The sequence below is a fragment of the Cajanus cajan genome, chromosome 2 (assembly GCF_000230855.2).
Source record: "Cajanus cajan strain Asha chromosome 2, NIPB_CcT2T_4, whole genome shotgun sequence".
Lineage (NCBI taxonomy): Eukaryota > Viridiplantae > Streptophyta > Magnoliopsida > Fabales > Fabaceae > Cajanus > Cajanus cajan.
Window position 1 is genome coordinate 72,086,178 of NC_138518.1, and position 72,089 is coordinate 72,158,266.

Below are 72,089 nucleotides of genomic sequence, written 5' to 3' on the forward strand. Positions count from 1 at the left end.
AATTGCATAATTTTAATTTTTTAAATATAACAATTCAATCATTTTCATTTTTTATCTATCAGAATTACAATGACAATATCATTGTGTAAATCTAAAATCATGTATATTTTACTCCAATCTTTTCATCACTAGGTTGACTCTAGCAGTTCAATATCTTTCTTGTTAAAAATGTTATTGAATATAATTTTTTAAAATATTTAAAAATAAAATTAGAATCCATAACTTTTGTCTTCAATAATAACACTTAATCATTAAACTAATGTGTTTCTTAAATATATAAATGAAAATTATAAATTTATAATATATACTTTCAGTGAAAATTGAAATTTCACATGTTTATTTTACAAAAAATAAATAAATTATATATTATTAATGTTGATAATATAATTGATAAATTAATTCTTATAATATTTTTAGAGACTAAAAATATATTTAAAATTACTATAATTTTTTTTAGATAAATTTTTTAGAAGAATTTTTAAGAGAAAAATAAAATATATAAACTAAAATAAATTTATGCATAAATTAAAAACAAACTTTTGAAAAAAATTAATATAAAATAATTTTTACATTTTTTATTTATTAAAATTACAATAACGATATTAAAATTCTACTCCAATCCCTCGTTATTAAACCGATGATAGAGATTAGCATCAAGTTAATTTAAATTTATATAAAAAATATTTTAATTAAAAGTTTTACAAATATTTTGTCATAAAAATATCCAAATATGCACTATATATACCCCCATTCTTGTAGGCAATTGGGTGCTTGATCTTTTTCTTTAATTATCTGCGTAGTTTTCTTTTGGAAATTAAATGGCGAGTTGTCCAGAGAGGCGAGTAATGGTGTTAGCCATGGATGAACATGAGCATAGCAATTATGCCTTGGAGTGGACCCTAGACCATTTTTTCACCCCTTTTGGTGCAAATGCTCCTTTCAATCTTGTAATTGTCAATGCAAAACCCTCTCCCCCGGTGGGCGTCAGTATGGCAGGACCAGGTAAAATGTTGTTCTTTGGTAGTGTTAGGGAAACACACTTCTATAGGTAAGGTACTAAATTTGTTGTTGGAATAACAGGGGCCCTTGGCTCTGAAATTTTCCCTGCCGTGGCGGTGCAGCTCAAAGTGATTGCTGATCAAATTACAGAAAAGGCAAAACAAATTTGTGCCAGTAAATCGGTAGTTCTCTTCTACACCATGGCTCGAGATCATTATACCTTTTTAATTTCTTGTTTTAAAAATTTTGATTTATTGGTTTGCAGGTTTTTGAAGTGCTAGTGGAAGTGGTCGAAGGTGATGCTAGGAACGTGCTGTGTGATGCTGTAGAAAGACACCACGCATCCGTATTGGTTATGGGTAGCCGCGGCTACGGAGCTATCAAAAGGTAGTCATTAATTAACTATTGATTATTTTCATATAATAGTAACAAGTAAGCTATCAATTTAATAAATACTTTTTCAAAATTTCCTAGTCCTTGCTAATTAATTATACAGTAAATTGCAGAAATATATACCAATTTTTATGTAATTAAATATGTCTTTAGTTTGATTTTATCTTATTATTTTATGTTTCATTTGATAATTAACATTACATAAGGCCTTGATTATTCATAAACTAGTGAATATTATTGCAGGGCGGTTTTAGGAAGTGTGAGCGACCATTGTGCTCGTCAAGCTCAGTGCTCGGTGATGATTGTGAAGAGGCCCAAGTTCAAACATTAAGCCGCTCACCGCCTTCATATTGTACTGGATTTATTATAAACAGAAAGAAGCATTGTGTCTCTATATTTTAAAAGTAAAAAATAAAATAAAAAATAGTAAAAAAGGTAAAATAGTTATTATTTTTATAGAAAAATCTGTTAAGCACAATTTTACAGTTATTAATGGTTATTTTGTGTTTAAGTTTCTGTGATTTTTTTTAAAATTTTATCCTTTAACTAAAAAATAACAAATACTAAGACATAAAAATGTCAAACGAAATGTTTATATAGAGAATTATCTTTATATATAGTAACAGATTATTTCTACTATTATCTACATCATTATTATTGTCACCATTTTTATTATTATTATCATTATCATCATCAATAAAAATTGATAATAGTAATGGTGACAACAATTATAATAATAAAAATGACAATAATAATAATAATAATAATAGTCATAAAAACAATAATAATAAGGTGAATGTTTATATTTAACTATTATATATTAAACACAAATTTATATGATATTTTTAAATATTTTTTTTCAACTAGAAGATTTTTAATTTTTAAAATTTTTTTATCTAATTTTATTTTTATTAATCATAATTATTTATGAATAAAATTTTAATATGTTTAAAATAAATTATTAATAAATAAAAACAATATTATATTATAATAAAATTATTTATTATAAATCTAAAATATAATTTATGTTAAATAATATCCATTTATTTATATTTCAAATATAATTTATATATTTAAATATATTATTTATTTATATATAAAATTTGTTATAAATTTTAATTATATATAATAAATATTTTGCATGTATATTATACATGATAAAATATTAGTTAAGTTTTAATTTCAACAATTAATTATTTGTATATATAATCTAAATACCATTATTTAGTTTTCTCATATATAATAATAAAACATTCCTTCATTAATTATGCTATATATATATATAGAGGATTCAAACAATATTGGTGTAACTTTTGTTAAGTATTATATTACTCAATAACTTTATATCAAATGTGAATTTTGTAAATCTAAACGTTATTATAAATTTATATATATGTTTATGTTAAATTTTGTTAAAATTGAACAACAACTTGAAAATAATCAAAGTGTTTATATTTTATTATATTTTAAAATGCATATATTATATCATTTTTTTTTTACAATAATGAATTATAAAATAATCTTGGATTAATATAAAATTTTGTATATATAATTTAAGAGTAAAAAAATTTCAATCTAACCGGTGGATTTACAAAATTTACATTTAATATAAAGTTATTGAGCGGTGTAATAGTTAGTAAAAGTTATACCAGTGTCGTTTGAATCATCTTCTCTCTCTATATATATATATATACATGTATATATATATATATATGAGGAGGGTTCAAATGACACCGGTGTAATTTTTATTAAGTGTTACACCGCTCAATAATTTTATATTAAATGTAAATTTTGAAAATCCAACCGTTAGATTGAAAGTTCATATCTATATGTCAAATTTTGTTAAAATTGAACAACAACTTGAAGGTAATCAAAGTGTTCATATTTTAGTATATTTTAAAATGTATATATTACGTCAATTTTGTTTTATAAGAATGAAGTATTAAATCATTTTAGATTAATATAAAATTTGACATATATGATCTAAGAGATATGAACTTTCAATCTAATGGTTGGATTTTCAAAATTCACGTTTAATATAAAGTTATTGAGCGGTGTAACACTTAGTAAAAGTTACACCGGTGTCATTTGAACCCTCCTCTCTTTCTCTCTCTCTCTCTCTCTTTATATATATATATATATCATGACAAGATGTAATAAATATAATTTTTTGGGAATTATTTTTATCTTACATTCTCAAAAAAAACATTCATATGAGGAGGTGAGAATCCAACTTTTTTCAAATCAGGAAGAAAGTTTAATGCATATAAAAATATCACAAATTTTTTTTTTAAAATAAATCTCTCTCTCCTTCTATTTTTCTTCCTCTCTCTCTCTCTCAGTCACTCCCCCTTTCTTCCTCTCTCCCTTTCTGTCTCTCCTTCTCCCCTTCTATTTCTCCTTTTCCCTCTTTGTCTCTCTCTCATACAGACAGTCTCACTCCCCTTCTTTTCTTCTCTCCCTCTCTCTCCTTCTATTTATCTTTCTCCCTCTTTCTCTTAGTCTCTCTCACTCTCACTCCAACCTATCTTCCTCATTACTCTCTTTGCCTCCCATATTTCTATTTCTCTCTATTTATTATATTTTATTATTTATTGACCTTGTCAATTTTTATAAAATTATTAAAGTGTTTTATTTCTATAGTTTAATGATATTTGTTAACATATTTTTTTATTTGAATGAAATAAAATAATATATTTTTATCCTTCTTAATTATTATGTAACATTTTCTTTTTGTTATTTCTTTTTATTGAATTCTATATTTAAATAATTTTAACTATACATTTTCAACTTTTTAAAATAATTTAATGTCATATTTGTAATAAGATGTTAATAAATAAATTTATCTAATGAATTTATTTTAATAAAGAATATTATTTTTTGTAAAAAATATTTGTATAGTCAATAATATACTATTGTAACAAGACATGAAAATCTTTAATTTTTAAGAATCTTATATGAATGTTCGTAAGAATCTTTATGAATAATTAAACATATTTTAATTGTTTTTAGGGAGTGATGATTCTCAGAATTTATAATTCTAAAAAAATTATTTTTGAATATGAAAAAACTTATCTCCTATCAAATGTTCCCAGAAATTAAGTAAAATTATAGTATTAATTGTCTTTTTAAGAGGACAACTAAAAAATTTCACCCCTATAAGATGAATTCTCACTAAGTATATATGATGCAAGAACAATTCTCCTTCTCTCAAAGTCCGATACACGAACTCTCTCACTTTATCGCAATCTTTTTTTTCTCAAATAAGAATTTTAGAATGGATAAGATTAAAATATTTCACCATTATACAAGTGGCCCTATTTATTGTTGGGTACTGGACTCCCTTCTTATATGGAGAAAAGGCTAAAAATTGATAAGCTTAAATTTTGTCTCACTTAGGGGTCTCTTAGGGGACAAGAGAGAGCGTGAATTACACAACAGTTAAGAAGAGAAAGAAGAGAGAAAGAGAGCAGAAAATTTGGTTTGTACACATAGAGCAGTTTCAACAAAATTATGATCCTCACTTCGTTTATCATTGGATTAGGCTAAAAATTTGACAGCAGGTTCTTAACACGGTGATGTTCATTTTAACTGTTGAGATCGTGGATTAGAGGTCTGTGGTTTGAGAAACCAATTTGCACAGTTGCTTTAATTTGAGGTTCATTCTTTATTCTTCAGTTGGAAGACCTTGTTGCTTTAATATATTGACTGGTTGTAAACATTTGTTTATGCATTTGATTAGACTTTCTTGTACCCTTATTTGATCATAGTGGAGCTTGATTGACTGGCTTGTGCCCTTCTACCGTTATTTATTTTGTTGCTTCTCATTGGTTTTTGCAAGTTGGGGAATTTTTTTCGCTACATACTTTGGTGCTTTTGACTATTATGTTGTTGTTTCCCATATTAAAGTGGCATAAGAGCTCCTTGGAGTGGGGCTATATTTACTTACTTAAATGATGTAGGCATATACAAAGATGGTTCCTTTGAACGATACAAATTATTATTTGTGGAAAGGCAGGATGAAAAATTCATTGTTTGTGAATAAATTGCATCTTCCAGTCTTTGCTACTGAGAAGGCAGATTCTATGTCTGAAGAAGAATAGAACTTTGAACACCAATAGTGATGGAATCATGCCTAGGAGGGCAAGAGGTAATACCTTGAAGGAACCAGGAGGAATGGGCTAGACATGAAGATTTGGGCCAGGCAAGGTCCAATGGGCCCAATGGGCTTGGAAGGCCCAAGTTGAGCTTCACATGGGCCCTATCTTATTATAGCCATTTTCTTATGTTTTGTGTATATCATGTTAGTATAGGTTTCATATATTTTAATGTTGTATTTTAGACCACATAGAGTAGCATTTTTGGGCCATAAGCTTATTGGGCCTAGTTTTGGGCTTCATGGGCCTTTGGGCTTTTGGTACCCAATATTGGGCTCATTTTCATTCTTGTAATTTTTCCTTTCCATTGTATTTGCTTGGCCATTGTATTTAGGCCATTAGAATAGGAATATGCAAGGATCACTTAAGTGGACGGATTAGGCTAAACTAGGTTTAATTTGGAAGTCATTTAAGTTGCATTTGAGTCACATGTTTTTCACCACTATTGGTTGAACATATGCTTGCTCAAAACAACCTTAAATGCCATCTAAATTAAACCTAGATGAATAGGAGCACCTAAACTCACGGCCAAGCACATGTGGGCTCAAATTTGAATTCAAATCTAGGTGCCAAAATGTGTGGCTTGAGTTGGCGCCAATGACTCCTAATTCTGTGGCTTATTTAAGTGATTTCTCACCTTTGTAAAATCACTTTGATGCATATATGAGATTTCTGAATTTTCAGCCGAGTCTCACCCTTCAAAGTCTCTCTCAAAAGTTCATTGCCTTAGCCTTAGGAAACCTACATTCTAAGCCTTGGCCGTGAGCAATCTTTTGAGTCTCTAGCTAGGATACTTCCTTTTTAGCTTATTTGAGTTTTGTTAAATTATTATGTTGTTGAAAAACTCTAAAATTAACTAATTTCCTATGATTTTTAGGTGTTAAGAGGTGAACAAAAGTCCAGTTTGACCCTAAAGAGGTATATAAGGTTTCTTTTAGAATTAATAAGTTCATTTTCAAGATTTTTAGAGAGATAAACTAGAGAAAGAAAGTATGAGATTATGAAAATCTTCATTCTTATTTCTAGGCCTTTGATGGGTGGTGATTTGGAGCTCTTGGCTGAGAATCGTCCTTGAGTAAATTTGTGAGAAGCTTTTTAGTTAGCTCGGAGCTATTCCCGTTCTTCTCTTTCTTCATCGGTTCTCTTTGGATTTGAAGTAAGGGAAGCTAGAACGGAATATTTTTTTATTGTTGATGTTGTGTGTTGTTGGATTTGATCTAAATTTATGGGTTTTTTTGTTGTTGAATTTGGAGTGAAAGCTATGTTTTTGTGAGATTTTGGGTGGGTGAAGCATGTGAAGTTGACTATGGATGATTTGAGTCATTTGGTTGTTGCATGTTGTTCTTGTGGTGAGAATTAAGTTGAATATGATCTCTAGATGTATTTATTTGTATTGAATGTGTGGATTTTCTAGTTCTCAGGTGTAAGAAAGCAATTTGTGAGTTTGCAAGTGCAAAACTCACCGTTGCACCAGGCGTGCCTTTATAGAATTAAGTGTGGTTTCAATCAAAAGTGTTTTGTCTTGCTTACGTAGAGCACATGATTAGTGGCATTGGGTGTGATGAGAGATAATTTCCTATGGTTGAAATGGCATCGAACGTGGTTTGAATGGTATTAGGCGTGTGGTGAGAGAATCAATTTTATTTGAATTGACATCGAGCATGAATAGAAAATCGTCTCAGGTTAAATTAAGATCGGTGTGGGACTTTGCCACGTCAAATGTGAGGGTCTAGGGATTTCTACCTAATCCATATTGGACGTGGATTGTATAATGTCGGGCGTAAGCAAGGTAGAGGACCCCTTACTTCAATGGTCAATGGTGCTAAGCATAGGGTGGATATATGTTGGGCACGTGTTACCTTAATAAATTGTTGTTTTTATGGTGAAATTGATTAACATGTATATGTTTGTTGGATCTATTACATGTTGTATGATGATTAAGTTGTGCTATATGTTGTATATGGATGTATGAGGTAAAATCCCTATTCATTGATCTAGTATGGTGCATATCTAATTAAGTGGCTGAAAGTTGAGTTGAGTTATATGTTATTTATTGAGTAGTTGTGCTGCGAATGCTTAAGACATGGTGTTGAAAATTGTGTTGATCAACCTAGGACTAGAAAAATTATTTTTCAAGTTGCATATCTCATTATCTATTAATGATATTTTCCAATTATATATAAATCCTAATTATGAATTTAGGGATTCATTTTTTTTCATTGCTTGTACCGATTACATTTTAATGGAATGTTTTCATGGTTATCAATTAAGGAATTAAAGTTTCGATCTCTTAGTGACTTTTAGAATTGATATTAAAGGTTGACGTCGTTGAAGTCATGCGTCGTTGAAGTCATGCATTTTTCATGTGAATCTAATTTCTTTATTATTTTTCCCTTCTTTTACGTTTTGGGGTCATGATTACTATAGCTTTCATATAATAATTGTGTACCCTAATTTGCATTGCATATGTAGAAAGCCTCTGTACGTGACCATATATCAAAGGAAATTTTAAAACTTTATATATAAATTCTTACGCAAGAAACTCAAATGATGTTATTGCTTTTGCCACCAAAGAACGCACAGAGTTTGTTATCTCTCATATAATATATGGAATTGAAATTAAAGTTTTATGTCAATTGCAATATATGTACTATTATTCATGTACGAATTTTGGAATTAAGTGTGATAAATTTTTCGGTCATCAAAGTAGTCAAAATTTTTATATTTATTTAATTTTAAATTAACGATATTTTAATTCAATTATCCATAAAATAATGAATGCTAAATAATATAATTATTTATTTATAAATATATTAAAATTTATTATTATAAGATATTTATGTATCCGTTGATATCTTATATCAAATATATGTTGCTTTTTAGTTTTTAGGATGCATAAGTTGCATCAAATTACTTCAATAATAATGATACTTTTAGTAATCAAATTAAAAAAATTGATTTAACAATAAAAAGATAATTATTAATTACCTTCACATATCGTGTACTCTCCATGGCTTTAATAATAATAATAATAATAATAATAATAATAATTCTAAATCAAGATCTATACTTTATTTAGATAAATACTATAACCAATAAGTCAATAGCAATACATAGTTTTTTGTGTTATTTAAAAGTTAAATTATACTTTTAGTCTTTTATCTTATTTTTTAGATTTATTTTAGTCTTTTATCTATTTAATAAATGTTTATTTTGGTCCTTTTAAAATAATAATAATTTTTAATTTTGTGATACAATTTTGAATCAATTTTTAACTAATTTAAGATGTGAAACTTGTAACATTAAAATTAACTATACCGGATGGTAACCTACCAGGCCGAACAAGTGGTTTGGCCGACCCGACCGACCATATCTAGCACGGCTGACCCGATCGGCTCGGTGAAATCGTGGTCGGTCGGCTCGGTCAGCAGGATCCGCGTACCCGAGGACACAGAATTAAGTCAGGTGAATTAAAGAGAGGTTAATTTACTTAATACATTAGTTTAACCCCATAATTTTCCAAGGCCCAGTCCCTAATGACGGCCTAGACCAAGGACAAAGATAGTGACAACTCGGATAAGCAAGGTGTGTCTCCTAATACAGGAATATTAACTATATTAAAACCATGAAATTCAGTTGATGTTTGAATTCAAAAAAGTTATAAAGATTGTGTAAATATGTGAAAAATATGTTCTACAAGCAATACATAGTTAGATTTTTGTGTTATTTAAAAGTTAAATTATACTTTTAGCCTTTTATCTTATTTTTTAAAATTTATTTTAGTCTTTTATATATTTAAATGTTTATTTTGGTTCTTTTAATTTTGCGATACAATTTTGAATCAATTTTGAATTGATTTAAAATATGAAACTTGTAACATTAAAATTAACTATATTAAAATCATGAAATTCAGTTGATCTTTGAATTCAAAAAAGTTATAAGCATTGTGTAAATATGTGAAAAATATGTTCTATAACAACTGAAAAATGATATGAAATTAGATTTTTTGAGTTTTCAATTTTTTTAGACTTATTTTTTATACATTTTTCATAGAGTAAGTGATAGAATTTTCGTTATTGTTGAGCATTAGTCTTTGTTGTCTAGAAATGATCTATGTGATGGGTTTAGGGTTTGAACATTTTACTTGTCTCTCTCAGGAAAATCGAAATTGATGATCGGGTTTGAGTATACATGAACTTGTCATATAGATAAGCATCTCGATCCAATTAAGCTAAAACTTTATATTTGATCTAAATATAGATAAGTTATTACGTTTGATAATAGAGCATTTATTTGTCTCTAATATGCTTATTGTATGCTTTATTTGAGATTCAAAGTTCTAAGTATGAGTATTGTGCTTATCTTTTTTTTTTTTTAAGTCTAAAATAAATTTAAAAATTAAATAAAAATACATTTTTCTAAAATTTCTATGATTTAAAACGTGTTTTATATATATATATATATATATATATATATATATATATATATATATAAGAAGGGATTTGTTTACTCACGGAGTAAGTCTACCTAGACTTACCCTGTTCAATAACTTATGTTCTACATCAAATTTTAACGATCCAATCATTGGAATTAAAGTTCTTAATGTATAGATCAAATCTGCAAAATTTTTAAAAACTTAAAAATTATTAGATATTTTACTTTATTAATTCAAATTGACGGATAATCATAAAATCATTCTATATATTAATTTGAATTAATGAAATGAAGTATCAAATGGTTTTCAAATTTTTAAAAAATTTGCAGATTTGATCTATACATTAATAACAACGGTTAAACTGTTGAAATTTGATGTAGAACATGAGTTATTGAATAAAGTAAATCTAAATAGACTTACTCTTGGAGTAAACAAATCTCTCCTCAATATATATATATATATATATATATATATATATATATTTTTTTTTTTTTTGAAGAGGGTTATAATAACGAGTTTTTTACTCAAATAATACTATTTTAAAAAAAAAAAAATTCAAATAACAACTGTGCAAATTTATTTCTCCAACTAGCATCATTTACTGTTCAGGTTTCGGAACGGGCCGTTCTGAAATCAGAACGGGCCGTTCCGGATTAAAAAATAACACATGGAAAACAAATCAGAACGGACCGTTCTAAAATCAAAATTAGCACATAAAAAGTGGAACCAACGGCCCGTTCTGCTTTCAGAACGGGCCGTTCTGACCTACAAATAATTTTTTTTATTTTCATTTATCAAATACCAAAACTCAGAAACTAATATCAAATAATTAAATTTATTGAATATTAACATTATAAACATATCTAAATAACTTTATTAAAATTGAACACAACAATAAAGATCAATGGTGGCAGAAATTGATTATGTTGTTTTCTAATGTCCATCTCTGTTTTAATCTTGCTAGACTTTGGCCGACCCTTGAAAGTTCGCTTGAGTTTTGGATTTGGCCACAAAGTTGGAACAGTGTAAGTAGGCCAATAATCTTCATGTCGGAGCTTTCCACTTTTTATGTGCTAATTTTGATTTTGGAACGGTCCGTTCTGATTTATTTTTCATGTGTTATTTTTTAATCCAGAACGGTCCGTTCTGATTTCAGAACGGTCCGTTCCGAAACGTGAACAGTAAATGGTGCTAGTTGGAGAAATAAATTTGCACAGTTTCTATTTGGATAATTTTTTTTAAAATAGTATTATTTGAGTAAAAAACTCTTATAATAACACCGGTGTAACTTTTACTAAGTGTTACATCGCTCAATAACTTTATATTAAATGTGAATTTTATAAATTTAACCGTTGGATTGAAAGTTCATATAATCCAACGGTTGAATTTACAAAATTCACATTTAATATAAAATTATTAAGCAATGTAACACTTAATAAAAATTACACCGATATTATTATAACCCTTATATATATATATATATGAGGAGAGTTCAAACGACACCGGTGTAACTTTTACTAAGTGTTACACCGCTCAATAATTTTATATTAAATGTGAATTTTGAAAATCCAACCATTAGATTGAAAGTTCATATCTCTTAGATCATATATATCAAATTTTATATTAATCTAAGATGATTTGATACTTCATTCTCATAAAACAAAATTGACGTAATATATATATTTCAAAATATACTAAAATATGAACACTTTGATTACCTTCAAGTTGTTGTTCAATTTTAACAAAATTTGACATATATGATCTAAGAGATATGAATTTTCAATCTAACGGTTGAATTTACAAAATTCACAATTAATATAAAGTTATTGAGCGGTGTAACACTTAGTAAAAGTTACACCGATGTCATATATATATATATATATATATATATATATATATATTATCAAAAGGATTGCAGTCGGCGAGTTTCCATTCCGGCTAGTGAGCCTTAACTAAGTTAAAGTAAACGTTAAAATAATTTTTTTGTTCTTTATATTTATATTATTTAAATTTGTCCCTTTATTTTTAAAATATTATCATATGAGACTATCATCATGCCATAATCAAATATTTTACAAATACTAAAGTGTATACTCGATAATCTTATGTCATTGAGCATGATGAAATTTACATGCATACATGGAAATATATATTTATATGAAAAGGAATCCACATATAATTATACATACGAGAAGAGATATATTTAATTCATGAATAAAATTTAATAAACTTACTTTATTTAATATTTTATATTTTATATTAAATTTTAATGACTCAACCATTAAATTATTAATATATAGATCAAATTCATAAACTTTTAAATTTTTTTAAAATCATTTGATTCTTTATTAAATAAATTCAAATTGACATAGACAAAGAAATGATAAGAAAACAATAACCACATAGGTAACGTGATGAAAAAGAAAATAAAAAATAGAATGAAAGTGAGATAGATGAAAAAGTAAATGTATTATGAAAATTTTCTCTAATCTAAATAAAAATAAATCTCATTACGCAAAAGTCTGAAAAGTCTGAATCGAGATTTTAGATTGATAAAAAATAGGATAAACAATGAAACACTTTGGAATGTTTAATTAAGAATCATTATGAAATTAAGATTTTGAATAAAAGATTATTTGCTAACCTTAAATTAATTTCTTTAAAAATAGCTTTATCATATGTTAAATGAATTGGATAATATATTTAAAATAAAAATATAATACTCTCATATAAATATATATATATATATATATATATATATATATATATATATATATATATAATATTCTCATATCATAGAAGAAGGGGTAATTTACTAAAAGTAAAGTGATTGCCAATTGCATTTTATTTTTTACATGTTTTTTAATTTCAAACATGCTCATGTCCATAATTGAAATAAAATTTACATTTTATATTTCACCCTCTAGGCGTCAAATGAATAGAAGAAAGTGAGTAAAAAATCAAAATCATAAACAAATGCGTAAACATATCAACTTGATGTATATTAAACACCGAAGCTATATATTGAATTGCAAGTTTTATTTGATCCAATCACTTAATAAAGTTTTTTTGGGTGTATTTTTCATAAGTATCGCATAGAAAGTTTTAAGTGGAATACTATAATTATTCTTGAGTTCAATAAACCAGCTTGCGTGTTTAAATCAAATTGTGGTTTTATGAACAGTCAGGAAAAAGAATAATTTTATGGCACTAGTGTCAAGATTTTCTCAGACACTAAACATTGATTCAGTAATAAAAGAAGTTTGGGATAGATAGCTTAATCGTACTCACAAGGACTAGAAGAGAAGAAGAGTGATGACACAAGCATATATATATATATATATATATATATATATATATATATATATATATATATATATATATATATATATATATATATATATATATATATATATATATAATGAGGTTTGGCCCTATTGGCATTATGAATGGTATAGGTGAATGAGGATGTGTGCTGTGCAGTGCAGGAAGGCAAAAGAAAAAGCGAAGCTTAGGGAGGAAGCCACTCACTCACCTTAGGAATTGCTTAGAATAGAATAAAAGCAAGATGCTTACACCAACATACACGCACCGAGTGAGTGAGAGCTATAACTTTCACGTCAATCTTTCTCAGTGTCACATAACAATGACTATGAAGACACACCACACCCCTCACCCAACTCTGATAGTACCCTCTCAACCATTAAAGGAACATACATACCATTTCATTTCTCCTCTCTTGTACGTGAAAAACATTATTCCAATTTCCAACCTCAATCTTGCCACCAAATGGCCAAGAGATCAGATTTTGCACAAAAGCTACTGGATGATCTCCGCCTAAGGAAAGAACGAATGGCTTCAACTCAGAGGTCAAACCAGTCCCACCATTTGCCTATAGGTAAAACATCTCCTGAAACTTGTTTGTTAATTTATTGCATCGACGCTCAAAAATCCTTCGCCATTCTATTTGGATTTTCTTCTTTTTCTCCCTCTTTCTTTGCTACCATGATACGTAACAAATGAGTCTTGCGCCAAAAAATAGAGGAGCAATTGATAGAGCAGATTTTGAAAAGCATCACTAGTATGGAATATGATATATTCAAGATGATTTCCCCCCGCCCCTTATTTGTTCTGTACTATACTACTGAGTGTGTCACGTCAGATCTGTGGGTCAATGTTGTCTTTAAGTACATTTTTTATGTTACCGCTAATTTGACGAATATTTAATGGTACAGGGCAAGAGATTGCTTTTGTTGCCTGAGCAAAATATTTCGAATTCCTTGTTGAAAGATATCTTTATAATCAAACATCCAACCACTTTCCCCACTTACCCAATAATACTTCAAATAGACCATTGACGAGTTTCTGTTGGTTTCTTTTCCAATCACATGTTGGTTTAAATTGTAAAATATTTTCCGGGAAAGGAGTTTGTCCTTTTGTCAATCTAATTTCATCGGTGAGGCAGCAATTTACTTGTTATTATGCACTCTTATTATCATGTGAAATCTCATGTTGACCCAACTAATAGGAACTGAACACAAGTTATTTAGTTACATATACATGATAATTTACTGATTAATAATGTATTAAAGAGTTTAGATAATATATGTACTGTTAGCATTCTTCTTTACAAAGTTCATTGTGTACGCTTCCACTACATAATTAAAGTATTGAATAGACTAGAAGTGCTTCAGCTTCCGTTTTCTAGTTGAGCATTCCATTTACCCTAAATTTGGGATCTCGGAAGTACATACTCAATTAACAGGGTCCTTGCGTCGTGGGAGTGTAGCAAAATTACTCAACTTTTCGCCACAAAATATGGCAGGTTTTTTTTTTTTTTTTTTTTTTTTAATAAAGAAAAGCGGGGTTTTTACATGCTTATGATGATATACTTGTATTTTTCAATAACGATACATTCTAGATCGGTGGTGTGAAAGAGAAAATGCACTACAATATCCTCAAAAGTAGAACAGGCTTCTCAGTTTCCGCCGTTCAACTACCCACTTTATAGTTGAAATCACAGTGACAGTTACATAAATATTGTGTGGAATTTAGATTTAGATTTGAGAAATTTGTGGCATGACAATAGATGTTGATGACAGTAACTTCTCATGGTAGCTGTCAAACTGAAATTTTCTCCTTTGAAAAAGTTTATGTGATCTAATTTTGCTAAACATGTTCAAACAGATGCATATGCTTACACCAAGCAAACATACAGAGGATCCAGAAATTCAAAAGCTAACGAAATTGTAAGCTATCATTTTGTATTCTATATCTGATTCTCCTTGTATAAATTAAAGCAGACAGCAAACGTTTTTGTTGGCTAAATTGTTTGATGTCGTGCAGGTTAGTTCCAGAACTGGGGATATGCTGAATAGTTCTAGCAGAAGCCACAGATCAGTAAGCAATGGACAAGTTTCAAATCAGATGGTTCCATTTGGCAAAGGTCAGAGCTCAGGGCAAACGAGTGATGTGTCCCTTGCCCTGGCTTTTGCCTTTGAGAATGGAGGGAAACTAAGAAGCAATGATTCAATTATGGGTTTCCTTCACCAAATTAAAAGGGGAACATTGGAATTCAGCGTATCAGAAAGACAATTAGCTTCAACTAGCAACTATCCAATGCAAATTAACGAGATATCCAAAGGTGCACAGAAACTAAACCAGATATTGAGAGCCTGCTCCAACGGTCTTAACATGGACACGTATTCAGTACAATTTGCAAAGGAACTATTACAAGGAGCTATTGATTTGGAAGAGTCCCTCAGGATGCTAGTAGACCAGCAAAATAATACACAGTTTATGATTGCCCCGCAGAAGAAAAATCGAATCACACTATTAGAGGAAGATGATGACGATGACAATGACACAAGGACGGAAATGCAACTGGCACGACCAACTTTCTCTTTTGACAAGCACACTACTCAGAACATCCAACAACTTGGAAAGGCTATTTTCATGCAGAGGCCAATTAATCTTACCAGCTCTAACGAAGGCAGAAACTCAAATGATGAAAACAAAAATGTGAAGAGACAGGTTTCTCAGAAGCGATCAAATAAAACTAGCTCTACCTCTGAAGGGAAAAACCAGGCGGCCTCCAACCCAGAGAAGGGCAGGATTCCAAATGTAATAGCCAAATTAATGGGGCTGGAGATCCTTCCTGAGAAAGTGGAAATGGAATCGAAACACATGAGCCTACAGAAAAGGGAAGGAATATCATCCAAGCATACTGCAAAAGGAGGCACTAAGAAGACTGAACTGAAGAGCAAAGAAGCTGATAATTTGTTGCTTATGAAAAACCAAAAAGTGATAGGAGCCTTCAAGATGCCTGCAACTCAGGGTGAAGATATGATATTTGGAGCAAATAAAAATTTTCTTGTCAAAAAGACCAGCTCTGGGGTGGCTGCTCAGAATGATGGAATAAAAGCACTGAAAGGATTTGACAAGCCTACTAAAAGTTCCCCTCAGAAGAACCTTAATAGAGAAAGTGAAAAGGATGTTCAGGAGATAGGAAGAAAACAGGATCACCCAACTAACAATAACAAGGAACAGAAAGGCACCGTAAAGGGCAGAACCAACGTTCCAATTCTTAACAATATGCTGCCCCAGCTAGAACAGGTGCATGAAAGATCAGAAGTCAAGTCCTCGATTCAGGAAGGCAAGGAAATCAATGAAAATATTGTTCAGCCCGAAAAAAGACAAACAAACAAGCACATCGTGAACAATGAAAAGAAATCTCGAAACAATGTTGGAGTACATAAGTCATACGTACTCTCCAAAAATGTGCCTCAGGAAGAAAAGCATAGCAGAGAACAACTTCAGCTGAGGGAAGAACAAATGTTGATGATGAGACTACAAGGAGGGAGTGAAATGACATTCAAGAGTTCACCAAAATCCCCTCATCAATTGATCAATCCTCAAAAGAAGCAGCTATCCATGAACCAGACCACACTGTTTAAGAAAAACTCTGGAGAAAAAAATGTTGCTGCTATGAAATCGGAAGGCTTTTTAACTAATCACTATGATCTAGTCAGAGATGAAGCGTCCAATGACACAAATGAGAAAGTCAAAGAAATTATCAATAGGAAGTCAGGCCAAATTTTCTCTCCAAGAGATCAAGAATTTGAACGAGCTAAGCGAAATGTCATCAAAACTTTGATGGATGAAAAACACTTCTATAAACTGGCCAGCAAGAAAACAAAGAATACCAGAAAGAAAAAAGTTGACATGCCTGGAAAGATTGATCACATGTTGACCGGAAGAAATGGAGCCAAGTTCATTACTAAACAAGGAAAACAACAGATCCCCCCTTCTGACAAATTCGAAGTTTTGAATGAATTAGAAAAAGAAAGGGTTGGCATGTTAAGAGAAAGAGATGCACACATCATTAGCTCCAATGAACCAGTATCAGTGGCCGTGACCGAACCATTGGATGTGAGGCGCCAACCCCATAAAGAAGCTGAACTGCCTCCTGCATTATACAGCTCTGTTGGTGGAGAACTTCAAAGCCAACAAGAATTTGTAGCTACAGTTCCCAATGATTTGGTAAGCTCTTTTTTACCCTGATCTAAATCTGTCACATGTTAAGAACAATGTATTAATTAAATGGTGACAAGATTTCTTCCCAAAATAAAGTCCATTGACAAGTAGCTAACATAATTCTTGTTGAATGAATTTATAGCATGTCCAAGATGCGCAATCGGCAGCAATCAACTTGCAAGATCAAGCAGTTACTTTGGCTGCAGATAAAAGATTAATGACTGGTGAAGTGGCATTACATAAAAAAAATGGTGAGTACTTGTAAATATAATTTTAGATTCAAGTTTTATTTCCAGAAAAGAAAGTAGCATCTCATTGAGCAAGATCCTGTTACCAGTCGCCCTTCATTTCTTCGCCCTTCATATAGTTATAATCTTTCCCGCAAAATCCACCACAACCTTTCTTCTGGTTCAGCATAGTAGAAGCATTGCTCAAAAACCAAACAACAGCCACTAACAGATCTTCTGGTTCATCTTTGGCAAAAGTTTGCAAAATAATAAGACAAAATACATAGATGAAATGAATCAATTTGAGATGTTACTTAAACTTGTTTAATATTACAGGAATTCAGGAAGGCAGACTGTGTGTCAACCACTCAAGCCTACAAGATCAGAATATTTCTGAAATAAGCATCCAACAGCCACTAACCGAAAGTGAAAACTTCCTCAAGTGGATTCTGGTCATGAATCAACTATTCGTCAACACTGCAGAAGCACTTTTCAAACTCAACATCCCATTTAATTTTCTTCAAGGAGGTGGTCGGGAGAATCAAGACGAAGGTAGCAAACTCATATTAGACTGTGGATATGAAGTGATGAAAAGAAAGGGGATACGGCAAGAACTTAAAGTTCATAGTCGTTCGAAGATATCAATGGGTACCAAGAACATAATATCCTTAGATGACTTAGTTAGGCAGCTGAATAAAGACCTTGAGAAGCTTAAATTCTACGGAAGGAAAAAATGTGGCCAAGTTGATACTGAGGACTACCTGCATAAAATGCTTGAACATGATGTTTATGATAAATATCCAGACATAGACTGCATGTGGGATTTGGGTTGGAATGATGAGACATTTGCATTTATTGAGAAATATGATGTTATAAGGGATACAGAAAAGCATATACTTAGTGTTCTTCTGGATGAGATCACCGTAGAATTTTTCATGTTCAACCAGGATTGATTATGACAATCATACACTGAACTATAGAAAGAGAGCTGCTCTAAGGAAGGGGGACATGGGGCCAAGTTTTTCACGTGTAATTTTTTTAATGCAATTTTGTGCTTTGTAATTTATAAGGATGAGAATTTTTTTTTGTTAATAAGAATAACGATTTGATTAATGCAAGTTTTCATTTAATGATTTCTAGCTTTAGAAATTCGTTCTTTTTTTTTTTTTTTTTTTTTTTGTATCGATGTAGTGTGGTTCACAAAATCAAAAGTTGTCTTACTTGGTTTCTCCTTTTCATTCATTCCTTATCTCTGGTTTGCCCCCCAAAAAACATCGCACCAGAAGCTACAAAATGATAGTATTGTTTGTCTTTTATTAACTACACATTCAGTAGGTGTAAAAGAATTATAAACCATAATGAATGGCTTACTATTTTTTTTTTTTGAAGTGATTTGTATTAATAGTCATTATATGACTAAACTCGGGAAGGCTCACTAGCATGTTTTGAAGTGGATTTCCATACACATGAGGGGTTCAATTGATGTAGATCTAGTCCTTCATCAAAGAACAAATGATATTATCAGTCATGTCATTAGATTTTGAGACTCATTATGCTAGTGATCTTAATACCAGAAGATCCTTTTACAAGTTATATTTTCATGCTTAGAAGTAGTGTTATCAGTTAGCATGCAACCTTACAGAATATTGTTGCCTTGTCAACAACATAAACAAAAGTATATGACAACTATAGAAGTAATACAAGAAGCTTTGTAGCTTAAAGGCCTAATTGATGGTCTTGGTGTAGGTAAAAAATATATTATTGTATTTTGAGATAATCAAAATATAATTCACATAAGCAAGATCTAAATGTACAATAAAAAGACAAAATACATGTTAGAATGCTTTTCGTTTGTAATATTTTTTCACAAAGAAATGTATTGGTAGAGATTCTCATCACTTTTAATAATTGCCGGGATGATTAAAACTCTTCTATGAGTGGAGTTCAAACATTATTTAAATTTAAAGTACGGTAACAAATACCTATCGAGATAAAAATAAGCAGCGTAAAACTATTAAAGATAAATGTTGAATGGTTTAAAGAATTCAATGATGAATTGATTTTTAAATTTTGATAAATAAAATTAATATTTTAGTTAATATTAATTATTAATAATAAGAGTTGGGATAAAATTATCATCTATCATTATTTAGCTTGTTTTTTAGTATAAGTAAATGCAAAAAAAAAAAAAAAAAAATCATTTAAGTAAACATATGTTTTTTTTTTCTTTTCAAGAGACTATTTTTTTAGTATAAATAGAGATAAATATTCTTCTTTATGATTTTTTTGGGATTATTCTTTGTATCATTTATATTTTGTATAATAAAATTTTCAATGTCAAAACATTTTCTACAACTGATGGCTTGGTTAATCATTCCTGAACTCATGAGATTCTTTACTGATTACTAATTAGTAGATTGGAAGTTTTAATTTTAGTTTTATTTTAAGGAGAAATTGGAAGTTGATTAGGTTATACAAAGAATTATCTTAAAGATGATGGTTGTGAGGAATTGAATGAATGAATGCTAATTGCTAGAATTACAGGTACAGCTGCTCTGAAATCCAATCGGAAGGACATGGCATCAAGCTTGGGCTTTGACTTCCTCACGAAGAAGCCATACAGTCCTCCTTCCTGGGCATCCCATCTCCACCCTTTACCTTCTCACGTCTTCTCTCTTGCACATGTTTGTATTTCTAATTCTAAACTCTCTTTCTTTTCGTTTACATCAATTACTTGTTCCTAATCCTATCCTTTCTCTCAGCTTCCCACTCCAATTCACAGATGGAACCTTCCCAATCTGCCCCCCAACACGGAGCTCTGGATCAAGGTACAGTACAGTCCTCTTCCTGTTTCTCACTCACGCACACTCCAATTCTCATCATTTCATTCCTTCCACAGCGAGACGACCTTTCCGGAATGCAACTGAGCGGAAACAAAGTGAGGAAATTGGAGTTCCTCATGGCCGATGCCGTTGCGCAAGGTGCCGACTCTGTCATTACGATCGGAGGCATTCAGAGCAACCATTGTCGCGCCACTGCCGTCGCCGCCAAGTACTTGAACCTCCACTGTTTTCTCATCCTCCGCACTTCTGACCTCCTTGTTCACCAAGATCCAGGACTCACCGGCAATCTTCTCGTTGAGCGTCTCGCTGGAGCTCACCTTCAGCTTATATCCAAACAAGAGTATGCAAAAATTGGAAGCGTGGTCAGTCTTTTACTTCCATAGCATAACCACTGGTGTCTGGTTTAGATGTCTAGGCCATATTTTGGAAGCAACACATCTTTTCAGTCACCTAAGCTCATTTTTTTTTTATTCTGAATAATATTTTATCTGTTCAACTTTTCCTTAGACGCTCACGAATGTCCTAAAAGAAAAGTTGATAAAGGAAGGGATGAAGCCATATGTTATACCCGTTGGTGGATCAAACTCTTTGGGAACATGGTCAGTCAGACTATACCATTTTCATTAGTATCATTCTTTTTATAACATTCTAGGGTATGAAATATATTACCTATTGTTTCAAATGTATTATAAAATGATTTATTTTTCTTGCTTTAGCTTTTGGATATTTGGTTTACGACTTGGTCACTCCTTCTACTTAAGCTAGTTTTTGCAGTTGAGTTAGGCCTAGCTCATTTTCAATTTTAATGCCTGTGTTTCCTTTCAAATTACAGGCTATGTTTATCAAAGGAACACATGCTCTGTTAGTAGGGATCACAACTAATGCTTTTTGCGTGTTTAATCTAAAATTTGACCGTGTTTACCATGTCTTCAATTTTATGGGACAAACCCAATTCTTCATCAATTTGTTTGGATTGAAGATACAAAAATGATGGGGAAAAAATGTCTCACTTTTCTGATTAGTAATACAGTAATAAAAACCTTTGAAGGAGGGTTATATTTTTCACTGAATGTATTACTGTTTATTGGCTACTTATTTTTTGCTGGTCATAGCTAAAAGTTATCTAAAGATTCTAATTATTATTCTTAAATCTTCAAGATATATAGCATGTTTGATTTGCTAAACTGAAGGACTAGACAATATGGAAATACTTGTTTTATGTTGATTTTAGTCATGGTACAGAAAAGCAAAGATGAAACATAGGGCAAAAATCTTAAAATTTGTCACTCAATGACTCGAGTGACTACTTTCTGTCTTACGCACAACACCATCTAAAAGTAAATACCCAGCCCTTTATTCCTCTCTTCAATTGTTCTCTCTGTTGAGCCTCCTCTCTCTCAATCCTCCTCCTCCTCCATCCTTTCCTTTCTTTCTCCTTTTTCCCTCGAAACCTTGTACACACTGTACATCAACCACCATTTGTCAGGACTAAAAATTGCGTTGTGATCCAACTATTTATAGTATGCTATTATGCTTGTGTGGTCCCTCATCGTGCTTCAAATGTGCCTTTGTAGTTAAGCTTTGTAGGTATGTTAGTCTTTTAACAGGGTCCAAATACTCTTTTTATCCAAAGATGGTTGTTATTTTAATATTTTTAGCTGTGAAGGTATTTGTTGTAAAATTGGTGAGGGGCCTCCATGGATGGAAATTTTGAACTGCATTGTTCCCAACTCATCATGGATGGATACTTTAATATTTATTTATTTTAAATTCTTGGTATGATTCAATCATTCCTTTCAGGGGTTATATAGAGGCAGTTCGAGAAATTGAGCAGCAGATCCAGAGGGGAACAGACAATGTCAAGTTTGATGATATTGTTGTGGCTTGTGGCAGGTTTTGGTTTACTTTGACTTCTTTATCTTTTCAATAGCGACCATATTCTTCCTCTTGATTGGATTGTATGAGTAACTGATTTTTATAACAGTTTTCTGGCTTCTTCTAGTATTTATGATGTAATCAAGTGCCAATAAAGATCTTCCTCTAGAGGCTTGGGTTTAATATAGTACTTAGTAAAACAAGATCTGGTGATGAAAATTATGCATGCCAATGCTATCAGCTCTTAATTTGCAACCAAACTTCCTACTGAATGTGAGCTTAATCAGTGTTATGGTTCATTTTTTAAATGGATACACTACCTTTAAAGAACACTATATAATAAATCATAGTTAATTATATTTTCATTTATTTAACATCGTATATTTATTAATTTTCAGTGGGGGCACAGTTGCTGGTTTGTCACTAGGATCATCATTGAGTACATTGAAAGCAAGGGTATGTCTTCCATTAAGAAGACTCAGATAATCCATCTTTTTGTGAGCCTCTTATATCATTTATGTACTCCCTGCAGGTACATGCATTCTCTGTTTGTGATGACCCGGATTACTTCCATAACTTCACTCAAGGTTTGCTTGATGGACTAAAAGCTGGTGTTAGCTCGAGAGATATTGTCGACATTCAAAATGTGAGTGTCTTTGTAGAGTTGAAGTGCTGGAACAGTTTTTTCCCTTGTTTATAAGATTTATAAAGGTTCTTCTGTGAAAATATGTTAAACATGCTATTTTTCTCGATCTTGCTGCTGTTGGTTTTCATGCTGTATTCAAATTGGATAACCCCTTAGCTAAAGGGGAAAAGAGTAGATACTAGTAATTATTGAGTAAATGGATGATAAACTCCCACAGACCTAACGAGCTTGTGTGACCAGTCATAAATCATAATACGAAGTCTTTACAAACACATACATCCGTGATCTGGAAACTTGCTTCATCATCTCAGTTAACAATGCTTTCAGTTGATAATGAGAATTTAATTGTTTACAGGCCAAGGGTCTTGGCTATGCAATGAATACATCCGAGGAGCTTAATTTTGTAAAAGAAGTTGCTGCGGCTACTGGTGTTGTTCTTGACCCAGTATACAGGTATTTACTTGTTCCATACATTGTATACTGTCAAAGTGCTCTATTTGGATATATTAAGAACAAAATTACTTCTTTATCTTCACTTTTTCACTTACAGAGGACCACTCTTTGTACATCATATTTTATATGCGTGTGTATATCTTGTAAAAATTTGTGTTGATGGTATCATTGGAACTAGTGAACCTTCTGGAAAAATCAATACTAAAAATTTTGATGCAATTATTTGATCGGCATCATAGGACTCATATAGTTTACATTCATCTTCGGTTTATGGTTAATCATCAATCTTCAAGAGTCAGAAAGTAAGTCCTATGGAAAAGTTTGTGAATTTATAAAAACTGAATTCTAAAACTTATGTTATGGGTATTGTTTGTTAATAATCGTGTACCATTCATTAACTCCATATTATTAATAAGAAAGTATTAACTGTTCTTTTTCATTTTCAGGGTTTTAATTTTTCACTTCCGTTTGATACTTCTTATTTTTAATTCCTTTGCCTGTACCTCAAGGGAACTCATGCATATTCCAGATTTGAAAGGGAGAAAAAAGTATTAAGTAATAATAGAAAATGTAATAGTTGGATGTTATGCATTGAATAGTACCGAGTTACTTAACTTAATATTCGGTTGTTAATTCCCTCTCAGTGGTAAGGCTGCTTATGCAATGATGAAAGATATGCATGAAAATCCAAAGAAGTGGGAAGGGAGAAGGATCCTCTTCATACATACGGGTGGCCTCCTAGGATTGTATGACAAGGTCGATCAGTTGGCTTCCTTTGTTGGGAATTGGCAGCGAATGGATGTAAATGAATCTGTTCCTAGGCAGGATGGTATTGGAAAGATGTTCTAGAGAAGGAAAATGAAAAACCCTGGCATTGCCAGCATCTATATTTTGTAGCATCTTACTCTAAATAAGTTTATATATAATATATGCCTGGCACCAAATTACATTTTTCTTTTAAAGCCCAGTATCTACCTGGCACAAGTTGCATTTTTCTTTTGTATAAATCCAGTACTTAACTGGCACAAGTTATATTTTTCTTTTTAAGCCTAGTATCTGCCTGACACCAATTATATTTTTCTTTTTAAAGCCCAGTATCTGTCTGGCACCAATTATATTTTTCTTTTTAAAGCCCAGTATCTGTCTGGCACCAATTACATTTTTCTTTTTAAAGCCCAGTATCTGTCTGGCACCAATCACATTTTTCTTTTACAGCCTAGTATCTGCCTGACACCAGTTATATTTTTCTTTTAAAGCCCAGTATCTGCCTGGCACCAGTTACATTTTTCTTTTAAAGCTCAGTATTTGCCTGGTACCAGCTATGTTTTTCTTTTGTATAAGCCCAGTATCTACCTGGCACAAGTTTCATTTTTCTTTTGTATAAGCCCAGTATTTACCTTGCGCGACCCATCGACTAATCCAGCACAAGCATTTGGTCGATCCAATATCAACATTCAATCAACCCAGCACCAGCATTTGATTGAATTGGCACCAACAATCGGTCGATACAGCACAAGCACTCGACCACTCCAGCATTAGCATCCATTCCATCAACATTCAATCAATCCAGCACCAGCATTTGATGATCCCAACACAACATTCTAGCATTGGACTAGCTTCAAGCAAAAGCATTGAATCTTCCAAGAACTTATTCCATCAACATTAGGAGCTATGCCTTGAGTAGCTGGATAAAATTAATTCACATCTTTATTTATTTCTTATCACAAATGATCTAAATTACCTTATTTAGATTATTTAATAAGAAATAAATAAAGAGGGGCAACTGTGAATAATCAATTTTATCCGGACTCAAAAAAAAATATACAAAAGAAACATCTCTCGTATTAAAAAAAAAAGATATATATATATATATATATATATATATATATATATATATATACACCTTTTTGAGGAAAAAATAAATGTTTATAAATTTATATAATTTTGCGCAATTAATTAAAGGTACTGTTTTTACGGGCGTTGTAGGGTGCTAATACCTTCCCTACACGTAATCGACTCCAGAACCCAACTTTAATTTTAAAGATTATCTTTTAAAGGGTTTTCTAATATTTTTCCCTTGAAATAAAATATTGGTGGCGGCTCCATTGAATATAAAAATGTTAGCGTCATCCCGTCGTGATCCCGGTTACGACAACCCTAAACCCTAAAAAATTAGATATTGCAATGTCTTATGTTAATTTTCTTTTTTTAAATATAAAAAAATTCTAATTTCACAATATAAAAATAAAAAGAAAAATTCACAGTAAAAAAAATAAAATAATTGTTGAGTCATAAAAGGAGGATGGATAAAAATAACAAACTCAAGAGACGGAGAGAGATTGCAGTTTTTATGCTGAGAGAGTTCTTCCCGTAACTAAGATCCATTTTCATCTCATTCTACTCACAAAAACCTAACTCAAATTCATCTTATATATATATATTGTAGAGATCATGATATCAATTTCATCTTTCACTTTTTCCTTTTCTTGACGTGTGTTATAAAAAAATTACCACTTAAAAGTTAAAATTTCAAGCATTTTTTTTAATGTTATATAAAGGAACAAATTCAACTAAATAGAATAAAATAGAGCAAGTCAATTAAAGAGAACGAACAGAAAAATAGAGCAAGTCAATGATACTATCATTTACATATCGGAGTTTCACAAAGTAGGAAAATGGAATGAGAACAGTACTACAATATTATATATGAGCAATGAACAATAGTGCAATACTATTAGCAGAGAAAAAATGGAGAAGACATAAGCATAGAAAAAAAAAAAAGATGAAAAACTCACTTGAAAATTCTTGAAGCACTTGAAAAGTCACTTCAAACAATCCTTCAAAATCTGATGGGTTTGGATGGGATTGTTTTATGAATTTGGTATTTATAGATAGCACTAGAAAGTCCTTCAAAATTCATCTCATACAACAATCTTTTAAAATCCTTATATTTTTTAATACCAATGAATTATTTTTAAGTTGTAAAAAATCTCAAATGAATACCTATAAATTTTAATAGACTCTTTAAAAAATCTTGAAAATTCATATTGAATACCACTGAATTATTTTTAAGTGACATAAAATCTTTGATTGAATACCAATAAACTTTTTTACTCAAAAAAAGTCTTTTAAAATCTTACAAAATCCTAAACCAATACACCCCCCTTAGGATATATTTGAATGTTTGATAATAGGTGGAATAGAATGCAAAAAGATGAAAAGGTTGAGTGATAGGAAGGTGGTAGAGTGTGTTTAGATAAAACGAACTTTAATATCTATGGAGGAGGTAAAGCGTTTTTTTAATGATATAAAGGGGCTAAAAACCCAAGAAAAAATGATTACACATCGAATATTATCCTGATGAAGGAAGAGTTTAAAAATCTGATCACAAAGAGCGGAAGAGACTCAAAAATACAAGCATCATCCTTAAGAGAGACCATATTTTGCAAAAGAATCAGCAATCATGTTTTTAATTTTACTGATATGGTTCCACTTTATTGCATGAGCCATTCCAACATAAGAGGCAATGGATTCTTACAAAGGATTAAATTCTTTGGGTTGAGTTACTCGATCAATCAAATTAAGAGTTTGAATAGAGTTTGAGAAAATAGCTACGTGAATGAATCTTTTAGCTAGAGTCAACCTAAGACCGTAGAAAATGGTCCATAATTCTGTTTGAATAACAAAAGTTAATTCTAGAGGATGAGAGAAATCTCCTACAAGGAGATCTGATTCATATAAGAGTAAATTACCACAAACTGCATTGTGAGTCGGGTTAGAGACCGCACCATAACAGTTAATGTTTAGCCGATGATGAGGTAGGGAAGATTCCATAGAGTTATCCATTACCACCTGATCTTGTATTTGAAAGACTGATCCTTGCTCCATATTTGCATGTTCAATCTGATCAACATATCTATTCTTCTTGGCAGGTAAGGAGGAGTTTAATTCCCCTTTGTTTGAGAAAATAAATTCGTGTCTCCTTTTCCAAAGCAGATTAGTTAAGACCCCAAAAACAAGATCCCAATTCTCTCTTAATATAGATCGTCCATCGATATTTAGAAGGATCCATTGTTGAGTATCCATGGCTCGAAAGAAACGATCGCTGGAGCGGTGCAATAACCTTTTTCAAAGGAGTTCTGTGGGAGGGCATAGTCTCACAGACATGCAAGATGGTTTTAGACTGGGAATTACAAATCGGGCAAGTATCATGTTGAGCCATGCGACGCTTACAGCGAGCTTCATACGTGAGTAGTGCATTATTAGCAATCTTCCGAGGAGAAACCGGATTAGTGCCTGATATACAGTTCTTGCAGCTCGCTTTATTATCACGTGCTACTGCGGTAACTCATTTAAAAGGCACACCACGAAATCAAGCAGCAACGAAGTTGACCAAGGGAGGCATTTCAATGGCTAGAAAACCAAGTTGTCAACTAGAGTTGCTACACGTTGATTAAAGAAACACAATTTCACAAATTGCAGGGAGGCAGGGGCACCACATATAAATGAAATGGAATTAGACATGATACTTGTCAATTTGCAAATAGTTTCTGTGCTATATTTCGAATCACTAATTTCTTTTCAATGGAGATAACTTGCATACTCTCTGCAAAAGTTAGATAAATTAAATAATCTTCTACCTCAGTATTTAGTGCCTCGGAACCATTTGAAAATTGACAATATTATTACTATGTTATTATTAAAAACTGTTGAAACCACGCCCGCACGCTTTAGCATGTATAAGCAAATTAGGGGAAACTAAAAAAATATATTGAGAACAGAAAATTAGATTTCAAACAATTTAGATAACTGGAATACTGGATACAGCTTGGCGCATGATACATCTGGCCATAACGTTAACGGTTATAGACTTTTAAGTATATATGCTATTATCCCTGTACTTTTATAACTTCTGTTTCTTCAATTTGTTAGGTATTGAACAGTTAATGGATATAATAATAGACATAATTTATACATCAAAAAGGATAGTTATTATTTAAGGATTGCTTATGAAAAGTGATCAGTAGCTAATACCGAGGGTCATTATATTGCATTATCAGTTCATTCAATGGTGATGTGCTGAATTGGGTGATTATGATAATTGAGATCAGTAAATACTAAATAGCTAGTCCCACAAAAATTAACCATCCAATTTGTTAATTGCCTGTACTCTTGTGTGTTTAGTATAATTGTATTTTGACTGCTGTAAGTCCTGCAGATTAGTAGACTCGTGGATTGATATTCCTTCTTTCGCACGCTGAAATCTAATAATTTCTTTCTTTGTGGTGTCCAACGTGGCAAAGCAGTCCAATTTAAATTCCTAACCTGCAAAACTATGATTGGAGCATGAGTGGAATAATTTTAGTGGGCTGTAACACTGTCATGTTGATGCAGTCATTGAGTGACGCTGAAGATTGTAGAATCTTTTTCACTAAGATTCTTCAGATGGGTGGTCACAAGAAATGGGTTCTCGTGAGTCCAATCGAATTTATACATGCAAACTGTTGCAATTATCCTTGGCTTAGACTCTAGAAATCATTGCATCACCTTACATTTGAGCCAAAAGATATGATTATGATAGAGTTCATGTTCTACATACTATTGATGGTTTCACTACTTTGTACACAAATGAAAAGATTTCTTGAACTACAAATCTTATGCAACATACATGGTGTGGGATCACCGTGTATATCTATGGAAGGATGTCTTGCTAATGGCTGCAATTTCTGATTATATTGAGAATGAAGCATCACCTTCATGTCACTTTTTTATGAATATTACCAAATTTTATTTTTCTGATTAGATGAATAAAATTGAGATACCAAGACATCTTCAGAACTACATCATTATCATACTATGATACTAACATTTTTGAGGCCTACAGTATCAAACGAGAATTTTAAAGGTGTAAACCGTTTAATATTCCACCAAATTACTCCTATTCTTCCTACTCCTTAAGTACGGAATGTAAACCTGCCCAACAAGGGCATTTACATATCTGTCCTGTACCTAATACCGTGAGCTCAAAAGTAAGTTAAAAAGAAGTGCATTCAGTTAATGTGGATGGTATTCCCAACTAAGTCCGAAAAATAGTACTACATCCGTTTTTTTTTTCCATAGTCGTTTTATCAAAATTTGTTATTTTTTTATTGTTATTTTACTAAAATTAATAATTTATTAATTTTTTTTCTCCATTTTTATCCTTGATAATTAATACATGTTTACTGAACAATATGTATATTTATTTTTAATATCTACCTATTTTTTCTTCAACTACTCATATAAAGTTAATGTGCATTTATAAGAGCAATATATTCCTAACAAAATACTATAAAAAAACAAATAAAGGGACATGTATAATTAAATACAGTAGGTTACAGTTCACGTGTAATCAATTTATTAATAATTAATAGAATAGATTATAGTTCAACAGTCTAAAAAATGCAAAAAAAAGTAAAAGGTAAAATAGAAAAGTAAATAATAAATATTTTTAAAAATTAAAATATCAATGATTTCCTTAAATCTTGTCCAAAATCTTAAACGACTATGAAAGAAAAAGGAAAGAATATTAACTGATAGCCAAAATTGATGATAGTGACATTGCTGGGTCTGGCAATCCTAAATTCCTAATAATGACACCAGTGATATAAGTTGTGGGAAAAGTGAGGGCACATATACATTAGTTATAGTGTACGGTAGGTTGGTGTACCATTTTTTTTGTGGGTATCGGAACCATTGGAAATGTTGGTTTTCTTAGTTTAATTCTATGGTTGAGAAGTAAATATAACTTCCAGACATAAACTAACCTTCCAAATAAAGATACCTATCTGCTTCTAAGGGATCTTCCTTATACCTAAGTTGCCATTGATGAAAAGCAAGTATGATTTTGACAAAAACTTTTATCGATTAAATAATTAAGTCATTTTTCCTCTCTCATATTGTTCCTATATCTATTTTTTATGTTTCTTGGTATAAATCATCATTGGCCTCTCCACCTTGGATTTTGTAGGAGTGAACCACGTCCGGAGAAGATTAAACTAAATATAATATCAATGGGATCAACATCGGTCTTAGAAAAGATGTAAAATGTTATTTTAATCAATGTTATGTATATAAAAAACTTTAATGAAAAAAAAAGTTTTATTATATACATAACTCTGATTGAAATCAAATACAAATAAATAAATAAGTAAAATACATTAGTCAGATAAAGAATCACGAGCCTTAATGACTATCTTAGTCTTAAACTATGTTCACAATCTAACATTTATCTGATCCAAATTATATATATATATATATATATATATATATATAAAAGCACGTCATACAGAAAAATTTATATAAGCGAGATGATTTATATATATGCTTAATCTTTCTATATTTTTGATTAGTTGATTTTTAAATTTATATTTTATGATTCTCAATTGTAACATTACTATTAAATATATCCGTGAATAAAAGACACTTCGTGTCTTGTTAATAATGTTCTAGACCGAAACATGAAAGCTACAAAATGTTTGGCCAGATTATTTTTTATAAATAATGATTTTTATTTGAATAATAAAATAAAATTATTGAATTATCCTACACTAAAAGAAAATAGTGTGCAAATATCATAATAAATAAAGAGTAAAAAGATCTTAAAAAACATATACATGAAAAATGGATCATCTTTTTACATAATTATAGATAAACATAATATATAGTATAAATTAATGTATTTATTTGTTTACAATTTTTAATATTAAAATTTAGATTAATTAATTTTTATTGTCATTTATTTAGATACAAAAAGTCATTACCGATTTTCTAGGTCTAATTTTAATAAATATTTCCTATTTAATTATATCTGTTTATTGTTTAAAAATTGAACATATTAATAAATAAAAACTTTAAATTCGTTGTAGAGCCATAGGAAATTATAATTTAAAAATATTATTAAAATGTTAAATCTCTAAAGCAATAAATACGCATGAACCTTAAAAAAATAAAAAAATAAAAAGACATTTGCACACACTATTGGGTAGAGATACACATTTTTAGTATTTGATGATCAAAAGATTGTTACTCTTTCATTTAAATAAAATTCTTTTAATGAAAACTCTTAAAACATGTTTCAGAAGTTAAAATTTAAACTTTTAATGTGATTCTTGATAGTATGTGATATATGAAAAATGGGTTATTCCACTCATAATTTTTCTAATGATTTTTTTAAAATGTACCATAGTTATGAAACTTCAACACTAATGTAATTGATTATTTTACTATACTATAATTAAGAATTATGGTAAGTGAATTTATAACTTATTATATTAAATTTATAACTTATACTAAAGTTAATCTAATTGTTTAACTGTTATGTTGATTATTTTACTGCGTCGTTATTAAGAATTATGGCAAATAAATTTATTAAATATTACATTAATTAAATTTATAATTTATATTGTTAATTTACAGGGATACAAACGTAACGTGAGTCGGTGATGCATTGTTTCCACACCTAATATAAAAAGTAATACACAACAACAGTACAAAAAAAAAACAGTGATGAATCAGCAGAATTGTTTTTTTTTTAATTAAAAGGACTTATTAATTTTTTTATAGATAATTTATCCACGGATGGACCATTTGGCAAACTTCCTCACCCTCTGATTATATATGTATTAGTTTATTTACTACAGTAACTTCATCTCCCCAATTGATTCATGATTTGTCAAATATTATGAAAAGGTACATATCAGATTTTTCTCCTTTATATTGGTGGAGAGAGAGAGATTGAGGGTTTTGTTCTCAATTGAAGAAAACGGCTGAGTTAGCAACCCTAGGCCTAGAGAAATGGTGGGTGAAAGATTTCCCTCACTTTTTAGACAAGCAACTTAATTGGGGGAAGGTTAGGCCAACAGTCAATGCATGATTTTTCCCACATTAAATATTAATATATAACGGAATGTTTACTAATGCTGCAAGTCATTTTTCTTTTTATCTGATAATTAATGAACAGTGTAGACATTTTCAAGTATAATTATTATTATTATAGATTTACATTCACAAGTATTCCCTTCTATGCTTATTTGTTTGTTGGTCTTGCAAAGAAAACATATATTTACCTTCACACACATATTTCACTTTTAGAGTTGTAAAAATGGAAACTGGCTTTAGAATAGAAGCTGGCAGTTTACTTATCTAAAGTCATTTGCTTATTAGACTCTTTAATTAGCCAATTGTTAATGATTAAACAGCAATTTGAAAGCAATAGTTGTTAAATAATGGCCATCAACGAAAATATTGTTATTAATACATTTTCATCAGTTGCGTAATATCAATCAGTTCCTAACCGAATTTCAGCAACTATTCATGCTTGTTAAAATCTTATCCTCATGTTCTACTTTGGCATTAATTGTGGGTCATATATACTAGTTGACATCCATGCACTGGTATGGTAGGGGTAAAAAATTTGGATTAAGATCCTCTCTAAAAGAAATTCTTTCATTATATTACCAACTTCTATCACATTACTACCATAAATTTCATTTCCCGAATAAAATTTATAATAATTAGATAATTATTTAATATTTTTCTCAGAATTTACTATTTGATTACTTTTAAAATATATAAAAATTAATCATAAAAAATATCAAAATAAAAATTATATATTTATAATTAATTGTTCAATTTGAATAACATATAATATAAAATTAAGATAATATATAGTTACTATTGTCATCCTCTATCTATGATTTTTATTCATAAAAAAATAATTATTGTTTAATGCTTGTATATCTATAATAAATAAAAAAACATTGTATTTTATCTTATTGATATTGTAATAGTTTCTGGATTTTATCTTGTGTCGGTTGAACAATATTCTTCTCATATTTTTTTCCTTAAATAATTTATATCAAGACATTTAAATAAAATAAAATATAAAAGGGAACATTAAAAATTATAATAATAAAAAAAGTTCAAAATCAAAATATATTAAATTTATATAATATTACAGAAGGAAAATTTTATCGTACACAATAGTTCTTTTTAATTTAAATAACATTGTCTTCAATGGAGACAATTATTTATATATATATATATATATATATATATATATATATATTGTCAATATAAATAAGTTTATTTAATTTTATATTGAAATTTTATTATAATTTAAATACCATTAGAGGGAACAGGTTAAATTCAAGAATAAAAACCCAAAACCTGACCACAAGTCTAAACCTAATTAAAATTAGATTTTGATCTATCAAAGTTGAAACAGAAGTGATCAGTACCTTCAAGTATATGCATTTTTTTGGAACAAATTTTCTTTTTCTTTTTTTTTTTAGAATGATCAAATGGAACTTATTTGTTCTCTAATAATGGAGGGTGGGAAGTTTTGAGTCCACGTGCAGGTGCAGCTAAGGATTCTAAGCTAAATGTTGTTAGTTACGCCTGAAAACTGATCAAAACCTAAATCACCCATCCGTGTGCTTACAACTTTCAAATGGTCTAACCAGAATACCAACCCCCATCTTTTTCCTTACTTTCAAACATAATTCATTTTGTTGTGTTACCTGTGAGACAAATATGCTCCAACGGCCATTCTTAAGTAAATGTTATCCCTTTTGTTGATTTTTTTTTTTCTATATATAGTTGCAATCAAAACATGTCTGCAATGCATTGTTAAATTTTCTAAAAGCGTTTAATTTGGATCAATGAATTATCACTCTAATTACACGTATAATTAATAATGGGAAGCGAGGTATATGATACGTACTTTGCAGCGGATGTCACATACTTTTGGCAAAATCAATCCTAATAAATAAATATTAAAAATAAGCAAGCTCGGTGGGTTATAAGTAGACGTTGTAGGTTAGAAACTGGGAAAGACGTTGAAAGCAGAACCAAACTCTCTCCACTAAGCAACCTCTTTTTTCCCCCTCACATCACATGTATATATATATATTTATGTTACTTATAATAAGAGGGTTTGTTAGCCAAAACGTTTGCATCAATCGCAGGTGCAAGGTCTGCCCAAACCTTCCCACTCTCTAACGGAAAACACTTTCCCACCATATATTCTCTTTACCCTCCCTAGTCCCTTCCTAGCTTACTTCGTTTCCATTTCTCTTTGCATCTCTATTATTCTTTTCTCGTCTTATACCTTAATTAGAGGGCTTGGTAAAACAACCAAGCAATAAGCTAGTGTAGTGATCTTGAGTTAGGGTTTTGTTTTCTGCTCTTATTTTATATATAGTAGCTAGGAGAGAAAATATGTGCAGTAGAGGTCATTGGAGACCAGCTGAGGATGATAAACTTCGAGAGTTGGTGGAACACTATGGACCCCATAATTGGAACGCTATAGCTGAGAAGCTCCGAGGAAGATCAGGTGACATCAATATTCATTAATTAATCTTCTGGATAGATAGCTTGTTAATTAATTATAACTTTTAATTAACCTAGACATGATCAGTTTCACTAGTTAGAAATCAACATTACCATATTTTAATTTACTCTTCCCTTGCTATCTAGCTAAAGATTTGTCTGTAGTGGACAGTGGTGTAAACTTAAATTATATTACTTCAGGGAAGAGTTGCAGATTGAGATGGTTCAATCAATTGGACCCAAGAATAAATAGAAATCCATTCACAGAGGAAGAAGAAGATCGTCTTGTAGCTTCTCACCGAATTCATGGTAATAGATGGGCTGTGATTGCAAGACTTTTCCCTGGACGGACCGATAACGCTGTCAAGAATCACTGGCATGTCATGATGGCAAGGATTCGTCGAGAAAGATCTAAACAACGCCCTGCACCTCATCAAACAAACCCTTACTATAACACTAGCGTTAACTATGACACAACAACACCTTCTAGCCATGATAAGTTTAGCTACACTACTCTTCTCCCTTTCCAATTTACCGACAATAACTTTCACTTTCAACGTCCAAGTTCTAGTTCCACAATGCTTCAAGGTAACATATATATAGGTATTGATCTTTACACAGTTTCAATTCCCGCATTCTTATATAATTAATTCATATATAACTATAATTATATGTCTGTATGTCTTTTTTCCGTACGTACACTTTGTTTAATATTACAGATAGAAGTCAATCAGTTGAGTTCTACGATTTTCTTCAAGTAAATACGGATTCCAACAAAAGCGAAGTGACAGACAATGCCAGAAGAGATGAAGAGGAAGTCAATCAAGATGGTGTCCCATTCATTGATTTCTTGTCTGTTGAAGGCTCCTAACACCACTGCAAAAAGATCACATGCTGACAAGAACTAAGTCTCAACCCTGATCCCTGCAAGTTATGTATTTAAGGGTAGTTATGTTACCTTATACGATACAATACTTCTTTATAACACTATTTTTCTTTTCATATTTCTTATCTTTCTCTTTTGTAACACAAAAAATTGTACAAATTTATAGTAAAAAATATTCTTTCTCATTATATATGGTTGTAAATATATTTCATATTTTTAATTAACATGATTAACATTAATTAACTATATGTGAGTTTCAGTTGTTAAATTCAATTGAAACTTAAACTATGCTATGAAATAAACCACAAATATTCTACTTAATTCTCCGGGTAGTCAATCAAATATTTCATAGAAATTAATAAAATTTCTCTCTCTATATATATATATTGTAAATTACCATTTTACTTTTCATTTTTCTTGAGTGTCATAAATAAACTGTTTTTGGACTTAAAATAAATTAACTATAAGTAAACTAGTCAAAATAAAATAAAATAAAATAAAAAACTAGGGCAAAATAGTCATTTTACGTGTCAGGGTTACCACCAATTGATTGCTCAAATAAAAGTAATTTTCATGAACTAGAATTAATCTCATGCATAAGTATTTTTTCATGTGCATTTGGATATAATTAATTTCATTGTCCAAAGATCAGATAAGATCAATTTTTTGATAGGAGTAACAATTTGTGAAAAACTTACTTTGACTTCCATCTTTACTTTAAAAAAAAATAAAAAATTAGAAGAGATGTGTTATTTAGAAGAGCTCGTTATACTTTTATTCAAGGGTTCTATATATCAAACGAAAGTGTAACACAAAATTCAAGTGCTAATATTTTTCTAATTTTAAATTTGAAGTAATAATTTCATAAATCTGAATAAAAAGAATGATATCATTATTTTTATCTAAACAATGTCCTAAATTTTGGAACATAACATAATTCTTAAAATCTAAAGGTCCGTTTGGTTTCAAAAAATATTTTTTTGTTTTCATTTTCTATTTTTATTTTCAGAAAATAACTTTATTTTCAATAAAAATTCATAAAATGTTTATAACATAAAACTTATAAACAAATTTTGAATAATAAATTTAATATATTATTTAATTAAGTTATTGTATTATTTATATATAATAAATAAATAGATATAAATATAATTAATATTACATCTTAACTTTTACAAATATATATAAATAACTTGTATTGCAACAAAAAAAAATATTTTTATTTATTTATAAATTATTTTAAAATATTAACATTTAGTTCATAAATAATTATGATGAAAATAAATAAATTAAATAAGTTAAAAAAATTACAAATCCTTTTTTTAAGAAAAATTCATAAAAAATACTTTCGCGTAAAATAAAAATTTGTGTTTAATATGTAGAGATTAATATATATATGTTTATTATATAATTAAAATTTATACTAAGTTATATACGTAAATATTTTTAAATACATAAATTATATTTTATATTTATAATAAATAATTTGTATTGTGGCTAAAAAAATATTTTTATTAATTGATAATTTATTTTAAAATATTAATATTTAATTCATAAATAATTTTAATAAATAAAAACTGAATTATATAAGAAATTAAAAAAATTCATACGAATTCTCTCATTGAAAAAATACCCATACACTATAGGAATACTCTCGTGTAAGATAAATCTTTACGTTTAGTATATAAGAATTTATATATATGAAATAAAGTAAAAAGAATATATGAAATAATAGAATTCTTTAATAAGTTAAGTTATTGGCAAAATAAAAAGATTGTAAAGATAGTAATCAATCGGTTCAATTAAATTATGATTAAATAAAAAGATTAAAAAAAAGTAGTTTCAATTCTATATATATATATATATATATATAAAATAAAATAAAAAAGTTTAAAGATAGTTATGAACAAATTTTTTTAGAAAATAAGGCAAAAAGAGTTGGGAGGGGGAAAAAAGAATCTAATAATTATAGTGGTACAATGCTTTTTCATTTGAAAATGATAGTTTTATGTTATCAAAATTCAGCTGTTTTTAAAAATATTTTTACAGAAAACATTTTCTAAAATTAAAACGAAATACATTTTCAAACTTATTTTTTCTTTTCTTTGAAAATGGAAACAAAAACAGTTAAATAAGCAAGCCCTAAATTATCAATTTTCAAATTACAAATATTTAGACGTATATTTTCAACAAATTTAATTAATTATTGGCTGTCATTTTGTCTAGCCTTCAATAAGTTGATTAGGAAAATGACAGTTTAATAATTAACTTAAAAATGTATTTTGTTTGGGTTAAAAATAATAGTCCCTGCCTTAGAGATAAAGTCGAATTCATGCAAAAGTCATCCTTTTGGACTATGACTTATGGGACCAAAACTAATTATGACTTCGAGCTATGTCTCCTAATTTGAATGCTTCTTGCAGTCTCTCTGACTTGCGGTGTTTGGTATAACATTTAAGTGTAAATCAAATGTTCATCAAATGAGAGATAAATTATAATAGTCGATTTAGTGTTAAAAAATAAATTGATGTAATATAAATAAGATTTAAGTTTGAATTTTATTATTATTATTATTATTATTATTATTATTATTATTATTATTATTATTATTATTATTATTATTATTATTATTATTATTATTATAAATAAATAAATAATGTTAAAGGATAATTATCACGTCCATAATTTCTTCTATGGAAACTATATAGGATGGTAGTTAATTTATTCACCTTTTAAGCTAAACCCTGCCTAGCCTGATATCTGTCATCATTTTTTCCCCCTTTTTTTATGAAAAGTACTGGTTAATAAATAAAAAATATTAAAAAAGTATATCTATGTATTTTTTAGTATAATTTTATTTTAGTTTTCAAAAAAAAGTGTATCATAAATTAAGGATGCCTCTTTTTTTTTCTCTTTATTTTTAATTTTTTAATTAATTTTCTATTTTTCAAATCATGACCTATTTTATTCTACTAAAATTTTAAAATCAAATCATGAATCTTCACCGCAAGCTTCTTTATAATATGTTATATCATTGATCCATTTTTTTAATATGTAGTGATCTTTAAAAATAACATATAGTCTCATTCTTTTTTAGCAATTATATATTTAATTTAATTATTTATATATTTTACACTTTTAAAATTTGAAACTTAGGATCATTAGTAATATTCAAATAACTATAAGGGTGTCATTCACTTTGCTCAAGACACCAAAATACTTAACACTATTATATTTTACTTCTTTAACAATATTTATCGACTTATATTTATTAAAATTACTATAAATCAAGTAATAAGTTATTTTACATTTTTTCTGAAAAATGTTACTATAAATAGCATAACATTTTCATCTCAATATTATTTTTTTATTGTTTTCTAAATTAAAATCTCTCGTCGAATAAAAAAATGTAACGTAAAAAATATATTTCTCCAATTTTTAATTATTTTTCAAAATTAAAATTTCACATTAAGTAAATGAATGACATACAAAAAATATATATAATCATATAGTAATACTTAAGATAAATAAATTTTGATATTTGACATTAATTTGGTAATAACTAATTAAGGATGTTTTCAACTTTTAAAAACTTGTAGGAGACTAAGAGTCATAAGGTATAAGTAATAATAATATCTATATTAAAATTAATTATTATGTTATAAGATTAACTAAAACTTAGAATTATTAAAATATTACAAAAATAATATTTTAGTAACATTTGAAAAATATTACCAAATCATGCAAAAGCCACCGAGGGAGAGGGAACAAAAGTTCTCTCATTCTTGTACTTGCACCTATAATGTTAAAAATTACCGTGATCCATTGGAAACTATAAAATTTTAAAAATATAGTAACAAAATCCTCAGGGCATGTTTACTTTTTTATTTTATTTTCTGTTTTCACTTTTTAATTATAAAATTTACACTTTGCATCTAGATTTAGGCAAGAAACAGAGACAATAAATAAAAGTTATTTTCAGTGTTTCCCTTACAAATCCTTAAAAATAGAAGACAGCTTACGACAAATTTGAAAGTAAACAAAAAAAAAAACAAGTAAAAAAAATTAAGGGTTCATAATTCAATTTGAAAAGCATATATCGACCTTTATTGCTTCAATATTATCCGTTGCTTTTCGGTACGTTATATACATATTAATTTTTCTTGACAAAATACATACTGTGCATAAAAGCTAATGTAGTTAGCTATTATGAATCAAATGACCACCCATTAAACTCTACTCAATAATTTACTGCAAAAGTCATGGCGTTACACCGCTATAACCCTGTAACCATTAAATTACATGTACAAACATGAAACTGGGGGTAAAACATAACGTCAATAAAGAACAGCGGTAGTTGCAAAATATTAGGAAAAAAAAATGCATATGCTCATGGAAGCACTTAATTTTAGATAATACTACTTTATTTTTCATGTATTTTTATTTTAAATGTGTATAAAATGCTTATTTTATTATTTACACTAATTTTTCTATAATATTTTTAAAAAAATGGAATAAAAAATAAAATAAAACTAATATTTTTGTAGTTAAAAATGAAAATCTCAAACCATATACCTTCTTAAATTTTTCTGCAAAAAAAAGAATTATGTCATTGCTTAATAATGTCAAATCCCCAAAAAAAATCCCCAAATCCCAATACTGTTAGTAAAACCTAACACAATTCCTTAATGTCAAGATACAATTTGATTGCTCCCAACGGAAAGTGGGCCTAGGCAATTTGAGTTTCACGTTCCACGTAAGCACGTCTTAAATGATTCACATTGTCAGCAGCTTTGCTTTAATCTTGATTGGTGCTCCCAACTATGGTGTCACACACCATGCAAAATTGGATCGAGTATGTATATCACAACAAATATTACTAGATAGCCTAAAAGAATTATCACACCATGTACAAGATTCTAAGATTTCCCTGTCCAGCAGAACAAAGAAAGCAGAAACCTAACATTACATCGTTTGATCGTATGGTTTGTCACTGGAATACAGTTTGGTTAGGGGAAGGACGGACAGACACTTCCCACAAAACCAAAACACCTTTCAATGTAGTATGCATTTATGCTGAAGGGCACAACTCTTTCCATTTCATCTTTAAAATAGATAATGAAAAGCAGCGAGAATATGTCAGTGGGGCCTTCACTCTGAAACGATGAACCTGACCCAACTTAGGGTAGGTGACACTATCACCATAAAGAACTCTCCAATTATTTCAAGATGATATGGGTTCATAAGGGTATGATAGCCATGGATGCTTCAGGGCCTCAGATGCAGAGGGCCTCTTCTTAGGGTTGACTTCAAGCAAGTGAGCAACAAAGTCAATGAAGCCTTGATCTCCCATTGGCAATCTATGCCTCAAGGATGTCTTTTTCGGAATCAAGTATTCTAACCTGTTGGTTTCCTGTAGAATAATAAACAATACATTTACTGACAATTATTCAAGTAAAAAATGTGGAGGCAACAGCAATTTTAATATAACATGGTAAGAACTAAAATATCAAGCAGCTAAAATGTATGAGCAATAACCAATAAGCCAATTTTGTGAATCTCTCCTAAGCTATGGATAAATGAAAATTCTCTGCACTGACTTGATGTTTCAAGCTGGTTCTAATAATAATAAAACTTCTAGTCCAGGCCAGACACTGAACATCTAATTTAACTTGCTAGTCCATTTAGAACACGAAATTTGAAATAAAATTCTTACCTGATTCCTTTCATAAAGCATGTGATTTTTGGTGAAGTACTTATACGTGTCCCGTCCTTTTGCAAGCATACTTTGATCAATTGGATCAATGATCCCAATCACCCGAGCAAGTAATGTTGCAGGTGAATCATTATGGAAGAGGACCTACAAAATGCTTAGTTTAGCGCCACTGAAGAAATAGAAAATTAAGCATGTATTAAACAAAGAAAAGAAAGCACTCTACGAAATACAGAAATTCTACAACCACTTTCAACCAAAAACTAACAATCCCACAATTGCAAAGAAAGTCGGTGACTTCAATACTGTAATTTGATGTACTATCATCTGACCCATTAATGGTGCAGAAACAAAAATCCCCATTCTAACTTTTATAGAAGAATGGAATACATGAATAATCAGTTTCACTATCATAGAAGATCATTGCTCAAATAAAACAAACATAACACAAAGCAATGCATCGCTCAGCCAAGGAGTATGGCATCACTTCATTTACAAGGATAATCCAAGTCTATTTAATCACGAAACTTCAGTATCTGACAGATACCATTATCAAGGAGAAAGAAATAGCCTTGCTTAAAATGAATTAAATTGAACTTAACATGTGGTTTACCTAAGGTTAGAAACATTTTTATACCTTTTACACGAAAAATTTTATGGCTTAAGAGATAAATTTCTGGTACTAAAAGTAAAAACTCAACTGTTTATCAAACTTTATGCCATTTTGAACTACATTAATAATCTTTGGTCCTTACATTTCCGGTACAAAGTTCTGCCAAGATACATCCAAGTGACCAGATATCAATCTTCTTGTCATATGGAAGTCCCAAAATAACCTCAGGAGCACGATAAGACCTTGACTGAACATAAGAGCACAGGTGATCTGTTTCGAAACAACTACTTCCAAGATCAATGACCTTCACCTCACATCTACTATAGCTTTTAACCAAAATATTCTCTGGTTTCAAGTCACAGTGTATTAGTCCAAGGCTATGTAAAAACTGAAGTGCTTCCAAACACTGAATGGTAATTGACTGCACACATCAATTCAGAAGAGTTTGCACTGAGAATAGATAAGATGAAAATTAAACACCATGAAGTAAATGGCACACCACAAACCTGCAATCTTGGCATTGTAAAGTACACTTCACCACCTGATTCCCTATTAAATTTATGAAACTCATACAAGTTTGCTTTCAGCAGTTCGCATACTATTAACAAATGTTCCTGCCATACAATGAAAAAAGAATCAAGAATGGTAAAGTCAGCAGACGAATATGGTGTAAAAGTATTAATCAATAAGGCCACTCATAAATTAGCAAAAGTAGATATACAAGATAAGATAGACTGTAAAGTTAGATGACCACAGTTCAAAAAGTAAATTCTTCAAAATTCCCGTCAGTTTTTTTCTTTTTGGGGGCTAGATTTCCATACTTTTTTTAATACACAAATAGTCCTATAAGGAAATAGAATATTTGACAAAGTTTAGTGCCAGTGTTGAAGGTTTATATCATATCCAGGAATACAATGCAAATTTCCAAAATCAGAAACATTAACTCATTACACAGCAGTTTCACAGTTAAAAAATTAACAAAACCAAGTGATATTTAATATATATAGAAAAATAATAACTATAAGCAGCAGTATACAACATCACCTAAATAAACTAGGTGACAACAATATAAATAAAAGTCCAAATAGAAACTACAAAAAAGAAGAAAATATACATAACATAAAATATAGGAAATAAGTATATGTGCCTAAAATGACAACTGATTAATTAGAAAGCAAATTGTAATAGTATTCACAGAATCAATGGCAAATCCACTTACTCGATAATAGAAATAATCATATAATCGAAGAATGTGAAACTTGTCTGCAGGATCATGCTTATTGACATACTTGAGAAGCTTGATCTCATCAAGACTTTGGTCAAAAAAGTCCTTGTTGTTCTTTATAATTTTAACACAAACATCCATGCCTGTATGTAGGTCATGAGCTTGTATAGCTTTGCTAAATGCAGCAGATCCCAGATACTCAGTAACATGATACCTTCCAGCTAGTACAGAATTTAAAACAACATGGAAATTCTTGTCCTCCTCAAAGCCAGTTCTGAGCAACAAAACTTATTTAAGAAAGACTATCAAGATTAAAAAAAGGGAGAACATAGAACAATCAAGAAATCATACTTTAACATAACAAAATATCATCAGTCATCACAGGCTCATTAAGATCCCTTTACACAAGGCAAAAATTAAATGATTAAAAAAAAAGTAATGCAATCATTAGCACATATATTTCACATGATGAAAAAGAACCCCATCATTTCAACAATATCTTTGAAAGAGGTTTCTTTATAGAGAAATGCATGTTAAATTTTCTCAAATACTTATTTCTTGAAAATATGAGTATTAAGTATTAAACCAGCTTTAGAAATTCACAACGATCAACTAGTCTACAGCACAAGATTACTCTCAATAATAACTAACAAATATCATTAGTTTAAATTAAGAAAAAAATATCTAAATCTGAATTGTTGTAGACAAACATATGAACATTGCAAATTCCATGGCAACTAAATGAAGACACACACTATGTTCACAACATTGTTATGAAAAATAATGCATTTTATTCATTATGAACTGTAAACATACATTATTCACTGAGTTCTGAATGCAGCCTTATGAAAGTAGTGGAGGTTATACAAATTGAAAGGGAAATAGTAGATCAGCTTCCATCCTGAGTTTTATCCAATTTTCAGTTGATAACAGGACCAAAAATTTCATGAAATGTTTATATTAATATGGCTTTTTAACCAAGTGCCCATAGGCTAAGAAAAATGACAGTTATGATATGCAACAACAGATTTCTAATTATTATATTATGAATTTGTAAGTATAGAGAAGAAAGAAAGTTAAACTAAATGAAACTATTTCCCATATAAAAACTCGAAACAAAATTGAAGGATACACAAAGTGCATATCGAAGTATAGTTTCAAAAAAAAAAAAACTTCTAAAATAATTTCAAGTCATTTGTAAATTGAAGCAATACAAGACCCGTAAGTACCATGATTAGGATTACATAGCACAGATCAGCATATAAATACACTGTCATGCGAATACGTTTCTATCACACTGTTACACACATATTAAAAACATACCTGTTTTTCCTGTGCACAATCTTTAGATTGAAGGTTTCAAATTCCTCTTCCTGTGCCTTTATCTGCCTTACTTGCTCTTGCACAGCAGCTACCTCTTCGTCCTCTAGTGATGCTCCTAGATCATCTTCCCTTGCAATTCCAGCTTTTTCGTCCTCTTCTATCTTCACATGCTCTCTTTCAGAATATCCATAATTTGAGAGTGTTGTCGGAGAAGAGTTTGTGGATCTTACTATGTTGGCATTATTGTCATCCCTATAACTTTTAACAGGTGACGAATCGCTGCTCTTTCGCCTCCATGAAGCAAGCATGTCATCAGTTCCCATAAATGCACTAAGACAGTCATCAGTTTCATCTGCATTGCCATTATTTGACCACAAGGACTTATTGGTGGCAGCCTGAATCATCTGGTCATCCTTCAAAGATAGGGGAAATGAGAAGTTTACATCAACATGGGTTTTCTTCTGCAACTGTGCATCATTATCACATCCTATGACATATTTATTTGACTCACTCTTGTCATTGTTCTTATCTTTGTTTGATTTGTTAGTAGATTTCTTATCCAAATCATGATGAGAGTGCCTGGAACTACCAAGCCCAGCATCACGATCACAGAAATATTCTAAATCTCCTTCACTACTGCCACCAACCAAACTTTCACGCACTTCACTACCAATATCTGCAGCATCACTGTTGATCCCTACCCCAATTGACCTAACTGAACCATGTTGATCATCATCCATACTGACGTCCTCTAGCCGTGATCTCACATTATCATTCAAAACCCTCCCATCTCCTAGCATGATGAGTTCATTTGTCTGAGGAACAAAGCCGCGCCAGACCGGTTCTGCACACATCAGGTTCAATTCTTCTTCATCCATCAATTGTCCATCATATTGAGCCATTAAATCATTATCATTAGTCCTTCCATACTCAGAAACTGTTAGACCAATAGGATCATCAGTAGCTGTGACTGGTTCAACATTATTTGCCTGAAGATATCGCTCACCAGAGAAATAAGAATCCTCCTCGGCAAAAGATTGATCATCATCCTCATCTTTGGCTGGACCTCTTTCCTGAGGATCTGGAACACTTCCATGCCCAGTCCCCTTTTCATTGTCACTAGGGTAATCAATTTCATGAGCCAAAAACCAAGCCTCATCCTCAATAGGTTGTCTCATGTACCCAACATCATCATCATCATCATATTCATCAGAGTCCCAATATTCATTTGGATAGTCAATAGATTCACTCAACCCATCACCAACTGTAGCAAACCCTGATACAAGATCAGATGTATCCTCTGCTATCCCTTGACTTACAGATAACCAACTGCCCCCTGTTGCCCTTCTAATACCTAAGCATATATGAACAAGCCAAAAATCGGTACATGCAATCAGATTAAAATATCATACATAGATGTATCACAAAAATAGGATCAGTTACTGAGAAGTAAATCATCAATAAATTGTAGTTAGGTGTACCCAGAAAGTTGAGCAGATTTAGGGTCAATTCTGTAGATTCTAGATGGAGTACTCAACTCATAGCACAATGGTTATGGTACCATTTCCCTGTTTATTTTATTTTCATGATGGCAGAGGTAGAGCTAACATTGCTTTTTCAGATTATGCACAATTCTTTTTGTATAACTTTTCTTCTCTTCATTGAAAATTAGCAGAGGAAAAGAACAAAGAACCAATCTTTGCTCATTTCTTGCATCTCTATTGAGAAACTATAAGAAAATAAAAAGATATCCATAGAAACCAAAAAGAAAGTGAAATCCTGCATCAAGTCCAGAAAAAAGAATCGTTTATTTATTTCAAATTAATACCTTATTTTTCTTCACAATCATAACACTGTAAATATTCAAAAATTTGTATCTAACTTTCGAATTTTTGGCAAACCTTCTTCGAGAAATTTATCAATTAATTTCAATCTCCTTCTACAGATAACCCAAGTCCCAAAGAGAAAATTCCAAATTAAATTCCTAATCTTATTATGTACAGATCAGTACTCTGGTGGTTCAACTGGCTATTTAGAACAATTTAATATGTCAAATTGTCCAACTAGAAACATATAACCCAAAAAGAGAAACCGGAGCAACAACGAAAATCCAACATAGTTGTGTTGAATAAATAAAAGCAATTAAAACTAACTCCCCAGAATGATACAGCCCAGAAATTTTAAAACAACAAGTGCCACTAGGGAATTTGGTTAAGAAAATAACGGCAGAAAGTATTAAATGGAAAGTAAAAAAATGTAATACATTAGAACTAATAAAAACATATTTCTTACTTTCATTTCAATTAATTTAAGAAAATTAATAGAAGATGATAAATGCTCCTTAACCAGTACTCCTGGGGCATTACCAATTTACCATTCATAATCCAAACCCAAACCACACAATTTCATACATTTTGGCTAGTCAGTGGTTCATATCACGTGATAAATCACACGAGTTTGAATATTGTGATACATGCAATGCAATTCCAAAAAACCAAAACAAAACACATTATTCAATGATTCATTACTTTCTATTATTTTACTTTTTTTGCCATTTCTTATCAAAGAAATTGAAAGTCGGATAAACACAAATTGTTAAATGAAAAGGCACTAAAGGGGCATTGTTTTCTTATTCAGATTCCAGATACTCTTGGTCTTCTATTTTCATTCTTCCAACTGTTACTCATTCTATCCACTATATTTTGTTGTTCCAATGCTCCATTTTTAGTCTTCTCAAACAGAGGTTTCACTCACAATTATGACTTGTGATTTTGTTTCATGATAATTATAGTAATTTTCAAGTTTAAAATTATTACATTCAGCACTATACAGTACATCATTAATATTTTATTGGGTTTCTTACTCTTTCAATCTGATATGATTTATGATTCACAATTCAAAAATTAGCTTTAACTTCAAGATTTAAATTGCAATTTGATATCGTCAGCAAGACCCAATATGTAAATAGGCTGGGTTGGCAAAAATAGGATAAAAAGGGTACATGGGAGAAGACTATATTTACTAGGATAGAAAAAGGAACAGAAAACAAAAGTATATTTCCAAAATGGCTAAATGTACTTCATGGAACACTACTCAGAATTGTGTAGAAACTATTAAAAAAAATCACTAACAAACCCCTTAAATGGCTTTAATTGATTACTTTTGACTGACATTTCAACTATCTATAATTACTTGGACCCCTAATTATGCAGAATTGTATTTTCTAGGCTTAGTTAACTTATAGAACAGTCTATTCTTGACTAGCCAAAAATCTCACTTAAATAACACAGATATAAGATTCAAATACTGAAACCCTTAATTAAGCATACAAAATAAGCTATTAACATGACCAACCAACAAAATTAGCTACTATTGAGCCCAAAAGGGAAACCAATAATTGCATGGCAGAAAATATTTGTGATCAATGATCATATGAAAAAAATTTATCCTTGTAAATACTAAATATAAGCTAACCTGAAGGGTTAATTTCTTGTCCAATAGGTACATCCAGATATGAACCAATAAGCAATGTGCTGTCAGCACCGGGGAGTTTTGAATTTGGTCCATCTCGCTCAAACTTCTCCTCCCAATTAACAACCAAGGGCTTATCATCTGACTTGAGTTTAACCGGAGGAAGCCTGGGAAACTCTTCCTTCTGATTTTCAGGTGGAAGAGGAAAAGTTAAGCTGCCAATCATCTTCTGTTCAGAACTGCCTTGTGTCTTGACCAAGTAAATAGCCCTCCCCAATTCATCCACCTGCTCTTTTAATGATGTCCTAGTATCACAAACTTCAACCCTTTTTTTCTCCTCTTTTTTGTCAGAATAAGTGGTACCATCAAAGCTTGTAGACACATCCTCTTTTGAGAAGGGGAAGACAGTCTTGACAGAACAATCTTTGCACGAGTCTGAAGACGAATTCACATTCTCATCTGTCCTTGACCAGGGGTTATCTGCAAAGTTCCTTTTAAGAGATGAACTACTGAATTTAAGCTGCCGATCAATTTCCATAGGCTCTTTGTTTTGCGCAAGGCCATACTTAAGATCCACAGAAGCTTTACTACTACTTCCAGGCCACAAGGATTTTTTTTCAGCAAACACAGCATTTTCCTCCCCAGACTTTGAATTGGTATAGGCTGCAACTACATCAACAGCTTCATTAGTTTGACATTTTGATTGTTGAGGTATAGTGGCCTTCGAACTCAGAGTATTATTAGCCCTACTACCAAAATTGTTTTGGTACGGATCGACAAGACCATTGCTGGGGTTGAACTTCCATGAATATAAATCAAGCATACCATCCTCTGAAGTCTTAGAGAAAATGAAGTTCTTGTCACTTGTCCCGACCACTTCATCCAATTTATTCCGTTCCACGATAGGGGGAGCAGTAGTTTTCCATTTGCTTTCAGCGGCATTTGGACCATTACCACACTCTATTTCCTTCACAATCAGTTCTTTAGAAACATCAAGAGTGTCGTTAGATTCCACCCCTTGAATCCCTAGCACAGGCTTCCCCTTATTATTTTGAGAGGCGTCTCGTGAGGCCTTTTCATCCAAGGTAAGCTTCTGAAGGAAGCCATTTAAGTCAGGGCGATTATTGATCTCACTGCGCAAAGCTGCCTCAGCTCTGGTGAATCGGTTCCTCCGAAGAAAGTCCAAAATCACATCAACTGAGTTTGTGTTTGTGTCCGCCATAGTGAAGCCTAGGAGCCTAAACTCAAACAAGAAAGAAAGAATAACAGGCTTGAGACTAGAAAGTCGAAAAACAACATCTAGCATTCCAAATAAAGACTACGGACACGATTCTTCTTATAAAAAGATGATACTTTAAAAATGACGAGGCAAAGACAATGTTAGGTGGGGCTTACCTCGTATCAGGCAGAAGCAGAAGCAAATGGCGCCATTTTTGCGGGCACTAAGTAACAGTACCTGATTAAAGAAAATAAAAGTTAAAAAATGCTCCAACAAAACTTGTGAATAGAATGTTTTTCCCTCTGAAAGATGAGGAAACCTAGGTTTGAAAATCCAATTGATCCAGCAGAGCACTTAAACCCCAATGGGCAATGTAGATAAAATTGGAATACGGAAGGGTTTTCCTTTGCGAAACCCAGTCAATCAAGATCTGGAAGGATGGATTTTATCCTTTCTGGTTTAGAAGGGGCTCGAATCGTAGAAATCAAAATTAAGTTTACATAATAATAATAACAATAATAATAATAATAATAATAATAATAATAGAGGGAGAAGGAAGAGAAGAAGAGGACCTGTGTGCTGTGAAAGACAGTGAATTTATAAGAGAGGGGTTGGTTTCTGCCTCTGCTCAAGCCTCAGGGGCTCCGATGCTCTGCTCTGCTCTACTCTACTCTGGTGGACCAAACCAAAGCTTCCTTCGCGAATATATTCTCCTCTTTCTTTCATTATTATTTTAATTAATTAATTAATTAACGTAACAACACCTTAGTCCTTAAATATTTCCTCTTTTCAACCCAAACCCACATTTCTATTTTTTATCTCGCCCCTACTACCTTTCTTTCTCAATAAATAATCCATTTCAAAATTATGTATTATAGTCCGTAACATTTATGATTTTGAGTCCAGTTGAATAATAGCTCAAACTAATTTTACATAATTTAATAGACATTTTAATTTATAACCGAAGTTAATTATAAAGTGTATTTTAATTATATTTAATGATTTAAAATTAGTTTTAACAAATTTAAAACAAATAAATATAAATACTCTGTCTATGACAATGATGGAAACATAGCTCCACTCAGTCAACACTTTCCTTTGTAAAAATAAGTGTTCTTGATTCTATAAACATTCTATAAAAGAAAATATCATATTATTTCTTTTCACTATATTCATTTAATTTTTCATTTTATATTCGCTACGGTTTGATGGTTTATTGAATATTTATTATTTTTTTACGATCTATTGAATATTCATTAAAGTTTATTTAGTTAAGCATGTGTAATTTTTTTATTTACAACAAAATAATTCTATTGAAGTTAAAATTTAAGTCATATATATTTATATACTATTTCTATTTTATTTTATTTTTTTCTATTAAGTCAATCTTCAAAAACGTGTATTTATATGTGCAAATTTTATTCTGTTTAATTAATTTAAAAATTCATTACAAAATTTTAAATTTTAAATTTTATTATTGTCATTATAATTTTTATTAAGAAAATTTAAAAATTCACATTAATTTCGTCAACTTTTGCATTATTAAAATTTACATAATACTTGCTGTCAATTATTTTACATAATACTTCAACCATTTAAAAACAACACGCACACGCGTAATGACGTAAACATACCCGCTCCAAATTCGATGAAAATTTATCCTCGAAACTTATTTTATTTTTTAAATATACAATAATTTTGTGTCACTGTGTAATTTTGATTTTTATAAATCAATTGTATGATATATGTGATTAAGGGTCATTAATAATTAAGTTAAGTTATTGTTAAAGTAATTTTTATTCACCAAATTTAAAAAATGGTATATAAAGTTTTTAGCAAGATTTAAATTTTATAAATTTATATTTTAAAAAATTATAGAAAAGTTAGAGAGACTCTAAAATTCAAAAGAGATTCTTCTCCTTCCAACTCCAGAAAATCTTTCTAAATTATTCCTTCAACTAGACGATAGGTCATTAGATTTGAAGTTTGGAGGTCGAGAATCTAAGGTCGTGAGTGTACAAGGCTTACGTGTTCTTCTTCCTTGTCTTTTCTCATTTTTTGAGTGATTCAAGGTAAGGAGAGTTTGTTGATTGAAAATTGTTGATATATAATTGTTGTTTGCTCTTATAATCATTATTTGTAGTACAAATTGTTTGGATTTGTGAGATGATGATGTTATCTTGAGTTTTGGTTCCTTAAGAGTGTTTCGGATAGAATTGATGATCATGGAATTAAGATGAATGCATGTGATATTTTGTGTTGGAATTGTGTTATACATGTTGTGTGTGTGTTGAATATTGCATTGCATGTTTGGTTGGTCTGGATTTCTCGTAAGGTTAAGCCAAATGAAGATTGTGTCAAGTGCAAAATTTTCCATCAATCAAGCATGCTTTCATGGCATCAGATGTAACTCAAGTTAGAGACTCTCTACTCTAATCACGTCGGGTGCGAGATTGATAGCATCGGGCATGGATGAGTGAAGAGTTTTCTAATTTAGTCATGTTAAGCGTGGAATGATAGGCATCGAGCGTAATTACTTAAAGAACTCTCTAATTTGTGACGTTAAACCTTAAGATGAGTGGCGCCAAGAGTGATCAAGACAAAAGTTCTCTATCTGGATGACACCGAACACAAGTTTGATGGTGTTAAGTGTGTGTCATGTAAAGGCTCTCTATATGAATGAGGTTGGGCATAAGTTCATCTACACCAAACATGATTGTCTTAGAGACTCTCTACCTCATCCATGTCAAACTCAGGTGGATTGGCACTAGGCATAGTTTGCTAAATAAAAACTAGTTGATATTTGATTAAGTGTTGAGAAGGAATGTAATATGTCTATTACTCACATGGTTTGTGTTGTGGCCTGATTATAATTCATTATGCATTGATATATGATGATTTATAATGATATTTAAAGTTATTTTAGTTGTGAGTTGCTTATGATTGGAAGTTGTTTTGAGTTGTTAAATTGTATGTTGATAGTTGCTTGAAGTTGATTAAGTTGTTGAGTTGTATAGGCATCTAATGTTGAGATACATATGTCTTAGTCGAGATATATAAAAACTAGAGGAAAGTAAAATTATTTTTAACTTTGGTGAGTAAGTTGACTTTTGAATGGACAGTTGTTTTTAAGATATTTTCTCTAGGTTTTATCTGAAAATTGTATGGGTCAAGTCAAGCCATACTAGTTTTTAAGTGACTAAATGTTGATTCATATAGAGGCAAGATTGAGTTATATGTGTATAAAGTGACCAACTAAGTAAAGTGTAAAATCGATAGATAAAATCCTTAACTGATTGTTGGAAAGGTGCATAGTATTTAAAGAGTAGCCAACAAACTAATCCCATACGAGGCTTAGATATGGATGTTAAGATTCTGGTAGGCCCACACCTAAGTTGTTTTGCCCTAACAATAGTAATAAATTTTCCTATTTTAAGCGGTGAAACTTAAGAAATTAGTTTAAATTGTTTACTAGGTACTTTGAAAGGCCTAACATTGTATCTATTTGATTTGGTTGTAATGGGTCAAACGTAGTGATTCGGTAGGATCAACCCACTTAGATTGTTTGCCTTTATTGTAAGAGATCTCTATAAGTTGATATGCGTGACAATGCATTAGTTGTTTATATTGTGATTAAAGTTGTTTATGTTGTGAATGTTGCTTATGTTGTAAGTTGTATTTGAAGAATGTAAGTTGTATTTGAAGAATGTAAGTTGTATATGGTGTTGATAAACCGATGTTGTGTTATGAATTAGCATGATGTTGCTTGAGTTTATTATGTGGTTTAAGTTGTAAATTTATACTGTTGTTGTTCTGCATATTATTTCACAAGTATACCCTTTATTTTTATTGTAATTGGATTGCAATGATCATATTTAGTATGGAAGTATGACAAAAATAGCTTGGAAGGTTGGCTTGTGGGTGGATGGTCATGTTGGAGACGATCGATTTTGTTTATAATGCTCTTATGTAGTGATTGTTGTATAGACACACTTACCGGGAATAAGGTCATGTTGTTTACAGTTTTGGTATATTTGATATATGTTGTGTATATGTACAGGAATCGTGTGTAACTCTTTAAGGAGATTTATGTTTCCATTTATATTGCATATATATGTTGCATAAATGTTTAGGTGATTGTTACATGAGATCTTTAGTGTAGTTGAGTAACTTATGTTTTTTCATTACATAATTACTATGCTATATTAAGGATAGTGACTTATCAAATTGTTACAAATTTCACGTAAAAAAACTTACCGATACAAATAATTAATATTTATTTAAAAAAAATTAGATCCAAAGTGGTTTGACTCTCAATAAAGTTTTTGACTCATCTTTCTTATAAGACACGATCCAAATAAACTTTTTATAGATTTAGGTTTAACAACTAGGTCTATACTTTGAGGATAGTTTGAATAATCTTTTTGACTATCTCAATCTGGTTTAATATTACGTATTTAACAATTGTTAAATAATTATGTATTAATAACATAATTTTTGACTAAATAAATAATGTTTTATCTATTATGATATTATATTTATTTCATTACTACTTATCTTGAAATATATATCATAAAAATCTACATTAACTATAGTTGAGTAATTTTTTAATTTTGCAAGTTAACTACAATGTTAAAATTAATATATCATGCTAACAGACTAACTTCACATGATTTTGTCCATTATTTGTTAAGTTTTTATCAAGTAATATTTAGATTCACAAAATCCTCCCTATCAAATTTTCAGGTTAAATAGAGACAAGTCAACCTATTCCACACATCTCCAACTTTCAAGTTTTGATTAAAACAAACATATAATAATAATAATAATAATTAATAGACATTAGATAATTAAATGGGACATGTAAGAGAGCTACTATTATCGCATTATCTTCCCTAAATATATTTAAGTCAACTTAGCTACATAACAACATCCAACTTTTTAAGTTTTACATCTTACAAGTAAATACTTATATAATGGATATAATTTGAAGCTAAAAGAACAAGCTTCCACATTCAAGGTCAAAATGACATGATTCTAGAGTAAAAATGATATGAATCCAAACACAATTTAACAATCTTTATAATCACTAAAAAATGCAACAAGACCTTTTTAATGAAACATTATGTGACAAAATTATTAATTTAAATTAAATGTGTGAAAAATAATGTTCAAAAATTTAAAATGACACACTAAATATAAACATTGATAATCATCATAATTATTATCCAAGTACTGAAATTATAGTAATATATTATAAAGTCAAAAACTAACATTAGCTGATATAAATGGTAATAACTTGTATTGTTTATCAAATTATCTACTATTCAGATTGTAGCTTTAAATATGAAATAGACTATGTTAAGACAAAAATACTCACTTCGTACGTGTTCATAAGAATTTTTGAGAATTTTTCTATAAAATAAAAAAATATTTTTAACATAAATATTCTTAAAATTCTTTATAAATTTGTATCCAAACATACTTTATAATCATTGCACCTACCAATTAATTTACATGCTAGATAGAATATATTATACTTGATATTAGTAGCATTTGTTATTTAAATTTAAATAATTTTCAAAATAAAAATATATTAGAATTGTAAGATGGAAAACAAATGTATTATTTTTTTGGGTGAATACAAAGATATTACACTTTAGTGAAATATAAGGTTAGGAAACAAAATCAGGACTTTAACATTCATAAAAAAAAAAAACAGATGCGAGATTTTTTTTATGTTTTATTTTATTATGAGTTTGTTTATAGGTAGTATCTAACAAGTTTTCCATCTTTAGTAGAAAAATGTGAATTTAACAAAGGAAGATAGTAGATAAAAGATTAATTATTTTTGTATATATATATATATATAGGAGGGTTCAAATAACATTGGTGTAACTTTTACTATGAATTTTGTATATATATTTATATTAATTATGAATTTTGTAAATCTAACCGTTAGATTGAAAATTCACAATTAATATAAAGTTATTGAGTGATGTAACACTTAGTAAAAGTTACATTGGTGTCATTTGAACCCTCCTCGTATAAATGATTTGATACTTCATTTTTATAAAACAAAATTGACGTAATATATTCATTTCAAAATACACTAAAATATGAACACTTTGATTACCTTCAAGTTGTTGTTCAATTTTAACAAAATTTAATATACATATATAAAATGATATGAATTTCTAATCTAACGGTTGAATTTACAAAATTCATAATTAATATAAAGTTATTAAACGATGTAAAAAGTTACACCGATATTATTTGAACCCTCCTTTTATATATATATATATATATTGTGTGGTTGATGAGCAATAGCTATAATAACAATCGCATTGTGGAGTGGCGAGGAACTAATGGATGGAAGGTAGAATTTGGTGAACATCGAAGATGACTGCAACTGCAGCTGGAGTCGCCGTATCTTTGGGGATACTCAGTAGTTACTGTTACACTCACCCAGTGCCAGTAAGCATAGCCTTCATTAATCTCTCTACAATTCTAATTCTGTTGTCAATGCATTTAATTCACTTATCCTTCTTCAAAGGAATTTCATTCTTCTACGCGCATTCGCAATCGGAGCAGGAAACTCTTTCGTCGAAAAAGGTTTTCTGTTGAAGCCGCAAATTCAAATTCAATTTCTTCCCGTGGAGGTACCTATGACTATGACTTTGATCCGGAGCTGCGATCGGTGCTTGAACTTGCCACCGATTCCGAGTTGTACGAGATTGAAACAATCCTTTTCGGCCCAAGGTCACTTTCACTTTCACTACTTTTATTCATTCATTCCCCTTTTCAATTTTTTTTTTAACCTCACTCTATCTCTCTCAGCTACTTGAGTCCTTTGCTCAAATCCATTCCATTCGCAAACACAAGTGATCTCGACCGTTCCATGATTGGAGTCGACCTTCGACAACGCCAACAATTTATAGAAGCTCTCGAGTCCCGATTTTTCTTCCTTGCTGCTGATGCCCGCTCCACATTAAGGTTTTTCTTCTCCCTTTTCTCTTTCATTTATCATCACCTCATATATCTATTACTCATTTCCAGGGGTTGGAGGCCATCTTATAGAAACGTCTTGCTTCAGATAAGGAAAAAATTGAATATTCCTTGCTCAACCCAATTGTCAACTCACGACCTTGAACTCGAAATTTTCCTCCACCTTTTGCACTGCAACTCAACGTTAGTAAACTAACCCCTTTTTTGGCTATATAAACACAAAGCAAAATCAAAATGAGATCTTTTATATGTCTCTCTCTTATCGTCGTCTAAAGCTTGAATAGTCTTGTAGTGAAGAATCAGGAGACTACCCTGGCTTATTGGACGCAAGCACTGCATCTGATAGTCAGGGAAATCTACAACATGGACTCAGTCAATGGAAAGTTCAGTCCAAAGTTGGGGCCGAAGACATTCGATCAATTATTTTGAAGGTTGTTTTACTTGCTACTTAAATGATTTACTTCTCCTGTGACTATATTTAGTTTGATCTTAACTTTTAGCTGATGTGTTTTTTCTTTTTCCATTTTTGTTCCTGTTCTTTTAAAGGGAGGTGGTGTATTTACATTGGGAAAGATATATCAATTGGTAAGAAAATGATATTTGTGTTTTATTTACTCTCAAATCTTTAGGATGTGTTTGGATAAACTTCTTCATAAACACTTTTTAGTTCTAAGAGAAAAAAAATAGAAAAGAAACATGAAATAAGTTTCTCCTAGTTAAAACTAGCTTATGCATATAAGTCTTTGAAGAAGCTAATATAAGAAAGTTTCTACAAATTAACTTATGCATGAACTAATTTTAGTTTATGGACTCCAAACTTATTTTATTTTTCCTTCTTATTTTCTTCTCCTAAGAATGCTTATGGAAAAGTTCATCCTAACATGCCCTTAATGTGCCTCCAAACAAAACCATTTTGGGCCTCTTCCCCTATTCATGACTGGATGCTAACTTGTAGTTAGTGAGGAAATTATCTGGGAAAGTTCTTGTTGAAGCTGCCAACTATCAGGTTAAGAAAGACTTAATGAAGAAGGTATGCATTGGTACTGGAGGGAGTTTTGGTAGCACTAGTATTTCCCAAGAATAACTTTGACATCCAGTTTGTGCTTTATGATTTACAGGGTGGGCAATTAGCTATGATTAATCTAGAATCCAGAGCAGCCTTGCTTGCAGCAAAACAGGTGCCTGGCAACACAAATTTTTTTGATGTACTGTTATGCAATTTTTTTTTGGTAGGAATGTATTCTAGGGGTCTGAAATTTATAAGTTTATTTTCATATTGATAGATAGATTAACTTTTCAAAGCCTTAATGTGTTATGTCATAAGTCATAACTAAGAGTTTGGAATGTCTACTTCATATGTATGTATCAATTAAATAGCCAAATATGAATGAGTTTAAATTTTGATTCTTCATCATTGTACAACCTTATACACTATCAGTTTTTAAAATACAGTCACACCATTCAAGGAGCCAAAACATTTTGTAGTAAAAGACATGATTTCAGATTTCAGTAAAGAACAGTGGATCAAAATTAAATTTGATATGTATTACAGATTTCAGCGAGTTTATGTAGACATTTCTGAATCAACTTAAGTATAATAATAGTAATGATTATTTAGTTCTAGTACAACAAAAAAACATAAATATTATGATTTCTTATGAAACACTTTCTTTTATGATTTCTTAGTAGTTATATCAGTGGAACTAGTTATTTTCTTTGTCTTTTATGTGTATTATTTTCTTTTATTATGTACTAAAACAAATTACTTTTTCAGTTTTTGTTGATTTATAGCATGTTTCTCATCTGAAGTTTGATTTAATCCAGGGTTTTCTAGGTGCGGCGTCAAGATATCTGGGCTTTAGAAGCATGATCACATTACTTGGACCTGTGTATGTCATCCACCTGGTTTTGTTTTTATAATTCCAATTTGTTACTGCTTTGTATCTTCATAATACTAGCTTTTCTTCTGTTTGTTTAACATTGATATGAATTATGAAATAATATTTAATAAAGTCTTTTGCTCATATAAAAATGAGAGATTGTTATGAACCTAGGAAGGAGAGCTAATAAATTGATAGAAACAAACAAAGTAAACTGATAATATTATCGAGCAACATCTGAGAGAGTAAGAGAAAGCATTCTCCTTTGTACTGCATGGATAAAGGTACGGGATATGCTAATTTTCAAAAATCTAGGGTACGGGTAATTATATTTTTAATTATATAAACCTAAGTAAATTGTATAAATGATAAAAAAAAACACAAATAAACAAGACATTTGTCACTTGAAATATAATATTAACAATAAAAATCTTAACACCTAAAACATAATTATAATATAACTCTTAAACTATGATATCACACTTCAATTGTGAGACATATCACACTTTAATAGTTTTAATCTTTTCGTTTCTTTGTCTATCAACTGTGAGCATTCTCTCAGCAAGAATGTAATTCTTATAAATTGTAACTAGGTAGAAGAAAACCCGAGATAAAAGTGTTTGCAGCATATGTGAAGGCATTGATATAATAAAGATTCCTAACAATATTAAATGGCAAACCAGCAGAATAAAATAGCCTAGCTATTTCACAAGATAAATAATCTCTAGCCTCATTATTGAAAGCCTTTTCTAATGGTCCTTCTATGCCTCTTCTTCTCTTGCTTCCATTTACATGTGGATTCAAGCTTGTAGTTCCTGTGGGTAAAGGTACTTGCACAGGCTTTGCTTTCTCAATGGCCTCTAAGTCAGTTTGTGTCATCTCAGCAAGGCTCTCATGTGATACTTTAGAACAAATAGCAATTCCCTTACCTTTTTCCTTCAATAAATGGCTCCTCACTCAAGAATAAGAACCCTTATTAGATGAATTAAAATAGTTGCAAAGCTAACTGTGTCACTTGCAAAACCCCTATTAAATTGTTGGGAAGACATTTGTAATAGAAACTTGTGGAAAAAAATGTAAAATACAGAAATTGTATTGTGAAAACATCAACAATGAATTGAACAGATTAATGTGAAAACATCAATACAGAGTTGAATAGATTAATTTGAATATTAGAGATCAATTAAAAGTACATAATGGTGAATGCTTTAGGAGATTGAGTCTCGAATGTTTTATGCGTTGAAGTCATTGATGAGTTATGTCATGTCACTCGTGGATTAGAATTGAGATATGAGAGCAATTAGGAAAACTAGAGAACCTAATTATTTAGATATATATATATATATAGATATAGATATATATAAATAGATGGAGGTTATAATTACACTGGTGTAACTTTTACTAAGTATTACACCATTCAATAACTCTATATTAAATGTGAATTTTGTAAATCCAACCGTTAGATTGAAAGATCATGTCACTTTATATGTATATATCAAATTTTGTTAAAATTGAACAACTTGAAGGTAATCAAAGTGTTCATATTTTAGTATATTTTGAAATGAATATATTACGTTAATTTTTTTTTATAAGGATGAAATATCAAATCATCTTGGATTAATAAATTTTTTTGTATATATGATCTAAGAGTAAAGAACTTTCAATCTAACGGTTAGATTTTCAAAATTTACATTTAGTATAGAATTATTGAACGGTGTAATACTTAGTAAAAAATTACACCGGTATTATTATAACCCTCCTTATATATATATATATATAGGGTTTATTTTTGGACTTGAGTACAAGACTAATACGTATCCAAAAACTACCTATATGTGTACCCAAATTTAGTACCCACTTTTTTTTTATTATTTATAAAACAAAGAGTGTTTTGGGTGCATACCTACAAGTACCCAACAAGTAAAGTACCAGATATGGGTAAGTACCCATATGTGTACGACATGAAGTTTGAAGCACCCATGCTTAGAGATTCTCCTTCATGAGGTTATATTTTAGAAAGGATTTTCCTTTTCATACAAACTTTCTAATTCTATGTATAGGAATGCTAACAATACACTCTTTATTACTAACTATTGGGTAATTTTCATGTGGGACCCAATAAATAGGGAGTGGTGCCTACATCATTAAGTGTGTCCTACATGAATTTCACATAATAGTAAAGAGTAAGTTACATATTGTGTTCCTAGCATTTGTCTTAATATAACCAATCCCTTCTGACTAACTAATTGTTCTAATCTTCCCTAATACCCCTCCCTTCTATCCTAACAATATCCCCCCTTCTTCCTAAAATTCAAGCTTGTTCTCAAGAGTCAAGGTTGAATTTGAATTCTGCTAAAAATGAATAAGAGATATTTTCTCCCAGATAGCTTTTTTCACTGCCTTCAACTGGGAGTTGTGACAAATATGGTGATTGTGGACAGCAAAGGCACCAATCTGCTTCATAACAAAACAGGGGTGTCCTTTCAAATGACAATTTGTTTTTCCATAGATGTAGGCTAGGCCCATTAGTTTAAAATGACCTCAGTTGGCAGCTTTGCAATGTCTCATCCCCTTCATGAACCCAATATCTGGACAAAGTTGGGCGTCACTCATTTGGTAATAAAAAACAGCCCTTTTTTTTTTTAATTTCAATTATTGCCCTTGTTGCATGATCCTCATGAATAGCGTTGTTGTCCTGTTCCAAAGCAAACATGGGGAGTAATCCAGACCAACAAATATCTCGGCATGCAAGGTGCTGTTTGTTCCATTGGCTTCCATGCAATGACTCTGATCTTTATACAGTGGTAGGCTTACTGGACTGTTCAAAATTTCCTTGCCTTCAAGGGTTACTTCCACTTATGTGGGTACCAAAACATGACCTAGAAGGGTGATGAAGCAGCAGCCTTTGCCACATTCCCCTAGCATACACCTTTGATGGCTAGCACTCTCCTCCACCAATGCCTGTTGCCTGACATTGTATACAGATATTATCCACCAATGCCTGGAAACAGTATGCCGTTGCTCCATCTCAATCTTTGTCTTCTGCCTCTATTTTCTCTACCACTGAATCTGTTTCTCTCACTTCATCTTCTAGCACCAATGCCAATGCCAAATTGTTTTATATTTTGTTTCTTGTTCTTCTAGCACCCAATCCAATGGGCCACTGCCATTGAAACTAGTCAATTCCACCATATTCGCTCAAGACTGAGACTTGTAATTGCCAAGCATTGAACCCCTTCCATTCACATTTTAATGCTGCCTGTTTTGCAATGAGTGACTATTGTGCTTTAGCACTTTCCTCCTTGAGATTGATTCGCTGTTTCTTCAGTAACTTACGCAACATCTGCTTAAGTTCTTCAATTCTGTAATTTGTAAATACTCTTGATATCAGAAATGCTGGAATCTGATGAAGGCTATGGTCCCAATCTCTGCTTTACTTCATTGGTTATTTCTTTCCCATCAACAAATCTGGAAGATCCAAGCAATTTTTACGAGCCAACTAAACAGAAACAAGAATTTGATAGAGTTACAGGATACATTTTTATTGAATGATTTAGAATAGGAAAAAGAGTTCTCTTGCAAGGTTTACCCTATAACTTGCTGCTCCAACTGTTCTTACTGTCCTTTACCACTTTTTCCTTCCCTTTAGTCCTAACAGATATTTTTTGCACATTGATAAAAATCTCAGCTTCAGTGCTTGCTCACATTCTACATGGATGAATTTATTACACATTTTTGTTGACCTTATGAATCCATCTTTTCACTTCCTGTAAACAAATTAGAAGTGCTTCCTTCTCGATGACGATAATTAGCTGTGGTAGTGTTTATGTTGCAATTTTTGCAAAGACCCATCTACATCATGGGTTCTTTTATGATAATATGCATGAAAGAGATTTTAAAAACTAATTTACCTTTCTACTCTTATAAATTTTAAATTTAAATACATAAGCAAGGAAATTTTAGACATTATATTCAAAATATTTTAAAACTTCTCTCACTTCCAGATCCCCCTTATATTAGAGGATAGCTAAAATTATATGAGGAGTTTTGCTCTCTTACTAAAAATTGAACCAAATAAAAAAAGTTTAAAAAATATCTCCTTTTCCTCCAATCAAACACTATAAGAATGAAAAAAAAAAAAAAAAAACAACTTCTAACCCTCCTCCTTTAGGTTTTCTTGAAGTGTCAGAGATTATGTGGGGCATTTTTACTGATTAAGTTTTACCATATTTTTCTGTGCGTCTTAAAGAACCAGTAAACTTAGTCTTATTTTTCAGTGTACAACGGAGCCATTTTTTAATGTCCACTAGTATCAACAGTCATTAGAAACTTTTTTGAAGTCATTAGTAAACTAAACTAACTACTATATCTTTTTTTATACGATGCACCATTAAGACTTGTCAGCAGTTTTTCCACTACCTCTATGCTTTCATATTTCGGTACTATCTGAGTCACAATTAGCGAGTATTTCTGAACATTTTATTTGGCTCGTGGAACAGGCTTTGGGGAACATTTTTGGCTGATCTTGTCATTCAAATGCTTGGAACAGATTATGCTAGAATCTTGAGAACAATTTATGCTTTGGCTCAGGCAAGATATATGTTCTATTCTTGGATTTTAAGCTGGCAGCCTTACTAGATCCTAGGTTTACCTGCCTGCCCAACTTGATACTCCTATGATTTACTTTATGCTGTGCTTATTTGGTTATTTTATTTATTAAGAGCACTTGGGATCTTCGATCTACATTTTTTTCTTAGTTTATTGTTGACCTTTGGGGGCAAAGGACGATATGGGCATAGCCATCTGTTCCATGTGTAGAGTAACATGGTGATTTCACGTGGGTGTTCTGATAGAGTCAGTGCTAGTCATCCATGGATGTTCTGTTGTGGTTTCTTGGAGAAAATGTTCACCTTTTGAATTTCAGTTTTCATGTAGAAATATAAGTGATACTGAGATAATGTCGAGGAATTACTATTGCTAGTTTTCTGACTTCCACTTTTTTTTGCTTCAGATTCGAGCGATCCGCACGTATCGGCTGCCTTCTGAAGTTACTGATGAATCATTGAATAGTTAAGGAATTTCATTTCATTGATTTAGAAGTTAAGGATTTTGGGCCTTGTAGTAGCTTTTGGACGAATGTCATGTTTAGGTAAACAGTTTTAGAGCAAGACAATCTCCACTCTTGAAAATTTGTAAATAACTAGGTATTAGTGTCTGTGCATAACTTTTTACAGCTGATTTACATTCTTCCTCCGAGGACTTATTTAATTTTGGTAGATATAATTGGAGATGGACTAGTCGATTTTGTCGTGCGTGGTGCTGTAGTTTCCTTTTCTGTTTTTTTTTTTTGATGTCGAGTTTCCTTTTCTGTTTGAATTAGAGCCTGTTTATATAAAAGCGCAAGTATAAAAGTAATGAAGCTTCCAATACTTGAAAAAGATTTAATTTCAAACAGTTTTGTCTTTCCAACTTTGCGCTGCTGTTGGCATCTTGTCCCTAGTACTGACTACTAAATGACCGGAAATTTTTTTGCACATTTGCAGTTTGATATTTTCTGTTTGTATAACTTCTTTGCTAAAATAATAATAAGGCTTAAAATGTAATTTCGATTTCCTATATATCATTGGTGTACAATTTTGGTTCTTCAATTTTTTTATGGAACAAACTTAGTTTGATAAATATTGTAATAGGGCAATTTTAATATATCTTTAAGTTTATCATTAAAAATTTAATGGATTTTGCTGACAAAATATTGGGGAAAATTATCATAAAATTAGATATGATATTTTAAACCATCAATAATTGACGACACTTTTTCACTAAATCAACCTGTTTCTTTGTTACATAAATGAAAATGATAATATACACACCTTAAATGAGAATTAAAGTTATACATATATTTATTATTATTAAATAAAAACATTTGAATTAAAAAAGAGATGAAATTATACCAATTAATATATTTTTTTTATAATTATTGTATCGTTTAAATTATATAATTATTGACCTATTTTTTTTTCTTCATATTATTTAAGTTACATATAGATATATATATATATATATATATTATTAAATAAACAAATTTATATATATTATCTATACTAATAATAAATCTCATTTTCAAAATTGTTGGCCTCCATTGTCGACCTACGGATATTTTCACACACTTCTATGGACGATGCAAAGTAATCCTAAAGTGTCCAGTTCGAAACCATAACTATAATCCTTCGCTCTCTGCTTGGCTTTTGAATACTTCTGTCTATTTCAAGGTCAAAAAGATCAAATATAAATATAAAAATAAAATTATAGTAGTTTGAGATGTTAAATAAATTGTTTTTTTAACTAGTTACATGAGTAATGTGTAATTTGTAAAATACACATTGAAATGAATGAATAGAGAAAACATTAAAAATGTTTAATTGAAAAAATGGAGAAAATTTACTGATTAAGTTGAATTTAATTTAACTCATAATTTTAAAAAATAGGTATATGCATATGTATTGATTCAAATATTTAAATGGTATAGATCAATTAATTTAACTATAGTAAATTTCGTTATTATCTATGTAAAAGAATTGAAAATATAAATTGAAATTGAAATATGTGAAAGTGATTGAAGTTTGTTTGAGAAGATTTGTGATCATAGTTGGTTGTCCCCTGTATAGAAAGCATGCAGAAACTTTAACATGCATGTTTTGCGTAACTGTCCTCAAATATGCAATACATATACAGTACAGGGAACGTTTCTTGAGACGGTATATATAATAAATATAATGTATCTTCTTATTTATACCATGATTTCGAATGTCAGGGTTGGTCCACTACGTTCGGCTTTAGCGTTTGGACCATTTGGCAGGAGTGAAATAATTAGTCATCCAACCTATTGTCTTAAATATTTCAAAGGTTAAATTGTCTTTATCCTCTCTCCCTTTGAACCTAATTTTGCCACACTTGTTGCTACTGTCCTGTCAAAGTGCAACCAAAAATCTATAAATTGCTCTTCAACATTACTACAAAGAGCAATGATATATCTTTCGAAATTTGTTTTTGGTTCCTTTTGAATAATGTTTGAGTTAATCTTCATGAGGTAATAAAACATGCGATTGATTCAAAGAAGATATACGTTAAGAATTGGACTTGTGAGGTTGAGATTTCTCTTTCATATTTGTAGATAATAAACCAAAGAACAATGATATGAATCAAGAAGATAAAATTATATAAATTACTAAAGAAACATACCTAAATGCACTAAAAAAAATGCAGAAAATTAAGAGAATTAAATTCCTTTATTTTTAAATTAATCAAATCAAATTCATATTTTAATTTTCTTCCATAAAAATATCTGAAACTCATTTTTTTTTTTTATAAATTGAATGGATCAAATTATTTTATAAAATATGATAAACAAAATGAAAGCTGATTAATACTCAAAGTGAAAGACAAGTTTAAGATCCCTTCTGCTGCAGGAGAGGGATAAACCATGGTCCTTTGTTTGAAAGGAGGATTGTTGAAATGCAAGCAAAGTCCTACATCATTCAAACAAGAAGATGTACATGAGTTTATGTGTGTAGTAACCCCCAGTGCACTATAGTTAACTCTAACATCATCAAACCTGAGCTAATGTATGTTATATAATTATAAATGATGTCAACCATCTTAATTAAAAGATATAAAATATATTTCTTAATTGATATAAAAGAAATATTTTTATCAATAAAAAATTATGATGATAGAACTACAAGAAATATTATAGCGACATATAAAAAGTGTTATTATAAATATAATATATATATATATATATATATAGTGTATTATTATAATTTATATTCATGTTTTTTAATAATTATAAAAATATAATTGTTAATAAAAATATATTTTAATAATAAATATTATGTCATTATATAGTATATAATATTTTGTAGTTGATTATTTATATATATTTTTTACTCTAAGAATCATTTAAGAAAAAGAGAATTGCTTCCTGATAAAATTGAGAGTTTGATTCTTTTTAAAACTGTATATGGAACAAAGGCTACATTTGAGCATAAGTTTCTTTTACAAAGAAGGAACTTTTTTAACTTTTGGATTGGAAGCTTTGAGTTTTTGACTTGCGGACTAGCTCAAGCAAATTGCTCTTTAGTATTTAAAGATATGTCTTCCCCACACACATGGTTTGTTTCTTAAGCTATAACTATTCAACTGATTACCAGAGAAAATTCAGGGGGATCAAGTGGGTTGTGGATCAAAAAAGATGCCCAAAAGTTGGGGAGGGTCCCAATACCAAAATTGATGATTAGGGTTTGTTGGCCAAATTAAACTTTTTCTTGCAACGAATTAATTGGATGTGGATAACCTTACCGTGTCAAAAAAATTTACACAGCGCGACAAATTCATGGAACCTTTAGATCCTTCCTAGCAAAGCACATGTCAATTCATGGAAACTTTTGTGTTGTAAATTACTTGGTTATCTTTATTCTTTCTATTGTGTGTGACATGTTACCACTTGTAATTTTTTTTTCGTCACTTTTTGTTTGTTTACTTTCTGAGATTCAAGAAAGCACAGAACTTTGATCCATTTGCTGTCGTGTCATAATTCATGTAATACGACCCAGGTGCCCGAATTACGTGTCAGCGATGTGATGTTGGTTTCGTGAGAGTTTCATGCACTTGTGTGTGAGCATAAGTCCTTACTTTTCGCTTGTTTGTCTTTCATGTGAGATGATCCTGCCACTATCATGGTTGAACTTGAAGGTGATGGAGAGGCACATGGAGTCTAAAATTATGTCATCTTCTCATAAAAGAGTTCACATTACAACCAAAAAGACAAAGGGATGAAAAGAAAATAAACAAATGAAAATATTTAAGGTAAAACAACCCTCATCTTCCACAATGGAAATAAAGGAATTAAGCCTTGCCTTGACCCTGAGCTAGTGTGAGTTGTGTATATTTATCTAGATATAAGGGAGAGAAGATATATAAATTGGAGAGCTAGGGTCCTAGGGATCGAGATGGAATAAATGTAAGATCAAAATATGGAATAGAAAGAAGACCAACACCTCCCTAGTGTTAATTTGTTGCCTTTAATGTGCATATCATACATAATTTATTATTTAATTAGCTTCTTCAAGATAAAATTAAAACTGAATTGCGTGCTGACAGCTTCCTCCTACCCTTATTAGTTTTGATCTTTTTTTGTCAGACAACGGAACTGGTGGACTATCCACTACAACAAAATTTGTTATTAGTGACAATTATTTAATAGCAATAATTTAACTATCGTCATATGTAAAAATATTAATGGCTAATATATAATAGTCACTAAATATGTATTTATATTACACTAAAATTTATTATTAGCGACAATTATTTATTAAAAAAAACTTAAGTTCCATATTGATTAGAAATAAAATAATTAAATAGTATATAAGTGAGTAATAAATATCACCTTACAAGTTCATTTTATAGGATTGACTCCTAATTCACTATTCTAAATTGGTATCAAATCACTCATTGTTACCAAGTTCAATAGTGCTATAAAACAATTAGAGAACAATTTTCACCTTATAAATCTCACATCTCTAAAAAGATAAGACAATTAAAAAATAAATTAAAATATATATAAATAAAAGACAACTCTCATCTTACAAATCTTACATCGAGTAGAGATAAAAAAGTATATAAATTATGAATTTAGAAAATGAAATTATAGGAATAAATTATTTAAAGTAAATGAGACAATTGAAAAAAATAACTTTTAATAACATTTAAAACGGCTACTAGAATTGCCACTAAAAAAATAAGTTTTTTCGACAATTTAGTAGATCTTTACCATTTTATATAAATGTCAGTAATAGTATTAGCGACACTGGATACACCAGTCATTAGTTAAATACTGGTAAAAAAAATGATCATTTATATGGCTGCTAAATGGTAGCTAGGGCACAACATAGTACAGTGGATGAGGTTATTGCATTTAACTGCTCGATTCAGGAAATGATGTTGAAATAGCAACACGGAAATATTCAGAATGATCCCTGCATAAGAACTTAGAAGAGTCCCGCTCTAAGTAAGCAAGTGTTCTTACCGGGAATCCGAGGTAGGGATGATCCGCTGGGTAAGATCGGTGAGCCTTCTTCGCTGGTACGCTTGCTGCTCCAAGATGGGGGTGGTACCTGCAAAAGAGACTCTGATGCCAAAGTTAGGGTTTGTATGAGTATGAGTCTCGTATAAGTAATGCACGTACCTTGGTGTGAATTAGGGTTTCGTTGGGCCTTGGGCCCGAGATCAGTTTATGACCTAATTGGATAGCGAGCCGATGTCGCCTAGCGCGTGTCCGAGGTCACTCCGTGCTGTGATGCCGAACTCGAGCTCAGCATAGCGGTACAGATAGTACACTAGCCCCCCGAGCTCCAAAGACCGTAGGTCGAGGAGTTAAGACCGAGCTCGACAAGGGGTCATGACTTTTCGCGTACGCCTATTTGTCATGACGCCATGTGTCATAACCGTCACCTCGTTCCCATAGTGCGTGGGCGGCGCGGTGACAAGATTGTATTTTTATTTGTTTGATGACGTGGTCTCTTTGGGCCGATGTGGTATTTCGATGTCCATGTTTCATGGTCGGGCTGAGGAGCTCGGCAATAATGAGCTTACTGCTTGGTTACGCTGGTAAACCTTTGACCGAGTTAGCAGATTGGTGAGGGACAAGTTGGCAACTCGGCTGGCCAGTACACTTGCCCCCCAAGCACCGAGTGATGTAAGAGCAAAGGGGCTTCTGAGGAGTTCCCAAATTTGTTGTTTGAAGGTTCAAATTCGACCTTGTTAAGTAGATGTGATCTCAAGGTTCGGACTCGACCTTGGCATATCAAGGTTCGAACTCGACCTTGGTTAAAAAAATGTGATCTCAAGGTTCGGACTCGACCTTGGCATATCAAGGTTCGAACTCGACCTTGGTTAAGAAAATGTGATCTCAAGGTTCGGACTCGACCTTGGCATATCAAGGTTCGAACTCGACCTTGGTTAAGAAAATGTGATCTCAAGGTTCAGACTCGACCTTGGCATATCAAGGTTCGAACTCGACCTTGGTTAAGAAAATGTGATCTCAAGGTTCGAACTCGACCTTGGCATCAAGGTTCGGATTCGACCTTGGTTAAGAAAATGTGATCTCAAGGTTCGGACTCGACCTTGGCATATCAAGGTTCGAACTCGACCTTGGTTAAGAAAATGTGATCTCAAGGTTCAGGCTCGACCTTGGCATATCAAGGTTCGAACTCGACCTTGGTTAAGAAAATGTGATCTCAAGGTTTGAACTCGACCTTGGCATCAAGGTTCAGATTCGACCTTGGCAACGTAATTTGTATTTGAAGGTTCAAACTCAACTTTAACATCAAGGTTCGAACTCGACCTTAGGAAGTCGTTATGGTTAATGTGCCAATACCAAAAATGTATGGGAATGGAGTTGCTTTGTTGATTTATTTCTGAGGAGTGCCTCGTTAAAACCTTCCTTGGCCAAAAACCATTTTCTTTAGTGGGAAAAAAGGCTGAGGAGGAAAAAGAGTACATCCCTGAATTTACAAGTTAAGAGAAATAAAATTTGAGGTGGGTGGAATTCCAAGTTCCAAATTTTCCTTTGGAGGGGTCTGTTCTTGCTTCTCCCCGTAATCGCCAAAAAAGGTCGCCAACTTTAAATGTTCGTGGCCTGACCTTGGTCTTGCTTTCCTTGTGGTTTGTCACGAATTGCCTTGCAAAACTCGGCATGCTCCTCCATCTAGATGTACCCAACAGCGCGAGCTCGGAGCTCGTCCATGTCGGGAGGAGCTCGTCGGCAAAGACTGTCGACGAAAGGTCCTGGCTTCAACGCCATGAGCATGGAGTGCAGTGCGACCTCGAGGTTTAAGTTTCAGATTTTGACGGAGACGCCAGCGAAGTGCTCCATGAATGTCCTTAATGGTTCGTCGTCGCCCTGTTTGAGGATGGCCAAGGCGACGGATGTGATGTGATGAGGTCGGCTCGTTGCGTATTGCATTGTGAACCGTCTGACCAGGGTGTCGAAGCTGTCAATTGACTTGGTAGGTAGCTGGGTGTACCAGTTGAGCGCAGCCCCTTTGAGCGAGGTCGGAAAAATCCTACATAGAATAACATCGTTATTGGTGTAGAGGTTTACCTGTGTGGTGTACAGGTCGATGTGCTCGTTTAGGTCTGTCGTGTCGTCGTAGCGGTCGAGGTGGAGAGGCTTCCATCCGAGAGGGAGTGGCGTCTCCATAAGTAGGAGCATTGCTGACCTCATGGGCCGATTTGTGTGTCGGTGCATGAGATTGATGCGTGGCAGGCTTTGGAGGCGGTGTCCTATGCGTTGTTGGCGGTTGAGAAACCGAGTGCCCCTCTTCCTCGTTTAGGTGACTCGGTTGAGGGGGTTGATCAGAGGTGCGCTGTGGTAGCTGAGCGCGGATACGCTCATTTTCGGCGCGCAGGGCCGCTAGGTCTGCTTCATTGGCAGTCCGCATCGCTGCTAGGTCGGTTTCGTGCTGGGCACGCATGTTTCGCAGATCGCGTCGTGCTGCTGCCGCATCTGTTCGACCTGGTAGATCAGTCTCCTCAATGTGGCTTCGTTGTCCATGGTAGTTGAGTGATCTGCGTCGTTTGTTGCGCATCTGCTATGGCTTCTGGTGAATACCATAAGCGTGGCCGATAAGAGCTGTCTTGATCGGCCCCACGGTGGGCGCCAAATGTTCTTACCGGGAATCCGAGGTAGGGATGATCCGCTGGGTAAGATCGGTGAGCCTCCTTCGCTGGTACGCTTGTTGCTCCAAGATGGGGGTGGTACCTGCAAAAGAGACTTCGATGCCAAAGTTAGGGTTTGTATGAGTATGAGTCTCGTATAAGTAATGCACGTACCTTGGTGTGAATTAGGGTTTCGTTGGGCCTTAGGCCCGAGATCAGTTTATGACCTAATTAGATAGCGAGCCGATGTCACCTAGCGCGTGTCTGAGGTCACTCCGCGCTGTGATGCCGAGCTCGAGCTCGGCATAGCGGTACGGATAGTACAGCAAGGGTGACCGATCCTAATTTGATGAAATATAGCAACACGGAAATTAACAACTCTTATTATTGGCTACTAATTACAATCACATCTCCGTACGTATGAAATGTCCGGAGTATATGGTGTGACAAGGTACAACTAACATGATGGGAGAGGACACGAGATTTCTTGTAAAAATTCATTATAATCTCTAAAACATGTTAGTGTTGGTTTAACAAGCAGCTAGCCCAAGGGGAAGTATCCTATCTTTAGCCTTAATTAGTAGCCAAATCGAAGTGTCAAATCTCCGTGTTTGGAATTCCTCAAGTTCAGTCTATTTGATTTTTTTTTTTTTTTTAAATAAGAAAGATTACAACAATAAGAATCGGTTTAATTGAACTAGTTTAAGACTAATTTAAAATATTTAATATTATTCTCATTGTCACATCTCTGTATTTAGAAAATAGTCATTACTGCATTTATTCCCTTCACCATATAACATACCTAAACAAATAATTAATTAAATAAATCAACTAACCTCCATTCATATATGTTGACTTTAAACCACCAAATATGTAATTCAACTAAAGTGAGATTATTCGAATTTAATTAATAATATTGAATTCAATTTTTAAATGTGCAGTTATATTAAATATTCCAAAAAATAATGAGTCTTAATAGATTATTTTTTTTTATAAGGAAGAGAGTTTTGCCCCTCATAAATCATAATGATCCAACCCTAATCAAACGGAATTGCCTAGTTTATACAAAAAAGAAAGATATGTTAACTTAAAAGAAG

General features: G+C 31.2%; 6 protein-coding genes across 11 annotated transcripts; 5 read left to right on the plus strand and 1 right to left on the minus strand.

Annotated features, from left to right (window-relative positions):
- Positions 1-761: 761 nt before the first annotated feature.
- LOC109799749 (universal stress protein PHOS34) lies at positions 762-1,903 on the plus strand. The gene is made up of 4 exons (XM_020360369.3): positions 762-1,002; positions 1,081-1,181; positions 1,265-1,386; positions 1,636-1,903. Exons 1-4 carry the CDS (start codon positions 819-821, stop codon positions 1,721-1,723), a joined length of 495 nt encoding a protein of 164 aa, XP_020215958.1. The 5' UTR covers positions 762-818; the 3' UTR covers positions 1,724-1,903.
- An 11,671-nt stretch (positions 1,904-13,574) lies between these two features.
- LOC109799363 (uncharacterized) lies at positions 13,575-18,877 on the plus strand. Of its 3 annotated transcripts, none has more exons than XM_020359896.3 (5): positions 13,575-13,882; positions 15,172-15,233; positions 15,331-17,526; positions 17,663-17,771; positions 18,084-18,877. In XM_020359896.3, the coding sequence occupies exons 1-5, from the start codon at positions 13,774-13,776 to the stop codon at positions 18,698-18,700; spliced, it is 3,093 nt and encodes a 1,030-aa protein (XP_020215485.1). In that variant the 5' UTR covers positions 13,575-13,773; the 3' UTR covers positions 18,701-18,877. The 3 variants fall into 3 exon arrangements, with proteins under 3 accessions (XP_020215485.1, XP_082925074.1, XP_082925073.1); XM_083068948.1 differs by lacking the exon at positions 13,575-13,882 and adding an exon at positions 13,983-14,440; XM_083068947.1 differs by lacking the exon at positions 13,575-13,882 and adding an exon at positions 14,627-14,809.
- A 1,220-nt stretch (positions 18,878-20,097) lies between these two features.
- D-CDES (D-cysteine desulfhydrase) lies at positions 20,098-24,526 on the plus strand. 2 transcript variants are annotated; one of them, XM_029271440.2, is made up of 9 exons: positions 20,098-20,431; positions 20,510-20,575; positions 20,647-20,952; positions 21,098-21,189; positions 22,391-22,483; positions 22,864-22,921; positions 22,998-23,111; positions 23,467-23,564; positions 24,011-24,277. In XM_029271440.2, exons 1-9 carry the CDS (start codon positions 20,270-20,272, stop codon positions 24,117-24,119), a joined length of 1,098 nt encoding a protein of 365 aa, XP_029127273.1. In that variant the 5' UTR covers positions 20,098-20,269; the 3' UTR covers positions 24,120-24,277. The 2 variants fall into 2 exon arrangements, with proteins under 2 accessions (XP_029127273.1, XP_020215787.1); XM_020360198.3 differs by having other exon boundaries at positions 20,104-20,431; positions 24,209-24,526.
- A 9,948-nt stretch (positions 24,527-34,474) lies between these two features.
- Positions 34,475-36,011, plus strand: MYB52 (myb domain protein 52). 2 transcript variants are annotated; one of them, XM_020360379.3, is made up of 3 exons: positions 34,475-34,941; positions 35,139-35,540; positions 35,657-36,011. In XM_020360379.3, the coding sequence occupies exons 1-3, from the start codon at positions 34,827-34,829 to the stop codon at positions 35,806-35,808; spliced, it is 669 nt and encodes a 222-aa protein (XP_020215968.1). In that variant the 5' UTR covers positions 34,475-34,826; the 3' UTR covers positions 35,809-36,011. The 2 variants fall into 2 exon arrangements, with proteins under 2 accessions (XP_020215968.1, XP_020215969.1); XM_020360380.3 differs by having other exon boundaries at positions 34,476-34,941; positions 35,139-35,525.
- A 4,366-nt stretch (positions 36,012-40,377) lies between these two features.
- On the minus strand, positions 40,378-50,115 carry LOC109799384 (uncharacterized). Its single transcript, XM_020359925.3, has 9 exons — positions 49,960-50,115; positions 49,564-49,624; positions 48,172-49,406; positions 44,698-46,051; positions 43,369-43,648; positions 42,656-42,763; positions 42,292-42,570; positions 41,540-41,683; positions 40,378-41,236 (listed from the first exon to the last, which is right to left on the minus strand). The coding sequence occupies exons 3-9, from the start codon at positions 49,388-49,390 to the stop codon at positions 41,048-41,050; spliced, it is 3,573 nt and encodes a 1,190-aa protein (XP_020215514.1). The 5' UTR covers positions 49,391-49,406; positions 49,564-49,624; positions 49,960-50,115; the 3' UTR covers positions 40,378-41,047.
- A 5,590-nt stretch (positions 50,116-55,705) lies between these two features.
- On the plus strand, positions 55,706-63,587 carry LOC109799683 (uncharacterized). 2 transcript variants are annotated; one of them, XM_020360289.3, is made up of 11 exons: positions 55,706-55,864; positions 55,944-56,149; positions 56,228-56,383; positions 56,447-56,578; positions 56,688-56,826; positions 56,942-56,980; positions 57,351-57,425; positions 57,514-57,573; positions 58,220-58,284; positions 62,775-62,865; positions 63,287-63,587. In XM_020360289.3, the coding sequence occupies exons 1-11, from the start codon at positions 55,790-55,792 to the stop codon at positions 63,347-63,349; spliced, it is 1,101 nt and encodes a 366-aa protein (XP_020215878.1). In that variant the 5' UTR covers positions 55,706-55,789; the 3' UTR covers positions 63,350-63,587. The 2 variants fall into 2 exon arrangements, with proteins under 2 accessions (XP_020215878.1, XP_020215879.1); XM_020360290.3 differs by lacking the exon at positions 62,775-62,865.
- The last annotated feature ends 8,502 nt before the right edge of the window (positions 63,588-72,089 follow it).

Coding starts and splice junctions, on each gene's coding strand:
- LOC109799749 (XM_020360369.3), top strand. CDS start 819: ATGGCGAGTTGTCCAGAGAGGCGAGTAATGGTGTTAGCCATGGATGAA. Junction 1,182..1,264: donor AAATTTGTGCCAGTAAATCG/GTAGTTCTCTTC, acceptor ATTGGTTTGCAG/GTTTTTGAAGTGCTAGTGGA. Junction 1,387..1,635: donor GGCTACGGAGCTATCAAAAG/GTAGTCATTAAT, acceptor ATATTATTGCAG/GGCGGTTTTAGGAAGTGTGA.
- LOC109799363 (XM_020359896.3), top strand. CDS start 13,774: ATGGCCAAGAGATCAGATTTTGCACAAAAGCTACTGGATGATCTCCGC. Junction 17,527..17,662: donor CTACAGTTCCCAATGATTTG/GTAAGCTCTTTT, acceptor ATGAATTTATAG/CATGTCCAAGATGCGCAATC. Junction 17,772..18,083: donor GGCATTACATAAAAAAAATG/GTGAGTACTTGT, acceptor TTAATATTACAG/GAATTCAGGAAGGCAGACTG.
- D-CDES (XM_020360198.3), top strand. CDS start 20,270: ATGCTAATTGCTAGAATTACAGGTACAGCTGCTCTGAAATCCAATCGG. Junction 20,432..20,509: donor ACGTCTTCTCTCTTGCACAT/GTTTGTATTTCT, acceptor CCTTTCTCTCAG/CTTCCCACTCCAATTCACAG. Junction 20,953..21,097: donor ATGCAAAAATTGGAAGCGTG/GTCAGTCTTTTA, acceptor ACTTTTCCTTAG/ACGCTCACGAATGTCCTAAA.
- MYB52 (XM_020360379.3), top strand. CDS start 34,827: ATGTGCAGTAGAGGTCATTGGAGACCAGCTGAGGATGATAAACTTCGA. Junction 34,942..35,138: donor GAAGCTCCGAGGAAGATCAG/GTGACATCAATA, acceptor ATATTACTTCAG/GGAAGAGTTGCAGATTGAGA. Junction 35,541..35,656: donor TCAAGGTAACATATATATAG/GTATTGATCTTT, acceptor TTAATATTACAG/ATAGAAGTCAATCAGTTGAG.
- LOC109799384 (XM_020359925.3), bottom strand. CDS start 49,390: ATGGCGGACACAAACACAAACTCAGTTGATGTGATTTTGGACTTTCTT. Junction 42,764..43,368: donor ATGATTATTTCTATTATCGA/GTAAGTGGATTT, acceptor ATTGTATGGCAG/GAACATTTGTTAATAGTATG. Junction 41,237..41,539: donor TGCTTTATGAAAGGAATCAG/GTAAGAATTTTA, acceptor ATTATTCTACAG/GAAACCAACAGGTTAGAATA.
- LOC109799683 (XM_020360289.3), top strand. CDS start 55,790: ATGACTGCAACTGCAGCTGGAGTCGCCGTATCTTTGGGGATACTCAGT. Junction 57,574..58,219: donor CCTTGCTTGCAGCAAAACAG/GTGCCTGGCAAC, acceptor GATTTAATCCAG/GGTTTTCTAGGTGCGGCGTC. Junction 62,866..63,286: donor CAATTTATGCTTTGGCTCAG/GCAAGATATATG, acceptor TTTTTGCTTCAG/ATTCGAGCGATCCGCACGTA.